Below are 72,089 nucleotides of genomic sequence, written 5' to 3' on the forward strand. Positions count from 1 at the left end.
CTACATTGCAGGCAGATTCTTTACCACTGAGCCACCTGGGAATCCCAGTTTGTGTTTAACTTGATGTGTATTATAGGAATTTGACTTTGAAAGCCCGTGGGACTTGATTAGAACTTCCACAGGACTGGGGAGAAAAGAATCTCTTGAAGGGCACAAACAAAACCTTGTGTGCACCAGGACCCAGGAGAAAGGAACAGTGACCCCAAAAGAGACTGAGTCATACTTGCCTGTGAGTGTCCAGGAGTCTCCAATGGAGGCATGGATCAACATTGGCCTGTCACGGGGTCAGGGGCACTGACTACAACAGTCCTGGGAGGCACAACATGCCAACCTTAAGTCTTTTGAAGGAGATCACCATTGGTCTCAGGCCAAACTACAGGGAGGGAACAGAGCCCTACCCATTAGTCAGAAAATTGGATTGAAGATTTACTGAGTATGGCCCCGCCCATCAGAACAAGACCCAGTTTTCCCCACAGCCAGTCCATCCCATCAGGAAGCTTCCACAAACCTCTTATCCTCATTCATCAGAGGGCAGACAGAAAGAAAACCACAATCACAGAAACTGACCAAACTGATCACATGGATCGCAGCCTTGTCTAATTCAATGAAACTATGAGCCATGCCATGTAGGGCCACCCAAGATGGATGGGTCACAGTGGAGAGTTCTGACAAAATTTGGTCCACTGGAGAAGGGAATGGAATGGCAAACTACTTCAGCATTCTTGGCTTGAGAAACCAATGAACAGTATAAAGAGGCAAAAAGATATGACACTGAAAGATGAACTCCCCAGGTCAGTAGGTGCCCAATATGCTACTGGAGAAGAGTGGAGAAATAGCTCCAGGAAGAATGAAGAGGCCAAGCCAAAGCAGAAACAATGCCCAGTTGTTCATGTGTCTGGTGGTGAAAGTAAAGTCCAATGCTGTAAAGATAAATATTGCATAGGAACCTGGAATATTAGGTCCATGAATCAAGGTAAACTAAACTGGAAGTGGTCAAACAGGAGATGGCAAGAGTGAACATCGACATTTTATGAATCAGTGCACTAAAATGGACCAGAACGGGTGAATTTAATTAAGATGACCATTATATCTATTACTGTGGGCAAGAATCCCTTAAAAGAAATGGAGTAGCCCTCATAAACCACAAGAGAGTCCAAAATGCAGTACTTGGGTGAAATCTCAAAAATGACAGAATGATTTCTGTTAATTTTCAAGCAAACCATTCAATACCACAATAATCCATGTCTATGCCCCAACCACTGATGCCAAAAAAAGCTGAAGTTGAATGGATTTATGAAGATCTACAAGAAGTTCTAGAACTAACATTAAAAAAAAAGATGTCATTTTCCTCATAGGAGTGTGGAAAGCAAAAGTAGGAAGTCAAGAGATACCTGGAGTAATAGGCAAGTTTGGCCTTGGAGTACAAAATGAAGCAGGGCAAAAGCTAACAGAGTTTTGCCAAGAGAACTCACTGGTCATAGTGAACTCCCTCTTCCAACAACACGAGAGACGACTCTACACATAGGCATCACCAGATGGTCAATACCAAAATCAGATTGATTATATTCTTTGCAGCCAAAGATGGAGAAGCTCTACACAGTCAGCAAAAACAAGACTGGGAGTTGACTGTGGCTCAGATCATGAACTGATTATTGCAAAATTCAGACTTAAATTGAAGTAGGGAAAATCTCTAGAACATTCAGGTATGACCTCAGTCAAATCCCTTGCGATTACACAGTGGAAGTGACAGATTCAAGGGATTAGATCTGATAGAGTGCCTGAAGAACTATGGACAGAGTCTCATAACACTGTACAGTGGTGGTGATCAAAACCATCCCCAAGGAAAGAAATGCAGACTGCAAAACGGTTGTCTGAGGAGGCCTTACAGATAACTGGGAATAGAAGAGAAGCGAGACAAAGGAGAAAAGGAAAGATATACCCACCTGAGTTCCGAAGAATAGCAAGGAAAGATAGTAAAGCTTTCCGAAGTGAACAATACAAATAGAGGAAAACAATAGAATGGGAAAGACTAGAGATCTCTTCAAGAAAATTAGAGATACCAAGGGAACATTTCATGCAAATATGGACACAGGGAAGGACAGAAACGATAAGGACCTAACAGAAGCAGAAAATATTAAGAAGTGGTGGTAACAATACACAGAAGAACTATACAAAAATTATCTTAATGACCACATACCTGTGATGGTGTGATCACTCACCTAAAGCCAGACATCCTGGAATGCGAAGTCAAGTGGACTTTGGGAAGCATCACTACAAACAAAGCCAGTGGAGGCGATGGAATTCCAACTGAGCTATTTCAAGTCCTAAAAGATGATGCTAAAGATGTTAAAGTGCTGCACTCAACATGCCAGCAAATTTGGGAAACTCAGCAGTGGCCACAGGACTAGAAAATTTCAGTTTTGGCCTAAGAAGGGCAAATGTTCAAACTACCACACAATTGCACTGATTTCACTTGCTAACAAGGTCATGCTAAAAATCATCCAAGCTAGGCTTCAACAGTATGTGAACGGAGAACTTTCAGATGTACAAGCTGGGTTTAGAAAAGGCAGAGGAACCAGGCATCAAATTGTCAACATCCATTGGATCATAGAAAAAGCAAGAAAATTCCAGAAATACATCTACATCTGCTTCATTGATTACACTAAAGCCTTGGACTGTGTGGATCACAAAAAACTGTGGAAAATTCTTCAAGAGATGGAAATACCAGACCACCTTATGTGTTGCCTGTGAAGCCTCTATGCAGTTCAAGAAACAACAGTTAGAAACGGACACGGAACAATGTACTGGTTCCAAATTGGGAAAGGATTATGTCAATGCTGCATATCATCATCCTGTTTATTTAATGTATATGCAGAGTACATCATGTAAAATGCTGGGCTGCATGAAGCACAAGCTGGAAACAAGATTGCTGGGACAAATATTAACCTCAGATATGCAGATGATATCATTCTTATGCAGAAAGCAAAGAGGAACTAAAGAGCCTCTTAATGAAGATGAAAGAGGAAAGTGAAAAAGCTGGCTTAAAACTCAACATTCAAAAAATGAAGATCATGGCATCCAGCCCCATCAGATCAGATCAGTCACTCAGTCGTGTCTGACTCTTTGCGACCCCGTGAATCGCAGCACGCCAGGCCTCCCTGTCCATCACCAACTCCCGGAGTTCACTCAGACTCACATCCATCGAGTCAGTGATACCATCCAGCCATCTCATCCTCTGTCTTCCCCTTCTCCTCCTGCCCCCAATCCCTCCCAGCATCAGAGTCTTTTCCAATGAGTCAACTCTTTGCATGAGGTGGCCAAAGTACTGGAGTTTCAGCTTTAGCATCTTTCTTTCCAAAGAAATCCCAGGGCTGATCTCCTTCAGAATGGACTGGTTGGATCTCCTTGCAGTCCAAGGGACTCTCAAGAGTCTTCTCCAACACCACAGTTCAAAAGCATCAATTCTTCGGTGCTCAGCCTTCTTCACAGTCCAACTCTCACATCCATACATGACCACAGGAAAAACCATAGCCTTGACTAGCCGGACCTTTGTTGGCAGAGGAATGTCTCTGCTTTTCAATATGCTATCTAGGTTGGTCATAACTTTCCTTCCAAGGAGTAAGCGTCTTTTAATTTCATGGCTGCAGTCACCATCTGCAGTGATTTTGGAGCCCCCCAAAATAAAGTCTGACACTGTTTCCACTGTTTCCCCATCTATTTACCACGAAGAGATGGGACCGGATGCCATGATCTTCGTTTTCTGAATGTTGAGCTTTAAAAGCCAACTTTTTCACTCTCCACTTTCACTTTCATCAAGAGGCTTTTGAGTTCCTCTTCACTTTCTGCCATAAGGGTGGTGCCATCTGCATATCTGAGGTTCTTGATATTTCTCCCGGCAATCTTGATTCCAGCTTGTGTTTCTTCCAGTCCAGCGTTTCTCATGATGTACTCTGCATATAAGTTAAATAAACAGGGTGACAATATACAGCCTTGATGTACTCCTTTTCCTATTTGGAACCAGTCTGTTGTTCCATGTCCAGTTCTAACTGTTGCTTCCTGACCTGCATACAAATTTCTCAAGAGGCAGATCAGGTGGTCTGGTATTCCCATCTCTTTCAGAATTTTCCACGGTTTATTGTGATCCACACAGTCATAGATGTTTTTCTGGAACTCTCTTGCTTTTTCCATGATCCAACGGATGTTGGCAATTTGATCTCTGGTTCCTCTGCCTTTTTTAAAACCAGCTTGAACATCAGGAAGTTCACGGTTCACGTATTGCTGAAGCCTGGCTTGGAGAATTTTCAGCATTACTTTACTAGCGTGTGGGATGAGTGCAATTGTGAGGTAGTTTGAGCATTCTTTGGCATTGCCTTTCTTTAGGATTTGAATGAAAATTGACCTTTTCCAGTCCTGTGGCCACTGCTGAGTTTTCCAAATTTGCTGGCATATTGAGTGCAGCACTTTCACAGCATCATCTTTCAGGATTTGAAATAGCTCAACTGGAATTCTATCACCTCCACCAGTTTTGTTCGTAGTGATGCTTTCTAAGGCCCACTTGACTTCACATTCCAGGATGTCTGGCTCTAGGTCAGTGATCACACCATCGTGATCATCTAGGTTGTGAAGATCTTTTTTGTACAGTTCTTCTGTGTATTCTTGCCATCTCTTCTTAATATCTTCTGCTTCTGTTAGGTCCATACCATTTCTGTCCTTTATTGAGCTCATCTTTGCATGAAATGTTCCTTTGGTATCTCTGATTTTCTTGAAGAGATCTCTAGTCTTTCCCATTCTGTTGTTTTCCTCTATTTCTTTGCATTGATCACTGAAGAAGGCTTTCTTATTTCTTCTTGCTATTCTTTGGAACTCTGCATTCAGATGTTTATATCTTTCCTTTTCTCCTTTGCTTTTCGCTTCTCTTCTTTCACAGCTATTTGTAAGGCCTCCCCAGACAGCCATTTTGCTTTTTTGCATTTCTTTTCTATGGGAATGGTCTTGATCCCTGTCTCCTGTACAATGTCACGAACCTCATTCCATAGTTCATCAGGCACTCTATCTATCAGATCTAAGCCATCACTTCATGGCATATAGATGGGGAAACAATGGAAACAGTGACAGACTTTATTTTGGGGGGCTCCAAAATCACTGCAGATGGTGACTACAGTCATGAAATTAAAAGATGCTTGCTCCTTGGGAAAAAAAGCTATGACCAACTTAGACAGCATATTAAAAAGAAGAGATATTACTTTGCCAACAAAGATCCATCTAGTCAAAGCTATAGTTTTTCCAGTAGTCATGTATGGATATGAGAGTTGGACCATAGAGAAAGCTGAGTGCCAAAGAACTGATGCTTTTGAACTGTGGTGTTAGAGAAGACTCTTGAGAGTCCTTGGACTGCAAGGAGATCAAACCAGTCAATCCTAAAGGAAATCAATCCTGAATATTCATTGGAAGGATAAATGTTGAAGCTGATGCTCCAATACTTTGGCCTCCTGATGTGAGCCCTCTGTTAAAGGCTGCATATACCCCCTGAAACCCTTGTGGCTAGCTTCAACCACTACCACCAGGGGGATGTGACAGTGTGCCAGCTCTGAGCCTAGGCCACAGAGGTCCCACATGTGTCCTTTTGCCCATTTTCACCCCTGCCGTTATCAGAAGGCCATACCTGGGCTAATCTGCTGGAGGGACACAGAGCAGGGTGGAGTCACCCCAGCAACCCCAGTGGAGGCCATGCTGGATCGGCCATCAGCCAGCCGATCCCTGACAAGGTGAACAAGCCCAGACAGGACCAGCAGAGCTGTCTTGCTGATCCCCAACAAGCTCCCAACAGAGAAAGGGTTATTTGTTGTCATAGGCATTGAAGTTTTGTAGTTGTTTGTTGTGTGATTAATCATTCATTCATGTCTGACTCTTTGCAACCCCATGGACTATATAGTCCATGGAATTCTCCAGGCCAGAATACTGGAGTGGGTAGTCTTTCCCTTCTCCAGGGTATCTTTCCAACCCAGGGACTGAACCCAGGTCTCCTGCATCACAGGCAGATTCTTTACCAGCTGAGTCACAATGAAAGTTGTTTGTTCGACACCCTTATTATGGAGGTAGATAACAGATACATTCACCCTTCTGCCCCCTGCTTTTCACAGCACTTGTGTACAAATCTGTTTTATAAAACAGTCAGGGTGTCATCCAACTCTCTCATCAGCATTCTTAATATAAAAATATCAAAAATATTTAACAGGAAAGTTACCTGAAAAATCAATCAGTAGGTGGCTTGCAAGCTGAATGTCTTTTAAAATCCCCACTCTCACTGGGTGGAGGAAAAATCCCTCCAGAAAAGGTACACAGGTGGTCATAAATGCACAGGTGGGGAATAAGCTGGGGCATCTATGCCCTCCATTATTTGAGTGCCCTGCACCCACATTAAGCACCTGTTTATTATTAATCCAATGCATTAGGACTTTAGGATATCAGCAAACAATGTACTTTCCCCTTAATTCAAACCAACCAAGATAAACATGGGAGACAGGCAGATATACAGAAAAAGGTTAACTTTTATGCTGATAAATGGAGCATGTGGTTTGAGATAGGATCAAAGGGCTAGTCAACAACACTTCAGCCTGAGATTAAACTTACCCACCTGGCACAGGGGGTGCTGGAAACTGCTAGTTCCCTGCAGGACAGGATAGCTAGGTGTGGCTGAGAACAGACCAGGACACACATTCCCTGGAGGCAGACAGGCGAGCCTCCCACACCCACCATCAGAGGTGTGCCCTTCTCCCCATGAGAGGAAGTAAGGGGTGAGGAGGGAGGCCATGTGGAGCAGGCCTCCACGTGGAAAGGCAAGGGGCAAGGAAAAAGTTTCCTGCTGACATCCTGGCAATATTCTCCTGCCCCAGATTCCAGTGAAGTTGCTGCTGGCCTTGCTCCCTGACAGCACCCATGGCACCTTGGCAGGAATATTCACTTCCAATCTTGCTGTCCTTGGATGTCTCTTCTCATGTAATCCAGCCACAGGGGCACACGTGCACAAACACAGACACACAGATATATACCGTGCAGCAAATAGAAGGCCTTCACTCTTGACAACCTTCTAACCTAAACTCTTGAGGACCTACACCTCCCACAGCACCCTGGCCAGAGCCGTATAGATCCTGGAGAAGTGTAACTAAAGTGCTGAGACCCATACACTAAACTAAATGAGTATGAACCCTGTTCTGTTATACCTTCTAATCATCTGTCCTTAGGGAAATTAATCTCTATGAGTCTCTCTTTCCTCATCTATAAAATGGGATAATGGAACCCCATAAGTTTATCGTGAAGCTTGAATGAAATAATTCATATATCCATCCTGTGGTAGTTAGGGTCGTGCCCGTGTCCTCAGTCACTTCAGTCATGTCTGACTCTCTGTGACCCTATGCACTGTAGCCCAGCAGGCTCCTCTGTCAATAGGATTCTCCAGGCAAGAGTACTGGAGTGGGTTGTCATGCCTCCTCCAGGAGATCTTCCTGACTCAGGGATCGAAGTCATATCTCCTGTGTCTCCTGCATTGCAGGCAGATTCTTTACCCACCTAGCCAGCTGGGAAGCCCAGTTAGGGTCATAGTCCTCCCTGAATTGAATGTTACCTAAAAAAACATGCATAAAGTGTTTAACCACATCTTATCTGGGGGCAGGAGGGGCCCCAGAGGGATTCTAATCACTCCTTAGCCTGGCTTACAGGCCCAACTTGACAGGTCCCTGACTACCCCTCCACCTTCATCGCCATCACCCAGCATGTTCTCCATGCTATAGTTGTGCTGAAGACATTTTGTTCTCCACTCTCTCCAGACACTGCCCCCTTTGCCTGGAATAGTCTGACTATGCCTCTTCCTTTCTCACACATACTCTTATCCTGTATAACTGCTACCCAAGGATCAGGCTCGGAGAAGGCAATGGCGCCCCACTCCAGTACTCTTGCTTGGAAAATCCCATGGACAGAGGAGCCTGTTAGGCTGCAATCCATGGGGTCGCTAAGGGTAGGACACGAGTGACTTCACTTTCACTTTTCACTTTCATGCATTGGAGAAGGAAATGGCAGCCCACTCCAGTGTTCTTGCCTGGAGAATCCCAGGGACGGGGGAGCCTGGTGGGCTGCCGTCTATGGGGTCGCACAGAGTCGGACACGACTGAAGTGACTTAGCATAGCAAGGATCAGGCTCAGCTAAGTCTCATTTTCATTCATTCAATAAATATCTATTGACTGTATGCTTCATTTCAGTTCAGTTCAGTTGCTCAGTTGTGTCTGACTCTTTGCGACCCATGGACTGCAGCATGCCAGGCCTCCCTGTCCATCACCAACTCCCGGAGCTTGTTGAAACTCATGACCATTGAGTTGGTGATGCCATCCAACCATCTCATCCTCTGCTGTTCCCTTCTCCTCCTGCCTTCAATCTTTCCCAGCATCAGGGTCTTTTCCAATGGAGTCAGTTCTTCACATCAGGTGGCCAATGTTTTGGAGCTTCAATTTCAGCATCAGTCCTTCCAATGAACATTCAGGACTGATCTCCTTTAGGATTGACTGGTTTGATCTCCTTGCAGTCCAAGGACTCTCAAGAGTTTTCTCCAACACCACAGTTCAAAAGCATCAATTCTTCAGTGCTCAGCTTTCTCCTTGGTCCAACTCTCACATTCATACATGACTACTGGAAAAACTATAGCTCAGACTAGATGGACCTTTGTCAGCAAAGTAATGTCTCTGCTTTTTAATATGCTGTCTAGGTTGGTCATAGCTTTTCTTCCAAGGAGCAAGCATCTTTTAATTTCATGGCTGCAGTCACCATCTGCAGTGATTTTGGAGCCCCCCAAAATAAAGTCTGTCACTGTTTTCATTGTTTCCCCTTCTATTTGCCATGAAGTGATGAGACCAAATGCCTTGATCTTAGTTTTCTGAATGTTGAGTTTAAGTCAACTTTTTCAGTCTCCTCTTCCACTTTCATCAAGAGGTTCTTTAGCTCTTCTTCGCTTTCTGCCATAAGGATGGTGTCATCTGCTTATCTGAAGCTATTGATATTTCTCAGTATGCTTAATGTGTCTTAATGCCTATATTAGTCCGCTCAAGATACCACAGCAAAGTACCACTGACTGAGGGACTTAACAGATAGAAATTTATCTTCTCACTGATCCACAGGCTAGAGGTTCAAGACCAAGGTGCTGGCAGGGCTGTTTTTCCTTAGTCCTCTCTCCTTGGCTTGCAGGCATTCATCTCTCTCTCCCTCTCTCTGACTCACACAGTCTTTCCTTTGTGCTTGTGCCTGTTTATGTCCTAATCTCCTCCTCTTACCAGAACACCAGTCATATTGGCCTAATGCCCACCCATCTGACCATTTTACCTTTGACACCTTAAAAAAATTATCTCCAAATACAGTCACATTCTGAGGTACTGGGGGTAAGGATTCAATGTATGAATCTCAGGGGGACACAAATTCAGCTTCTAACAGCACCAGAATGTGAACCATTTTCTCCCCACCAAATCTGGATGAGAAGACACTTCCAAGCCCCTTTCTACATCTCCAATTACGTCAGGGTCCTTCATTATTGCCTGCTTCTTCGCCAAATGAATTGTATATCAAGCCAGACTCTAGCCCAGGAAGGAAAGATTCTGTATTGATCTTAGTCACTGTGTTAAACGTTTCAGATATGATGATGAGCAATATGTAGTAGAGATAATGATGGATATTTCTTGAATGAATGAGCTTTCTTTGCTACCATTTCTTCAGGCCAAAGCCACATCCTTAATAGAAAATGTGGCCAAGAAGAACATGTGATAATCATCCCCACATTTAAAGGGCCCTTTACATATTCAAGAGCCTTTACATCCCTTATATTATTTCCCTTCCTCAGTGGCCCTGTGGGATGGGTACAGGCACCTTCATTTGGCAGGAGCAACTGAGGCCCAACAAAAATAAAGAGCTTGGCTAAATTCCCTCTGCAAGCAAGTAGCTCCAGTGGACCCCGGGAATAACTGCCGCTTTTGAAATAACAATGAAATAAACTAAGTTTGTAGTGCCTCCCTTGAGAAGCTTGAAGCTGCCCTGGCAATTGGAATAGCCAAGAAAATGCATCTCAGCTTCCCTGGTGCTACCCTGTGTATCATTCTCTCCTCCCAGGTTGACAGGACTCTACACATCCCACATATTTAAAGGCTAGTCTCATCCTTTAAAGTATGAAAGACTAAAAAATCGCCTGAACTTCAAAAGACATTTAAAAGCCTTGCCCTTTCAAGTTTAACATTTCTTCAAGAACAAAAAATAGTTCGATGCTTGTTGCTTTTGGAATCCAGTTCTTATTACTCATGTATTTTTCCTCCAAAAGAATCATTTCACATTTGGGTAATGCTTCTTGGCAGAATTTGTCAAGAGCAGCCTGCAAAACACCTCCTGGATCCAGCATGACCTGGCTGCAGAAAGGGGAGCAGGGCATGGGAAACTATGTGCCTTTTAGAGCAGCCATTTGAAAGCAAGAGAGCCATCAGAGAGGCTTACACCAAAGTATGCTGTGGCCCACAGGTGAAGGAGACACAAAGAGGTTAGAAAGCACGGGCTTTGCCATATCTAGACCTGCTTTCAGATCCTAGTTCCACCACTCTCACTGTGTGGTTTGGAGCAGGTAGCTTAGCCTTCCTAAATTTCAGTTTCGTCATCTGTAAAATGGAAACTATAATAAGACATACTTCACAATATAGTGAGAATTAACAAATTACTACATGCCTTGTTCCAGTACCTGGCACATTAAAACCAACATTTGTGCAGAGCTTACCTGCCCCATGCCAGCCTCGGGGGATAGTCAAGAAGAGGGGTGCCAGACATGATTCAAGCTCCAGCATGGAAGTCCTGTCCTAGCCCTTCCTCCATTGGGGTGCTTGTGATTGTGGCTCTTGTGGTCCTGAAAGAAAGCAACTGTCTTCCTCTCCACTTACTCTGGCATCTGCCCTCTGCCAAACCATTCCTCCCCTAACCACCCTGTGCATCTCAAATGTCTACCAAACTTCAGTTCTGATGCTCCAGCTCCACCTGACAAATAGCCTTCCACCCCACCTCACATCCTCACTCCCAGGCAAAGCTCTTTGGTTGCAAAAAGAATAGGTCATACTTGAATAAGCTAAAACAAAATAAAACAAAAACCAGAGCATCCGTAAAGGAAATACATAGATATTGCATGGAAACGAAACACAGTTGGACCTCTCAGAACATCAAAAGGCATCAATACCACCATGGGGTCTCAGCTTCTATGTGAACCAGTCAGAATCTCCGAACCTTCTCTGCCCTCCAGATTTCTCTGCTTGGCCACCATATGCAACTGACCTCAAATTCAACCAATCACCACTGTTTGACTATATACTTTGGGTCTTTCTCAAGGGACAATTTGAATGTCCCAGCTCTTTTCCTATACACAAGTGCCCTTGAATCAGATGCCTCCTTGTACCCCAACTGGTGGTGGCCAGGGAGGTGGGGTGTGTGGCATCAACATAGCCAGCCATGTCCCTTCCTTCCGCAGGAGCCTCAGAAGAGGTTCCATGCTCAGAGAACAGGTTATGGAATGTTGAAACATCATCTCTGTTGATGTGAATCCATTTCTGTCTCTGGTTTTCAACTACAGGACTGCACTAGTCTGTTGGGAAGAGAGGAAGGAGAAAGCATGAGGAAAGAGTGGGCTGGAATTGGGGTGCACAGGCAGAGATGCTTGCCCAAGACAACAAGAGGCAGGGTAAACAGCTGGATAACCAGAATTATTGCCTGGAGACCCTGAGATCAATGCCAAGGATTCAGGGGCCATGATCAAATTAGGGAAGTGAGGCAGGTTAAGCTAGTAGAAGATCCCCATCAAGGTCAGAGATAGGGAGGGTCAGAAACAATCCAGAACTATATAGGAATATAGGTCAAAGAACTGGTTCAGAACCAAGAAAGGTAATGGTACCTATGCCTACTCTTAGCTGGAGTTTGGATCACCTTCCCAGGTTGGGTTGGCCATTTTAAGGTGGCTTTGGTGGTGGTGGAGTAGTCACTAAATTATGTTCTACTCTTGTAGCCACATGGACTGTAGCCTGCCAGGCTCCTCTGTCCATGGAATTTTCCAGGCAAGAATACTGGGCTGCCATTTCCTTCTTCAAGGAATCTTCCCAACCCAGGGATCAAACCCACATTTTCTGCATTGCAGAAGGATTCTTTCCTGCTGAGAAGTTGGCTGTTAGGAGCAGGTTATCCATTTACCCCAACAGTTACTACCTACAAGGCTCCTACGCTCATCCTAGTATGAGGAAGTACCCTCCTCCCCTGTGTGTTGCTGCTGCTGCTGCTGCTGCTAAGTTGCTTCAGTCATGTCTGACTCTGTGTGACCCCACAGATGGCAGCCTACCAGGCTCCCCCATCCCTGGGATTCTTCAGACAAGAACACTGGAGTGGGTTGCCATTTCCTTCTCCAATGCATGAAAGTGAAAAGTGAAAGTAAAGTCGCTCAGTCGTGTCCGACTCCTAGCGACCCCATGGACTGCAGCCTACCAGGGTCCTCCGCCCATGGGATTTTCCAGGCAAGAGTACTGGAGTGGGTTGCATTGCCTTCTCCCCACCTATGTGTTACACTTCCAATTTTTCCGGTACCCAATAGCATATTCAATGGCTTCACTCTTTAACCCAATTTCAGTTTTCAGCTACCCACAGTCCCTATCCCCCTTGGAATGCAAATAAATTCCCTGGGTTCATACTAGAAGACAATTTGAAAGATCCTGCCCTGAATTTTGCTCAGTCCATCACTCCTCACTGACCACCAACCTGTGTTGAGGGACAACTTGTTGTACCAACTTGTTCCTCTTGAAATGAGTTCCTTTGCCATCCAGTATTTATACCTACCTACAGGATGTGAGGTTGTTATTATTCCATTATTTCTCACTAAAAGGAATCCTGGCCCCGGGATCAGCCATTAGATCCAGTGGCTCCAGACACTGTTTCTTCTAAAAGGCACACTAGGAGCTCTTGTAAACATCACTGCCTTGGACCCTGGATGGTGTGACTCCCCATTTGTCCAATGCTTCATGATCAGCTCCGCCTCTCCCCAGGCCCATTCCTGCATCTTATACAACATCTAAGTTCCTTTCCACTTACTTCTCTTTGACTAATTAATTTATTTAATAAAAATATAGGACCTACTCTTTGCCAAACACTCTGTTATGTACATTGACAGCATTTTTACTTTAGTTTCCAAAAGTTTATACTTTCATGGGACAATAAGACCAATGAGTCAACAATTTCAATAAAATATGATACTAATGCTTGAATAATGGGGCAAGAGGATTTACTGAGAATCAGAAAGATTGGAATTTATCCCAGGTTGTTGGGGTTGGGGATGAGGGGTCTTGGAAGGCTACAGGAGGAGGAGACAAAGATAGAATTTTGAGGAGTCATGCTGAACTGACTACCTTAAGAAGAATGGATAGAGAAAGAATGCAGGGAGATAGCATTCCAGACAGAAGAGCACTATGCTGAAGGTTGAGGATGGGAAATGGAGAGCTGTGTTTGAATAACTACACAATTTTCCAGTTGCCCGGCAATTTCTCCATGAATCTATCATCTGAGAGGTGAGGTCAGGGAGCAAAGCAGAAGCAGGACCCTGAGGGGTGACTAGCCGAGAGTTTTGTGGAGTTAGTTGTGCATTTTAAGTAGGAGAGTGATGCCATTAGGTCTGTGTTGAGGGAGCTCAACAGAGGATGGGGGGTACAGGCCTTGCTCCCTCTGAATGCCACACTGGGAGACCACCCTTACACCCACCCTCATCTTCTGCAGGGTCCCCAGAGAGAAGTGCCGATGGACAAGGGGAGTGGGAGGACATGAATAGTTGACCTCTCAAATGACTCTGCAGTCTCTCCTTTCCTGAGCACAGCAAAGAAAAATAAATCACCCCTCAAATGGCAGAGACCAGGGCTTGCTGCACGGTTGTCTAATTAGGTGTGCGATTACACCACAGGTCTGGTTACTGGGGGCCCACTGGGATCAGTTCCAACAGCATCAGACAAGAATAAGTGAGACCTCACTGGAAGTGAAAACAGGAGAGAGAGAAAAGTCTGCCACTGGCCTCTCCTCACCCTCCAGCGACCAAATTGAATAGTCAGATTTTAATGAGGGATTTAGAAGGAGGAAGATAAATGATTTGCTAAGATTTTACACTCAGTTTCATTTCTGACGTGGATCTCTGATTACATACAGATAAGGTATGAAAGAATCAAGGAAGTGAGAGATAACCATAAGCCCGCTTACTCTTCTAATAAACATTCCTGAAAAGTAATTGTCTGCTGTGTGTAAGACGCTGCACTCTCTGCAGGGCACACGGAAGTGATTAGGGTGTGGCCTCTTCCCAAGGAGCTCACGGTCTAATGGGGAAGAATGACTCAATAACTCATAACACAAATTGGTTCTTTTCTCCTAATTTTGATAGGGACACAGAGAACATTCAGAAAATTGTCACAGAAGACACTGGTTTAACTGTCTTAAAAAGCTCACCAGGCAATAAAGAAAGAAGAAACTGCTTACTCAAAAGCATATATATGAGAAAAATGAAGGCTTTTTCACAAATAGTAGGGACCATAGTCCCTTGATTCCAAGAGTCCACTGGTTTTCAGGCATGCCATTCATTATACTTTCTTAACAGGGGATGAAAAGGAAAGATGTGTTACTAAACAAAGATGCATAAAAACTATCTACCCATAATAGCATATATGTATCCCCACCTTTATAGAGTACTTTATGTTACAATTTCCCTGTGTCTTATCTATATTCAGCATCCAAAAACACTTCTGCTTCGTCTTTGGATGTTAGAAGTTATACGTAGCACAAGAGTGACTCGCAACTTATTATATCATGTTCTCCACATCTTGACCTCATTTGTACTTCTATGACTGAAAGTATCATTTTTAGAAGTATTTTAGAATAGCAGGGTTTCATTTGCCATTTGATAATACTCATATATTTCCTCCCTTTCATTGAATTATACAATGCAACATCATGACCTCTTAATTTTATTATGTCATATTTCTAAGGGAATCATCCACTTTGTCTGATGTAAAATGAAATTAAAAGCCTAAATACTAACATAACTATTAACGAAATTGAAGACTGGTTTTAAATCTTCCCACAAAGAAATTTTCAGGCTCAGATGGATGGTTTTACAAGTAAATTCTACCAAGCTCTCAAGGAACAGATAATTCCAATATTATACAGTCTTTCAAAGAACAGAAATATTCCCCAACTAGTTTTATGAGGTTAGTATAATCTCAATGCCAAATCTAGACAAAGAATAAAAAATAAAAATTACAGGTATTGTCCCTTACGAATTGAGCTTCAAATATTGAAAGCCAAGATACCTTCCTGAATAGGTAGAAACTTGCTTCATGGCAGAAGCAGCTTTGCTAGTATATGGGAAACACCAGCCATTTAATAAACGGTGCTAGGAATATTGGGTACAAATTACTGGGTACACATTATAGGGAAAAATATAAAACTTCATACTACCTCACATCATATATGATAATTAATTCCAGTGGATTAAGGACCTCAATATAAAAAGTAGAACTTTAAACATGTAGAGAACAAATTTAATGAATATCAAGGGGAAATTGGGGGGTGGGGATGAGTTGGGAGATTGGGATTGACATACATACACTATTATGTGTAAAACATAACTAACGAGTATTTACTGTATAACTCAGGGAACTCTGCTCGATGCTCTGTGCTGACTTCAATGTGAAAGAAATCTCAAAAAGAAGGGATATATGTAAAACTGATTCACTTTGCTGTACAGCAGAAATGAATACAACATTGTAAAGCAACTATACCCCAATAAAATTTCACTTAAAAAGTAGAACTTCAAAAGTTTAAAGGAGAGTAGAGAAGGTCTTTATAATCTTAGTAAAGGGGGAGATTCTGTAACAAGACAGAAGGCACTAACCACAGAAGTTAATTAATAAAATTGAAATTTGTGACTATGTTAAAATCAAAAGCTTCTCTTGTGAAAAGAGCTTGTAAAAGGTGAAAATAACAAGCCATAAATCCATAGAGAATATGTCCATATAAATAGCAAACCATTATTATCCAAATATATGAAAGAATTTCTCTTAGCCATTAAAGATGTTGGAAAGGATTACACTGAGGGGCTACAAAAACATGAATAAGCGTTTCTTTCTTAAACCAAGGGATGGGTACAGGAGTGTTTGTTTTATTATTCTTTATACCTAACATGGGGCTTCCCAGGTGGCACAGTGGTAAAGAATCCATCTGCCAATGCAGGATACTCAAGACATGTGGGTTCGATCCTGGGATCAGAAAGATCCCCTGGAGGAGGAAATGGCAACCCACTCCAGTATTCTTGCCTATAAAATTCCATGGACAAAGGATCCTGGTGGGCCACAGTCTATAGGGTCACAAAGGGTCAGACACAACCGCACTACTGAGCACAGCAGCATGGCACATACCTGACATGTACATAGTATGTTTTGTTCCAATGAAATGTATCATAATAAAAAGCACTATCTGAGAACTACACAAAATTTGACTATAGAAATCTATAAAGAAAACATAACCACCTTAATTATAGTATCAATAGGTAACTGCTGATAGTATTTTTATATTCTTTTTACTCTTTATTTTATGTACCCACATTAAAGTTTTTTTAAAAGTGCATACACACAAGTTGGCTGGAAGCCATTGACAGATAGGAATTGGTCCTTGCATGAGAGCATTTTCAAAGACAGGAGAGGTAGATATAATAGATTTGGAGCCTATGTGGGCACACATACACACACACACACACACACACACACACACAAGCAGGGACCACTCTTATCACAACTTACTTCCCTAACTGGCTGCTGAAAACTTTATTTTAACAATAACTACGAAGTGCATCTCAGAATATGAAAAAAATACGTCTTCAAATCTAGGAAATATAATAGCATAGTAAGCAGGATCAGAGAGTATAGACAAAAAGAGAAAGGGTTGGAAAATAACCATACACAAATCTGAAGAGGGAAATTGACATCAGAGCGTTTCCATGGAAAGTGAAGGAACATGCAGACCTCTGGTCCATGCTACAGCAGCCAGACATTTGTACTGCACCCCCTTCTTTGCGAAGAAAAGAGAACTGAGTCTATGCATGTAATATATGTGTACTTATATCTTTGCAAGATGTAAGTACTCTTGAGAGCCCCTTGGACTGCAAGGAGATCAAACCAGTCAATCCTAAAGGAAACCAGTCCTGAATAGTCATTGGAAGAGCTGATCCTGAAGCTGAAACTCCAATACTTTGGTCACCTGACATAAAGAACTGACTCATTAGAAAAGACCCTAATGCTGGGAAAGATTGAAGGCAGGAGGGAAGGGGATGACAGAGGATGAGATGGTTGGAAGGCATGACTGACTCAATGGACATGAGTTTGAGCAAGCTCTGGGAGGTGGTGATGGACAGGGAGGCCTAGCATGCTGTAGTCCATGGGGTCACAAAAGAGTGGGACATGACTGAGCAACTGAACTGAACTTATATCTTTGCAAATTATATAAGTGTATTTCTCTATTATTAATAATAATCTAAACATGAGAAGTAATATTTTCTTCCTCACCCCAATCATTGCCTTGAGCACTTCCCAAGAAATATGCACCCCTCTGTAAAGACACTGCTCTAAACAAGGAGGTCTATGGAAGGGTTTCTTTTTTTTAATTGAAGTATTAGCAACTATACTCCAATAAAAAAGGTTTAAAAAGATACATGCACCCCATGTTTACAGCCCCACCAGTTACAATAGACAAGACATGGAAGCAACCTAAATGTCTATAAACAGATGGCTGGATAAAGAAAATGTGGTATATTACACAATGGAATGTTACTGGCCATGAACAGAATGAAATAATGTCACTTGCAGCAACATGGATGGACTTAGAGATTACCAATCTAAGTGAAGTAAGTCAGAAAGAGAAAGACAAATACCATATGATATACCACTATGCAGGAAATCTAAAATATGACACAACCTTTTCTACAAAACAGACTCACAGATATGGAAGGGTTTTAAACATGGGTTGGGGGGTAGGTAATATGGTCAGATGTGCTGTCTGCTCATTGTTGTTTACTCACCAAGTCCTGACTGACTCTCTTGTGACCCCACAGTCTGTAACCCACCAGGATCCTCTGTCCATGGGATTCCCCAGGTAAGAATACTGGAGTGGGCTGCCATTTCCTTCCCCAGGGGATCTTCCTTAACCGAGGATCAAACCCACATCTCCTGCATTGGCAGGCAAATTCTTTAATCCATATTAAATAAGATAACAAGTGAACTTATTCTTCAGTAGTAAGTGCAGAAGACAAGGGATGCTCTCTGGCAACAAAGCAAAAGACAGAGGGAAAGGGAGAGACAAAAGAGAGGCTGTAGGCATCTAGTTGCCCAGGGTACGGGTTTGGATTAAACTGTATCCCTACCTCCAAAGTCAACAGCAAGGGAGGAAAAGGTGAAAAAAATTCAAGATGTAGTTCCCAAGTAAATTTGTTTTAACTAAAAAGCAGATTAGATGTGATAGCTAAGAAAGTGGCAATTATTGAGGATGGTTATGATGGGATGGATCATGACACCCCCAACTGGGATAAAGAACACCGGAAGAGGAACAGGGCTGCAAAGGAATGGGGGAAGGGCAGTTCTGAACCTGAGGACTTGAGAAGTCTACAAGATATTTAGTGCCTGGACCAGAGCATGAGAGGAGGTAGATAGAGAACTCTTAACTGTAACCTATGGTAAAATACTTTTACAAGGTAACCAGGTCACATTAACAGGCACAACTAAATACATGTTTGTGTGCATGTGTGTATGTATAAATGTGTGTGTGTGTATATGTATATATATATATATATATATGTATATATAGACTTGACACAGAAGTTCACAAAACAAGATTTGTCTCATATGATAAGTATGATACATCCTGTAATATTTTTGCTCTGTTCTACAATGGTGTGATCACTGACCTAGAGCCAGACATCCTGGAATGTGAAGTCAAGTGGGCCTTAGAAAGCATCATTACGAATAAAGCTAGTGGAGGTGATGGAATTCCAGTTGAGCTATTCCAAATCCTGAAAGATGATGCTGTGAAAGTGCTGCACTCAATATGCCAGCACATTTGGAAAACTCAGCAGTGGCCACAGGACTCGAAAAGGTCACTTTTCATTCCAATGCCAAAGAAAGGCAATGCCAAAGAATGCTCAAACTACCGCACAATTGCACTCATCTCACATGCTGGTAAAGTAATGCTGAAAATTCTCCAAGCCAGGCTTCAGCAATATGTGAACCGTGAACTTCCTGATGTTCAAGCTGGTTTTAGAAAAGGCAGAGGAACCAGAGATCAAATTGCCAACATCGACTGGATCATGGAAAAAGCAAGAGAGTTCCAGAAAAGCATCTATTTCTGCTTTATTGACTATGCCAAAGCCTTTGACTGTGTGGGTCACAATAAACTGTGGAAAATTCTTCAAGAGATGGGAATACCAGACCACCTGATCTGCCTCTTGAGAAATTTGTATGCAGGTCAGCAAGCAGCAGTTAGAACTGGACATGGAACAACAGACTGGTTCCAAATAGGAAAAGCAGTATGTCAAGGCTGTATATTGTCACCCTGCTTATTTAATTTATATGCAGAGTACATCATGAGAAACGCTGGACTGGAAGAAGCACAAGCTGGAATCAAGATTGCTGGGAGAAATATCAAGAACCTCAGATATGCAGATGACACCACCCTTATGGCAGAAAGTGAAGAGGAACTCAAAAGCCTCTTGATGAAAGTGAAAGTGGAGAGTGAAAAAGTTGGCTTAAAGCTAAACGTTCAGAAAACAAAGATCATGGCATCCGTTCCCATCACTTCGTGGTAAATAGATGGGGAAACAGTGGAAACAGTGTCAGATTTTATTTTTCTGGGCTCCAAAATCACTACAGATGGTGACTGCAGCCATGAAATTAAAAGACGCTTACTCCTTGGAAGGAAAGTTATGACCAACCTAGACAGCATATTCAAAAGCAGAGACATTACTTTGCCAACAAACATTCGTCTAGTCAAGGCTATGGTTTTTCCTGTGGTCATGTATGGATGTGAGAGTTGGACTGTAAAGAAGGCTGAGTGCCGAAGAATTGATGCTTTTGAACTGTGGTGTTGGAGAAGACTCTTGAGAGTCCCTTGGACTGCAAGGAGGTCCAACCAGTCCATTCTGAAGGAGATCAGCCCTGGGATTTTTTGGAAGGAATGATGCTAAAGCTGAAGCTCCAGTACTTTGGCCACCTCATGCGAAGAGTTGACTCATTAGAAAAGACTCTGATGCTGGGAGGGATTGGGGGCAGGAGGAGAAGGGGGCAACAGAGGATAAGATGGCTGGATGGCATCACTGACTCAATGGACATGAGTCTCAGTGAACTCCAGGAGTTGAGATGAACAGGGAGGCCTGGTGTGCTGCAATTCATGGGGTCGCAAAGAGTCGGACACTACTGTGCGACTGATCTGATCTGATTAAGTGTGAAAAGCAATCCACAAAGTTGATTTCATGACTGCAGTCTGGAAAACAATAGGTTAGAGAAATTTATTTAAACAGAACAATTCATTCTAACCACTCAAGCATCATTTCATGAAAAGATATTGGACTATGGGCTTCAGTTTAATTCCAGAAGTACCCTCTAGGAACTAGATGGCCTTGGACAAGTCTGAGTCTCAGATTCCTCATCTGTTAAAATTGAAATTATGGTATTTGTCTAATAGGCTTTTGGTGATGATTAAGTAAAAGAACATAAGCATGGTATCTGACACATGGCTGACATTGAATCACTGTGAGCCCCTCCTTATCATTTCTCCAATCCTGATAGAAACACAAACTATTAAAGCAGTTTTTCCTAGGAAGCCCATCAATATCCTGAGGATGAAGCTTAACTACTCAGACCAAAATTTCGAGAAAAAATTAAGACTGAGCTGACCTTGTTTTACCCAGAGATTTAAGGGTGGTTTATGCTGATATATGGATGCCTTGAAATCCTGCATAATCTGTGTGTCCTGTGACCCAGTAAGGTAATGCTTGGCCAAAATAAAAAAATTCCGTGTATTGCAAAACACTTGACATGCACTCACATTGAAATTACGGCTCGTTGAAAGGTCAGCATGGCCCCCAAGGACAGAATTGAAAAAGAATACTTGTTGTTGATGGAGGTTTTGAAAACATGATGATTAAACACATAATCCGAAAAAATAATAGTCCGATATCTCCAAAACCTAGACAGGGTTTAAAACTACATAGCCTGAAAATGAAAAGTAAATGTGCAAGAGAAGCAAAGAAGGAATGTTTTTGTTAATAAAATGAGCTTTGGAGTCAAGTGGAACTCAAATTCCTGCCATGGAACTTAGTAATCATATAACCTTGAACAAGTACTTGAGCTCTGTGCTTCAGATTTCTTGTCTGGCAAACGAGGACACATACTACCTGGCTTACCAGTATATCAGACTCTTATCATGGTGCTGTCTCACACACACAGTTCAGTAAGACAGCACAGGAAGTGGTTGCTTCAACCACAAAAGGAAACAGGCAGACTGAGTTACACACATTAGATACACATTTTCTAGTATCTACTAACATTGGGTTGGCAAAAAAGTCCTGTAACATCGTATGGAAAAACCTGAACAAATTCTTGGCCAACCCAATATAATGTACACTGTCTGTTAACTAGAAGGATCATATTACTTTGTGTCTATTCTGAAAATGCAATCCTTTTAACCATTTTCACTGTATCTTTGTGGATTAGAAACCACCTAAGCTGGGATTGAGTTCAGGTTTCTGAGAAGCAGACTTTAACCTATTATCTAGAGCCCCATAATGAAGAACACTCAGACATTTTGAAAAGAGTCAAACGTATTTCACAACCTTGTGAATGCCATCCTAAAAATCTTGGGAAACATTAATAGCAGCTATGTTTAGCTTTGAAACATACATGTTGTTTTCTTTTTTACTGCATCATAATTCCAACATTCAATAATACAAAGTCAAATTGAGATAATCAGAACAATGGTGTAGGACTATGCCACGTTGTTTCATTTCTTCATGACTACAGAAGTTAAAACACGAGCAGACACACACAGACACAGCTGACATGAAATAGGCACTTTCATGCCGCTGGGCTTTTATTCCAGCTGTGACTTCAGTTTGGAGTGTCCATCCCCCTTTTCCTCCCCAAAGTGAATTCTTGTTCAATCTTCTAAGCTCAGCTCAAATATCATCTTCTTTGTCATACCTCTCTGGACTTGACCCTAACCCACCCAAGTTGAAAGAATTAAACATTCGTTTTCTAGGCTTCTGTTGCTCTTTTCTTCTTTCATGTGTCTAAAATACAGCACTCAATCATGTAATATAGTTTTAAAGATATATTATGTGAGTGCTCCACATATCAGATAGGGTTAAACTGCTATAGCAACTAGATGCCCCAAAGTAGAAGGGCACTTAGGAGACAAACGTTTATTTCTTTCTCACTAACAGTCCAGAGTGGGTATTCCAGGTCTCCGGGCATCTCTCCTCTATGTGGTCATTCAAGGACTCAGACCGACCTTGGATCTGGCGTCTGTAACACCTGCTTTCTGAGGTGGCTCTGGTATTTGTGATTCCAGCCGAGGGGAAGGCCAGGAGCAAGGGCATGAGAAGGGGGCACTCCCCGTGGTGTGCTCAATGCCACTTCTCTCACACTGCACTGGAGAGAACTCAGTCCCGTGGCCGCACCTGACTGCAAGATGGGGCTGGAAAATACAGAGCCTGACTTGGCAGCCACATCTGTCCTTCCTGTAACCTTTTACTATGGAAGAAGAAAACAATACACTTTGGTGGGCAGCCCATACCTCCCGTCACACTCGCATGAGGGCAGTGACAATATCCGACAGAAAACTTGGCAAATTTTAGTTCTCCTGGCACCACCGAGACTATCCCCAACACCCACACTGCCAACCCCAACAATTTATAAACTCCATCAGCTTGATTTCTCTCATTAATAGTTACTACTATCTAGAACATTATTTATTTTACTTATTTTCTTTCACTTCTGACTCCCCCTTTATGTTGTATGTTCCATGAGGACAAGAATTTCTGCCTATCTGTTCCCTAATGTTGCTCAGTAAGTGTTTGTCAAACAAAAAACTAAGCCAGTAAGATTTTTCCTTTGAGAGCTGACCTGTTTCATACTCTAAAGACACTTGTTCTTCTTGTACTAACCTCTCTGGTCACCTGTGTTATCAGGGCTTCAGCTGATTCCAACAAGCTCCTCAATCTAAATCTGCTGAGTTAATTTGCAAGATCCCTTTTTTGGAGGTTCAGACATTTTAAGACAGAATTGTGAATTTCCATTGTGTAATTGTTTTACAACTATAGATAAATAGATGTGCTTACACAACACAAATGATAAATGGTGAGAAGGAACTTTTAAAAATATAAAGTCATATGCAAATGTTAAAAGAGGTGTTTAAAACTAGTCCTTGCTTTTATATAGAAAACGGATTTTAAAGTGGATAGCTGTTCAGAGCTTTGGCAAAGACTCTGCAATGGAGTGGGTTCTGTCTCAATGCTCTTGATATGGGCCAGGGAAATAGGCAGGGGGGCATGTCCAGATGAGATCACACAGGCGTGCGTCCATGAGAAACTGCAGCTGCTAATGTCCATGTTGCTGAGAAGGAAGGCAGTGCTGCTGGCAAAGCAGTAGGAATCACAAAGAGGCTGTCGACACTGCTTCAAGCAAGTCGTCCTGGGCACCAGAGAACCAAGGACTGAAGAAAACTCACACTTTCTTGGACCATGAGCCAGAGATGGAGTTGATACGCCTTGCATGACATTGGCAACAGCCCAGACCCTGGAGCAAAGCAGGCAGCCCACTGGGAGGGGAGGACAGATGCAAACTGTTATTTATTAAGAGTCTGCAACATACCAGACATCAAAAACAAATCATCCCAGAAGATTTACATACCTTATCTCTTTTCAGAACAGATCAGATCAGATCAGTCGCTCAGTCATGTCCGACTCTGCGACCCCATGAATCGCAGCACGCCAGGCCTCCCTGTCCATCACCAACTCCCAGAGTTCACTTAGACTCATGTCCATCGAGTCAGTGATGCCATCCAGCCATCTCATCCTCTGTCGTCTCCTTCTCCTCCTGCCCCCAATCCCTCCCAGCATCAGAGTCTTTTCCAATGAGTCAACTCTTCGCATGAGGTGGCCAAAGTACTGGAGTTTCAGCTTTAGCATCATTCCTTCCAAAGAAATCCCAGGGCTGATCTCCTTCAGAATGGACTGGTTGGATGTCCTTGCAGTCCAAGGGACTCTCAAGAGTCTTCACCAGTACCACAGTTCAAAAGCATCAATTCTTCGGCGCTCAGCCTTCTTCACAGTCCAACTCTCACATCCATATCTCTTTTACCCCTTACCAAATCCCCATAAAATAATATTAACAATAGTAATAATAATATACACACTAATATCCACTTCAAGACAGTCTACTTATTAAAGGCCTACTGAGAGCTTCACACTGGACCAGCATCTGCACAGCATTGTCTCATTAATTCTTCAAAAATACTAAGGCATAACACATATTCCCCATTTTTATAGATGATAACTTTCATAAATCTCAGAAAGGTAAAGAATTTGCCAAAGGCCAAAGCCAGGACACAGGTTTAGAAGTGTAAACCTGAGTTTCTTCAACAATGCCAAGCTACTAAATAAGGTGAACATAAGGCTTCCTTCTATTTTCCAGTTCCTAAAGCATGAGATACTGTTGTCTGATATCAGTATTCTTGAGAACTGAGGCCAGGTAGGCAACACCAAGGAGTTCTTTTCATCTCTCTGTTAATCTCTAGGAGAACTTGGCCATCATTTGGCTGTACCAGTGACCATAGGATTTGTTGGATCCTTCACAACTTGTTCAGTTGCTAAGTCATGTCTGACTCTTTGTGACCCCATGGACTGCAGCATGCCAGGCTCCTCTGTCCTCCACTATCTCCCAGAGTTTCCTCAAATTCATGTCCATTGAGTTAGTGATGCTAACTACCCATCTCATCCTCTGTTGATCCCTTCTCCTTTTGCCTTCAGTCTTTCCCAGAATCAAGGTCTTTTCCAATGCATCAGCTCTTCAAATCAAGTGGCCAAAGTCAGCATTAGTCCTTCCAATGGATATTCAGGGTTGATTTCCTTTAGGATTGACTGGTTTGATCTCCTTGCTGTCCAAGAGACTCTCAAGAGTCTTCTCCAGCACCACAATTCAAAAGCATCAATTCTTCGGTGCTCAGCTTTCTTTATGAAACTGTTATTTATTAAGAGTCTGCAACATACCAGACATCAAAAACAAATCATCCCAGAAGATTTACATACCTTATCTCTTTTCAGAACAGATCAGATCAGATCAGTCGCTCAGTCATGTCCGACTCTGCGACCCCATGAATCGCAGCACGCCAGGCCTCCCTGTCCATCACCAACTCCCAGAGTTCACTTAGACTCATGTCCATCGAGTCAGTGATGCCATCCAGCCATCTCATCCTCTGTCGTCTCCTTCTCCTCCTGCCCCCAATCCCTCCCAGCATCAGAGTCTTTTCCAATGAGTCAACTCTTCGCATGAGGTGGCCATACATCCATACATGACTACTGGAAAAACTATAGCTTTGTCTATACAGACCTTTGTCAGGAACATGATGTCTCTGCTTTTGAATATACTGTCTAAGTCTGTCATAGCTTTCCTTCCAAGAAGCAAGCATCTTTTAATTTCATGGTTTCAGTTCACACCTGAACACCCACAAAAGCCCCTGCTTTCATTGGCAGGGGGCAGGGCTCTGAGTATGTCCAAAACAGGCTGGCAGGCTGATCATCCTAAAACCAAATTCTGATCACGTCAGTCACTGTTCACCAAGTGAGGCACTCTGGAGTGCTTCCAATGTCAAGTTCACGTCCTACACTCAGACTTTGAGAAGCCCAGCAGTAGTCTCTAATACTCACTGAGCATTTCCCCTGTGCCAGGCATTGGTCTGAATACTTTTCATGTGTTAAGACAGATAAACCCTATGACAAAGTGATTGTTCTTATCATCCCATTTTCCAGAAAGTGAAACCAGCACAGAGAGGTTAAGTAACTTGCCCAAGGTCACACAGATGACAGTGCCAGGATTCTGCCCCAAGGACTATGGCAGTAGAATCAGTCTTCCACCATACTGTTTCCTTCTTGTCCAAGGAGCTACTCAGATGCCTTGCTGTGGGGCATCCACAGGAAACCCTAAGCTCTCATACATGCAATGCAGAAAGAAGAGGTGGGAGAAGCCTAGAGGGCCATTCTTGACCTAGTATTTAAATGCTTATTCCTTGCACCCCCTCAGCAGTTTGGATATGCAATTCAGAAGTCTTGTGGGGTCCAGTGTTAGCTGTCCAGAGCAGGGGGAGCTCAATGGTGCCCACTTGCACTAGCTTTCTCCTTCTCTGCCTCCCTCCTCCGTACTTCCTTCACCCCTAAGTGTTCCCTGAGACCATTCCTAAATAAACTACCTGCACACAAGTCTTTGTTTTGGGTTCTGCTTCTCAGGAAACTTGGGTTAAGACAGAGAAGGGCACCACAACACAGGACACTTAACAAAAAACCCAGTGTTTCAGAAAATACTGTCAGAAAACCAGCTCTGCTGGCTGCTACCATGTCATCAAGTCACTTCATATCTCTGAACCTCAGTCTCCTCACTCATGAAATGGGTTAAATGATAGCTATCTGTCTACACTCAACAAAAATATTCTTGAGAAAATGAGAGTTTGCAGGAAAAAAAAAAAAAAAAAAAACCTCTCAAATACACCAAGAGCTATAAAAAACGCAAGGTTCATTTTAGGAATGCATGAAAGCTTAGCTTCTGTCTCAGGCTTGGCCCAAATATTCCTTTCAGCATCAGCTTACCCTTGGGTTTTGCCTCTTTTGATGTCCTTTCTGGTATCCCTGAACTTGTGCATGACCAGTTTTTTCATGACTGCATAAGTCAACGTCATATCTGATAACATCAGTGATTCCAGTAAGGCAAGTCATTTGAATTAATTTGTAATATCTGGTTAACCACTTTAAAATATAGATAATCATTATAGACGTAACTTACAAGTAAAAAAAAATCTATTGTGCTTTATGTGATAGTCTATCAATATGTCAATATAGTCATTATTGCAAGAGTAATTACTGCAATATTCAATATTCATTATAAAAACTATTCATACGTTTTTTAATTTTCACGTATGAAGGGAAACAGATTAATGTTTAATATGATTATTAAGAAAGAGTCCTTTTACTAGATAGCTTTAGGAAAGTCATATAATAGTTTCTGAATCTAAAATTTTTCTAGAAGTTTAAGTAAAAATAGGTTAGTTAGAAGTGCTGAGAAATTAATGTTTCTACTTTTAACTACCAAAAATGTTAATAATAAATGGTTAATAGTTAATTTTGAATAATATTTAAAATTATCCTTTCAGACATGCCTCTTCTGTGTTGATAATATTAAATTTTAAGTGGATATTTATTTTGATATTTGGCCATTTGATACTGGATTTAAATATATTTTGTGAACCTCTAGTGTCCTTGATATCTATTCTCCAACAATATCTGAGGATACTGTGAGCTCCTTTAAGTAAAAGCTGTTTATTCACACACCCACCCACTTATTCACTGATTCATGTCTATATAACAACTGTTTACTGAACACCTACTATAAGCCAGTAGACTAATGTTCGTCTCTATATTCCCAGTTCCTAAAACAAAATCCAATAGAGCTATTTCAAACTTTAATAGCAGGACTTTTCATCAAATAAAACCTTATTTAACATAAGACAAATAAAATTAATAAACTCATTCATACATACATAATCTGTATTGAACACCCACATGTGCCAGGCAATCTGCTAGGCACAGAGGAGATAGCAGTGAACATAACAAAGTCCCTGCCCTCGTGGGGCTTACACTCTAGTCAGGGAGAAAGATGCAGCAAAAGAAATATACAAGTAAATATGTCATATATCAGATGGCTGCAAGTGCTACAAAGAAAAGTAAGGCACAGTAAAGACAATAAAGAGTGCTGAAGCCCAAGAGATCAATAATTTTGTGGTGTGGTAAGAAGATGCCTCGTTGATTAGGCAACCTTTGAGCAGAGATGTAGCCATCTGGGTTCAGCTGCTAAGTCACTTCAGTCATTTCTACTCTGTGCAACCCCATAGATGGTAGCCCACCAGGCTCCGCCATCCCTGGGATTCTCCAGGCAAGAACACTGGAGTGGGTTGCCATTTCCTTCTCCAGTACATGAAAGTGGAAAGTGAAAGTGAAAGCATTCAGTTGTGTCCGACTCCATGGACTGCAGCCCACCAGGCTTCTCCATCCATGGGATTTTCCAGGGAAGAGTACTGGAGTGGGGTGCTCCACTATTATGGGTATAAGAAAAATACAGGAATTAGATTTTACACATATATAGGAAGAAACGGGGAAGGTGAAGATCTGACTTGGTAGTTGGGGCTGAGTCCCTAATTAGTCCTCCTAAAGGGCCAATTTAAAAGGAAAATTACAGCTTTCATGGACTCTAGAAGCCAAGGATTTATAGCCACTGGAGGTTACCATGAATAAAGCTCATGGAAAGGTCTATGGGAGCTATTTCTTCTGTGTAACTATTGGCTCTACAAAGTTATAGCCGAAGATGTGGGCACAGAGGATAAGAGAGTGAGCAGAAGCTGGGACTTGTGGGCACTCTATTTGTCCATCAACACTGCTCATAACAACTTTCCTAGAGAAAGAACTTGTGCTCTCTTCCAGCCTTCCAAATATCATGGATGTTCCTTTGTTGCCAGTTCTAACCTAGAAAGATGATAGGAACAGTAATTCTGGGAAATACAGGTCCTATCTCAACCATGTTGATAGAGCTCAGTCCAATGGAAGTAAAGACCTAGCTATGGGCTACTAGAAGAGACTTCCATGTAGAACATCACGTACAAAGGCCCAGAGGTGGGACTTTACTTGTCATGATATGTGTGTGCATGCTCAGTCGTTCAGTCATGTCCAACTCTTTGCAACCCCAAACTCTTATAGCCCACCAGGCTCTTCTGTCCATGAAATTTTTCAGGGAACAATACTGGAGTGGGCTGCCAATTCCTCCTCCAGGGGATCTTCCAGACCCAGGGATCAAACCTGCATCTTCTGCATTGGCAGGCAGGTTCTTTACCACTGAGCTACCAGGGAGGTTCCTTCAGACTTACAATTACAATCAAATCCATGAGTGCTTTAGGGAATGGAAAGGAGGCAATTTCAAAGTCAAACCTTAGTTGAGAAGCCTTAAAAAAAAAGGGAACAATTATAGAAATATATTTGAAGAGTGCTTCAGAAAAAAGTAGAAGTTATTGTTATTATTAACCTGGCTGAAGTTATTGATAGGGTATCCTTCCAGGGATTCTGGATTCAAGATCTAGTTTGATCACATGGGTATGGTTGATGGAAACATGGACATAGCAACAACATAAATAAAGTTGAAATTCCGGAAATCCTTTGGTATTAGTAGAGGAAGGAAATCAAAGTCTATGAGGGATAGGAAAGCTAGAGTGCATTTATCATGTGTGACCCAGTCACTCCCTACCTCTGACTGTCATGTTGATTTGAACACACTCTCCTACCAAGGCCTCAAGATCTACATTGATGAAGAGAGTATCAGCATCACTGAAAAGTGCTTTCGCGGCATCTCTCTATGGGTCAGGGATGCTGATGAGAGGAGTTCCAGGTAAAATGGAGTCACTTATTTCACTGCAAAGAGGGAACTTCAGTGGGACAAAGGGCAAGCAGAAGCATTTCATCTATGGTTTTAAACTAGGTATGGTCACCATAACAGACAGCAATATTGCAGTGTCTGACTTACAGAGATAAGAATGTAAAGTGCAGTTGACCTAGGCCCTAAATAAACCAGCATCTCATGAAAGACCTGGATATCTTAGGCTTTATGATACCAAAATATTATGCTGCTAATATTGTTGCAGTCCCTAAGGCAATCTCCATATGTGAATAAAACCAAGATCTCTTGAATGTAGGGATGGCCAAGTACACTTGAAGAGGGAACAAAGGACTATATAAATATTTTTGGAGATATGCACTGTAACTCATTGTCCTTGTCTTTTCCCAAGGTACTGGTGCTTTAAAAAAAAAAAAAAGAGTAAATATACTTCTAAGGAATTACTAGTCACTGCCAGTACTTTTGCCTAGAAAATCCCATGGACGGAGGAGCCTGGTAGGTAGGCTGCAGTCCATGGGGTCGCTAAGAGTTGGACATGACTGAGCGACTTCACTTTCACTTTTCACTTTCATGCATTGGAGAAGGAAATGGCAACCCACTCCAGTGTTCTTGCCTGGAGAATCCCAGGGACGGGAGAGCCTGGTGGGCTGCCGTCTATGGGGTCACACAGAGTCGGACACGACTAAAGCAACTTAGCAGCAGCAGCCCTTATTTAAACACTGAACCCAGAACCTACTGCAGCCAAGTAGACAGAGTGAGCTCAAGTGATAAATAGAATTTAATTCAACTTTGTTTAATGGCAAGCTCAGTGGAAAGCCCAAATCAATCCTGGGATTTCTAGTGTAGTGTTAGAAATACATTCTCTGGAACTCACAGAATCCACACACTGGCTTCCTAATCCATGAATAAGAGGCTAAGTAGAAAAGGCCAAGGGAATACTCCTGCACTTCTCCTTCCCTAGCAAAACAGTAGATCAAAAGCAGTGTCATGTCCCTGGAGGCAGAAATCATTGAGATTAGTGCCTTTATCAAAGAATTGGAAGATGTAGAAACAGTGGTTCCTACATATCCTCAATTACTGCCAGTTTGCACAGCTCTGTGGCACTACTTACATAGAGAATATACTATGATTGACTCTTCCAAAGCTGTGTGCAACAGGGACCTTGCAGATGCTCTTTCATTGTCTATTTTGGCTTATATGGCAGACAGAGAACTTTTGGAACCATGCTATATGCTAAAACTGCCAGTGACATCTAGAAGAAGTGGCAATACATCATATATTATGAAAACCACTGGTTCTCTGGAAGAAAGCAATCTCCTTCCCAACAGGATGTGGAGTATCCACAGCTGTGGCTTTCCACCTTCACCCTACAAATGGAGAAAGTAAAGACCAAGAGCAAACTGACACATCCTGGCTTACATCACCATTAAGAAGCAGAGCCGGGTCTGAGCCTCTTCTAGCCCCCTACCCTCTAGTAAAAGCACCTAGAGTTCACCAACTCCATGCTGCGGTGGAAGGTGCAGGTTTTCTGGACTTTGACCCATGCTAGAAAACAATATGCTGCCCCGGTAAAGACAAGAGAAAGACAGAAAAATCAAGAATTGACTGCCGGCCATGCTCTGCCGGGAGCCGGCATATTGCATATTGAGTGAGGATCTGTAATAGCTCAACTGGAATTCTATCACTGCCTGGAACCAGCGTGAGGCACTCCGCCCATGACAAAGGTCATGAGGAAGGAGGCTCGGCATACGCAAAGGCGGGATCGAGCCTCAGGAGTCCCCCTGGAAATTCTCGAGCATCTACCCCCAAAACCAGAGTCTGCCTACTTTCTGCTTTGTGCTTTCACCTACACCTCTGACTTTACGGGGGGCTGTCTCCCACTACCTCTCTCTGAAAAAAGAGTTAGCTTACAGCTCCAGTTAATAATTCCTGGGTGTGACAGTGTTTAACCTACAAACTCCTTTGGAAATCCTCTAGCCTGCCTGAATAGGTTTGTCCGGCCACATGTGATTGCTCACAGCCTCCCAACCATGAGAGGCACAAGATGCTTTAAACCTTCTAAAAACAGGTTCCTTAGAAAAGTTAGAAAATTATTAGTATAAGTATAATGGGCTGATTAGAAATCATATTGGTGAAGGGTTTTTCATTTGTTGAGCCAATGTTTACTGCTAAGTCTCCATATCCCCTGCCCTTACACACATTAATGAATATATAAAAGAAATAAGTATTAACCTTTGATATAAATCACGTTAGACCTTAGGCTAAGTAAATTCTTTCCTTAACTAAAACCCACTACACCCTCACCCTATAGGAATGTAACTTTATTTGGGTGGCGTCTGTTTTAAGAATAATCACCCCTGGAGAAATAAGTGTCCTGGTTGACTGACCGCTAGGGTCGTAAATTGTCAGCAGGCCCCCCGGCCAGAAGATGATGTAACACCCCTAAGACCTCTGTATACATTTGTATGAAGCCCCTGACTTTGATAAAAGTCAGGACTGCTGACCCCGCGTGACTTTTGCATAACACCTCAGTGTATAAAAGTAGACCATGGAAAATAAAGAATTGGGATCAGTTTCTCGAAATACTGGTCTCCCCATGTCTCTCTCTCTCTCTCTCACTCTGGTTGAGTCTCCATCTGGAGCGCGGAACCCACCATGCTTACTAATTATGCCTGGGCTTCTAAGATCCGACCGGGGAGGCCTCAGTGTCTCCTCTCCTTCGGGAGAACGGAAGGACGCCTGCGGCCTACGTAAGTGGTGCAAGCTTCTTGTCTTGAAGTTTTATTGGTCCCCCGCGTAAACCAAGCTACTCAGCCTCTTTTCTCCACTGAATTTTCCTACTGAGCTATCCTTATTCCATTACTCTTTATATCCTTAATTAACGTTTAATTAAGCAGTTGTTCCCCGACCCTCGCCTAGCCGTCTCTCCTTCGAATACCCTGGATCAGCTGGGGCTGGACCCCGGCAATGCTCAGGATGCAATTTCTTCCCAACTCTGACATCATTTGGGAGCTTATTTTCAACTGAATGTTGTGTTTAGAGTCAGTGGGGGCTTGCACCAAGGGAACTCACTTGACAGATGCCTTTTCCTCTTTAGTTTCCAAGAAAGCAGGTGGCTACAGCCAACTCCCCAAGTACCCAAGTGTGCAGTCTAAAGTTCTCTGAATTTGGGAACAGCTTCAATCCCACAGACTCATCATCTGGGTAGAGAGATGATTCAGTCGAATGACATTGGCCATAACCATTTGAGAGTCTTTTATGATGTGGTCCAACTGTACATCAGGGACTTGGCCAAAATGTAAAGGGATTTTTTTTAAGACTATCCCCCTTTACTTTCAAATATGTAGACCATTTGGAACATTCTCTAAACCACCTGGGCCCTGGGATTGAATTTCATGATGTACTCTATAAAAAAAACAAGTCTTAGAAATAACATACCACATTAGCAACTAAGGATGTGTTCAGATCCTATTGGCAAATGCACTCTCAAGACAGAAAGGAGAGTTAATGAGAAGGAAGAGTTTCAGGTGAGTTTCAGAGGTTACCCCTGAGTGGAAAAAGAATGCTAGAATTTCCATGAAGACTTGAGAAGACTAAAAAGAGTATGTTCTAAAGTCAGTGGGCTCTAGTTACTTTTGGCTTATAGCTGGTGGGCCAGGGGAGGGGAGGGAACAAATATTAGCAGCCCAGAGAAGATTGCTAACTCTATAAGTTACTTTTGGGGGAGGAGCGTGGATCAGGTTGTGGGGAACCCTAGGGTGACAAAGAGTAGCTCCCGCTAGAACGTCTTCATCTCTAGCCTCAACTGCTGCTTTGCTGCAGCTCACCCCTTGCCCAACTCACACTCCATCTTTCATACAAAATCCATGTCCATGGGGACCACACAAAGCCAGAAGCTCCCATGATCCTGAATCTTTTCTTCACCACACCAAAAAACTACAGTTCCACTCTGAATGCTTGAATAACAGTGGAAAGCTGTACAGATGATTTTGTCAAAGGCACAATGCCAGACATCTTGCACCTACCCAGAAATCCTTCTGAAAAAAGAATCACCATTTTCATGCATTCATTTCCTGTAATAAAATTTCTTAATCAGTGTTCCCGAAAAGTTTAAAAAAAAAAAATCACCATTTTCTCCTCTCCTCAAAGTTTCATCCTCATGAAAAATTCTGAAAATCCGTTTCTTCATCCCTTCCTCCTCCCCTTTTCCTGCACAAACAGCTTCTCCAGTTTGCTGTTGGTTAGTCCCCCACCACTCATGCCTCCTTAACCTGCCATCTTGCTACCACAGGGAGCAAGATGTGGTCTGGATCCCTGCCTGCTTTCCCTCTTCCAAAACAGCTGTGCTTTTATCCACGTTTTATCTCTCTGCCCGCTTGTAAGCTCCCTAAGTTCAGGACTGAGTCCAACTATCTCTGCCTTCCCTGTCGTGGCCTGTATAGCAACAGTGCATAGTAAAAGCACCACGAATGTTTGTCGCTGCAGCAGAGTTATGTGGAAATAGAGGACAAGGGCTTTTTCTGCTTGCCTGTCTGGAAACTGACCATTAGCATCTGCCCTCACTAACCCAAGGTATACCATTTTCTCAGATGTATTAATTCTGAGGTCTGCTGTACCAGTTACCACAAACTTGGCAGCTTAAAACAACAGAAATATATTCTTTCATAGTTCTGGAGGCAAGAAGTATGAAATCAGGGTATTGGCAAAGCCATGCTCCTTCCCAAGACTCTAGGGCAGAATTCTCCCTCCCTCTTCCGGTCTTCTGATGGCCTCAGGCATTTCTGGGCTTGCTCCTGTATCCCCCCAACCTCTGCCTCCATCTTCTCATGGCTTTCTTCACTGTGTCTCTGTCTCTACACATAGCCTCCTTATAAGAACATGAAAAAAAAAAAAATCATTTTTTGGCCAGGCAGCCTGGCATAAAGGATCTTAGTTCCCTGACCAGGGATTGCTTGAACCTGGGTCCTCAGCTGTAAAAGCACGGAGTCTTACTCATGGGATCACCAAGTCATCCTAATCCACTATGATATCATCTTAAACTCGCCAACTGTATCCGCAAAGACCCTATTCCCAAATGAGGTCACATTCTGAGATCCTAAGTAGATCTGAATTAGGAAGGACAACCCACTACACTAGGAAATGAAGACACAATATTTTGAGACAGACAGATAAAATAACTTTTTTCTTTAATGACCTAGGCAGGTGATGCCTTATGGTGAAACCCTTGCCTTGTTGGTAAGTTCAGTTCAGTTCAGTTCAGTTCAGTCACTCAGCCGTGTCTGACTCTTTGCGACCCCATGAATTGCAGCACCCCAGGCCTCCCTGTCCATCACCAACTCCCGGAGTTCATCCAAATCCACATCCATTGAGTTGGTGATGCCATCCAGCCATCTCATCCTCTGTCATCCCCTTCTCCTCCTGCCCCCAATCCCTCCCAGCATCAGAGTCTTTTCCAATGAGTCAACTCTTTGCATGAGGTGGCCAAAGTACTGGAGTTTCAGCTTTAGCATCATTCCTTCCAATGAACACCCAGGACTGCTCCTTTAGAATGGACTGGTTGGATCTCCTTGCAGTCCATGGGACTCTCAAGAGTCTTCTCCAACACCACAGTTCAAAAGCATCAATTCTTTGGCGCTAAGCTTTCTTCACAGTCCAACTCTAAGGAGTAGCTAATTGTTTCAACAAATAAAAATGTCTTATCTTGTACCTTACATAAGAAATCCTTAACTTCTTGGTCTCCAGACCCTGCTGGACAAGTTTTCTTCCCATGTTTCTCCATCATGAGGGCCAAAGAAGCCACAGCTATTAATACGATTTCTTGCCTGCTGGAGGAGGCTGATTTAAGTTTGGTGCAGCCTAAAGTTCATATGGTTTGTTCCTGTGGGAGCCCTCTTAAAGAAAAAGAATACAGAATTATGAATCTAAAAGTCAATTCAAGATTGAATATTTACTTAGAATGAGAAAATAAATGACCATACACTATAAATTTTTAAAAGCTGACAAATACCATAAAATCCCAAATTTTTGTTTTTGTTAATTAGCTTTTTTTCCTACATTTTTGGCTGCATTCTCTTTGATCACCTCTTCACACAATAACAATTTTGTAATATTTTCTGCAGAGGGAACAAAAAGATCATTGAGCCCTTCTTCCTCCAGCATGGACCCTTGAAATTTGTTTTTCTTATGGGTAGTTTAGAAAAAGTTTTAGCAGCCCAACTTGTTACTGAGAATGTCATGTAAATTTCCAGGATAACCATTAAATTGGGGGAATATCTATAAAGTTTCTTTCATATGCAAGCTATAAGGTTTCAGGGCATTTCAAGTTTTATTGTATATGACTAATGTTAAATATTTTTTGAGTTGACGACATTCAATGACCAGTTTGATGTCAGTGACCTTGTATAGCACATGAAGAGGTTTATATAATTTTTAAGTTGTCTTTTGCCAAAGCAAATGAATGAGATTACAGCTCATTTTAACAAGACACATGAAAAGGCATAATGAATTCATCCAAATAAAGCCACTATTGACCTCTGACCTACGTGTGTGCTCTACTGAGGTTACAAATTACCTTATTCTCTGTTATTATTTCTATTTCTCTTTGGCTTTGGTGTCTTCTGTTTAGGAGTGTCCTGATTCTCATCATCTCCTAAGCTCTTCCATCAATTTCACTATATGTATTTACTTAGCTATCATTATTATTTTGTTATCCTCATGATTTGACTATCAGAGATTAGAGTTATCTTTGTTATACAATAAGACATCTTTTGATGTTTAGTTTTAATTAACATTCTTTTTTTCAGTTTACATTTTTGGCTTCCACTAACAAGATCTGAATTCAGGTATGATCAATAATTCTGAAAAAAATTTACAGAATTAATCTAAAATTAAAAGTGATTAATACTTATATTTTATTCAGCTCTATAATTATATAAGCAAATTATTTTTTTTTAACCAACTGAGAGTGACTACGGGCAGAAATGTTGTCACTGAAGTACTTGTCTATGCAGCCTATTTTCTGACATGAGTGACAATTTTAAGCACAATTTCTTCTGGAGCCAACATGGGTTTTGTGAGAAACAGATGTGTCAGATACTGTAAGACGGGTCAGACACTAAGATGGGATGCAAAACTAGGAGACTGCACGCTGACAAACTCACTGTTGGTAGTTCTGATACAGCTCTGTACCCTGTAAGTGCAGGAATGTTCCTGAGTCCTATTGGGTGCAGATAATATAAGGGGCATTTAGAACTGTGCATGCTGTCTTGTTAACATACTTTTAGTAGACACGCACTTCCATTTTGACCAGGTACCAAGAAGAAACAGATCTACCACTTATAGTTTTAAAGGTCTGATAATTGTAAATACTTTCCACAGAATAGCTTCTGGCCTCATACATTTGTGAGAGTTGGGCCATAAAGAAGACTGGAAAGGAAAGTGAAGTCACTCAGTCGTGTCCGACTCTTTGCGACCCCATGGACTGTAGCCTACCAGGCTCCTCCGTCCATGGGATTTTCCAGGCAAGAGTACTGGAGTGGGTTGCCATTTCCTTCTCCAGGGGATCTTCCCAACGAAAGGATCAGGAAGACTGAGTGCCAACAAATTGATGCTTTCAAATTGTGGTGCTAGAAAAGACTCTTGACAGTCCCTTGGACTGCAAGGAGATCAAACCAGTCAATCCTAAAGGAAATCAACCCTGAATATTCATTGGAAGGACTAATGCTGAAGCTAAGCTCCAATACTTTGGCCACCTGATAGGAAGAGCCAACTCATTGGAAAAGACCCTGATGCTGGGAAAGATTGAATGCAGGAGGAGAAGAGGGCAACAGAGGATGAGATGATTAGATAGCATCACTGACTCAACAGACATGAATTTGAGCAAACTCCAGGAGATAGCAGAGGATAGAGGAGCTGGCATGCTGCAGTCCATGGGGTTGCCGAGTTGGACACGACTTAGCTACTGAACGAGAGCAACCATACATTTCAAATACTGTTTCTTCTCCATTGTCCATGTATTTCTGCTGCCACAGACTAGCACATGTGTTCATACCAGGATCCCACCTCTGGCCCTGCCAGAGCCCAGTGAGTAGTAGAAATAGTTGTGGAAGACTTTCCTATGCCAGCATGACCATCACAACTAAACTAGACACGGAGGGGACCATGATTCACATCAACATATCTCATGCATGCATGCTAAGTCACTTCAGTCATGTCTGACTCTTTGAAACCCTATGGACTATGGCCTGCCAGGCTTCTCTGTCCATGGAATTCTCCAGGCAATAAGTGGGTTGCGAGGCTCTTCTCCAAGGGATCTTCCCAACCCAAGGATCAAACCCATGTCTCATTATGTCTCCTGCATAGCAGGAGTGTTCTTTACCACTAGCACCACTCAGGAAGCCCCACTAAACCCCAATTAAATGACCCCACATCCCCCAAGCAAATCCCAGCAATATCTGCAGCCCTCCAACACCAGCTAACACAAGGCAAAGTGTGATATATTAGAAGCTGATGCAAAGAGGCAGGGGCCTAGACTGATTTAAACGAAATACCTAACTTTTGAACACTGTACAGATTCACATGACCATGAAAGTACATTGCTTGAGTCCCTCTCAGAGCCTTGGAAGGCACATGGACAAGTGAGAAGCCCTGAACCTTACATGCTATTAACCTCGGGGTAAATTTATGTCTTCTTGGCAGTCATCAATATTCCTCTTAACTTGAATTCCAGGAGAAAATTGGACACTCTGGCCCACTTATTTCCTGGCCTAACATTTATCTACAAAGATCCCTTATATATTAAACCCCAGGGACTTATTAGGAGGCAGGAAAGCTCCTCACCATGTGCTGGTAGATAAACATTCTAGTCTTTTTATAAATGACTGAACCTCATGATTACACCCAGTCCACTCAGTCTATATCACTTAATGACCACACACCTCCCAACTATCATCTGCTCCAAGAAGATGTGGTAATAAGGACTCTCTGGAATAAACATCATACCTCTGGGCACAGAGATGAAGGTTTTTTTTTTATTGCTTTTAAAACTTATTCAAATATTTATCAATTCTTACTATGTACCAGGTGCTAGTTCATGGGCTAGAAATAGAATAAAGCAAACAAGAATTCCCAGCCTTACAAAGCTCATGTTCTAGCATGGACAAGGGGGCCCAGTCGGAGATGGCAGACAATGAACAAGCAGATAAACAAACATCAGACAAGGACATAAATAAATATCTTAGCTAATAAGAACTGTGGAGGAAAATAGAACATGGATATCAATGGGCAGGAGGTTGCTGTATTGCATAGCGAGATCAGGGAAGGACTGTCTGAGGAAATGACATTTGAGATGAGACCTGAATTAAAAGAAGATGTCAGCCACAAATAACCAGATATAAGGGTATTATTGACAAGAGAGAAGATAGCAAGCATGAAGGCCCTGAGGCAGGAACAAGCTTGGTAAAGCCAGAGAACAAAAAGCAGGCCAATGGGGCTTAGCCAAGTGAGGAAGAGCAAAAGACCTCAAAGGAGTAGGAGGGGACAGATGCTGGAGAATTGTGTAGCCCATCATGTGGAACTGAATTTGCCAAGTGTGACGAGGAGCCACTGGGAGGGAGGCTTTTGAATAGGAGAGTGATGTGGTCTGATTTTTGTTTTCAGAGATTACTTTGATTCACTCAGTGGATAATCCATCATAGAGGGACAAGACTCAAAGAAGAGAGACAATTTGGTGATTATTTCAGTAGCCCAGTAAGAGACAATGATCTCCTATTTAATATTTATCTTCTGTCTTAAGGAAGGAAGGAAAGAAAACATTTTAAGTGGGGAAACTGGACTCCGTCATTCCTGAAAGTTTTCAAACCGTATTTACTGTTGAAGAGCACTCTAGTCCCTCCTTCACCACACACCTTCCCTTTCTTTTTCAAAATGAACTCAGTTCTTCTGCGGCTATTCCACGAGTCCTCCCCAGTTCTCTCAGGGAGTGCTTATTTCCAGATCTTTCTGTGTCTATTCAGTAAACAGTCCCTAACAGCCTGCTCTGTGCCTGTCGGGGCTTTGTGTGTGTCCTCGCACGGGGATTACTGAGACGGCTCACAGAACACCCTCTAGGAGACACAGACATGTATAAAGTGGAGGACGCAAAGTGCTAAATGCTGCAGTAAAGAGGTGAGGTTTTAATTCTTGCTGCTGCTGCTGCTGCGTCACTTCGGTCGTGTCCGACTCTGTGCGACCCCATAGACAGCAGCCCACCAGGCTCCCCTGTCCCTGGGATTCTACTTTGGGTCAAAAAAAAAAAAAAAAAAGGAGGTCAGTATATGAGAATCAGACACAGAGCTGCTCTTCATATAGAACGGGACTACTCACTGGAGGTTCATGAGCAGGATCTGGCCTTGTGGAAATCATCTAAAGTAGGAAGGACCAACAGGCACATGAAAAGATGTTCAGTATCACTAATTATCAGGGAAATGCAAACCAAAACCACAATGAGATATCACCTAACACTGGTCAGAATGGCTATATCCAAAAGAACACAAATAACAAATGTTAGTGAGAATGTGGACAAAAGGCAACACTTGCATACTGTTGGTAGGAATGTAAACCTGTGCAGTCATTATGGAAAACAGTATGGTGGTTCCTTAAAAAGCTAAAAATAGAACAATGATATAATCTAGTAATTCCACTCCTAGGTATATATCCAAAAACAAAAATATTAATTTGAAAAGATGCACATACTCCAATGTTCATAGCAGCATTACTTACAACTGTCAAGATATGGAAGCAACCTAAGTATCCATCAGCAGGTAACTAAAGAAGATGTGGTATGTATGTGGTGCGTGTGTAAGCTCTGGGAGCTGGTGATAGACAGGGAAGCCCATGCTTCCTGTGCTGCAGTCCATGGGGTCACAAAGATTCAGACATGACTGAGAGACTGAACTGAACTGATATATACACAATGGAATACTTCTCAGTCATAAAAAAAAGTAATGAAATTTTGCCATTTGCAGCAACATGGATGGACTTGGAGGGCTTTATGCTAAGTGAAATAAGTCCAATAGAGAAAGAAAAGTACTATATAATATCACTTATATGTGAAATCTAAAAAATATGACAAACTAGTGGCGACCAGTGGGGGTTGAGGGCAACACAGGGGTGGTGGAGCGGGAGGTACAAGCTATTGGGTGCAAGATAGGCTCAAGGGTGTGTTGTGAAACATAAGGAATATAGCCAGTATTTTGTAATAACTGTAAATGGAAAGTAACCTTTAAAAGTCATATGAAATTTTTTTTGTTTTATAATAATATAAAGCAGGAAGGACCCCAAGTCACCAGGGTCAGTATTGGATGCTGTTCTGGTTAAGGACTGGGACGCTGGGCAGGGCTACAGCTATTGGCCTAGGAAGAAAGACGTAGGCACAGTCCCAGACCTATAACTCAGGCCAACCATAGGACAGCAAAGTCTCAAATTAGAGTTTACTGAAGAGCTGGGCTTAACTGTGACACAGGAATTAAGGGTCCTTTAGCTGTAAAGAAGCCTGAGTTAGGGGGAAATAGAGGAGGAAAGCAGGAAACTACCATTTAGGTCTTCCCAGCCCAGTGCCCAGGCTTACTTATCAGCTTTCTCAGATGTGGCTTGAAAGTTGTAGATAGATAGGTGAGTCCTGAAAGTTGTCAGCCATCAAACATTAAAAATGGAGTCAGATTCTTGATTACAATATGTAACTGCTATTTGACATCTCCCCTTGGATGTCTAGTAAACAGTCAAGTTCACTATGGTCAAACAAAATTTGATTTACAATGCTTTCACCCCTCAACTTGACCTTCCCTTAGCCCTCTCCATTAAAGTAAATGGCACCATCATCTGCCCGTGTGCATAGGCCAAATTCCTAGGAAAGATGGCTTAAACATAAGGTGGTAACAAGGGAGGTGGAGGGGAGAGAATGGATTTAGGATAAGTACTCCCAGTCTAGATGAAAATGGGGGTTGCATCATGCAGAGAAATTCAAGGTGACTCCTAGGATTTAGACTAGTTTGTTTTCACTGTCTACATAGCCCTTATCTCATTCTCCCTCATTCCGCTCAAGAAGGAAAAAAATAAGCTCTCTTTGGTTTTTAGACAAATGTTGGTAGAGAGGTAGCCTGATCTACTGGAAAGAACATTGATTTTACAGACAGACCATTCTAGGTTGAACCCCTTTCTTCACCATAGCTGGGTGATCTTGGACAGTGTATTTGTCGTGTCTAACCCTTGCAGCTATAAAATAGAGAGGTTAAATGCTACTACACAGAGTAATTGAGACATTTAAGTTAACATAGGCAAAGCACTTAGGATAATTCTATCTTACACATGGCAGGTAGTAATTGTGTAAAGGGAGAGGCATCTTTCTTCCATGAATATGCCCATTATTAATAGTAATAATATTTACTCCAGACCCAAGTCATTGCCTTATCACTCAGCCCTGACCCCTAGTTTCTCCAGAAAAGAAATTGTCTCTGATGAGAGCATAGGCCTTGGAGATGTCTCTGAAATTGATTCACTGAGGGACCCAGGGAAGTTTGTCAACCTCAGTAAGACTCAGTGTCCGTATTTGAGAAGTGACAATCATAGGATTCGATGCACATTTGATGAAATCACCAACGCTTAATATCTGTCTGACTCACCGATCTGCAAGTTTCCTGCAGGTAAGGCCCCATCTCTGTGGCTTGCTTCTGTGTCTCCAACATCTGACACTGAAATGTCCCACCCCAGAAGCTGGAGTTCTAACATTCACTGCCAGATCACTTGCCCAGGCCCACTGTCCACCAAGCATTCACTACAAGGCTGTACCCAAACCAAACTGCCTTCCTACACATTGCATTGAGTGAGTACCCTAGCCTGGACCACCTGGTGGTGCCCACTTGCCTGCATACTTCATTGGGCAGAGAAGTCTGTAAATAGCAAAGAGGCAGGCCCCAACATAGCCCCCCATCCCCACACCTGGCCCAACCATCCTCCCCTGATAATAAGCCAGGTTTAAAGCAGGAGCCGAACTTTGGCAAGTGTGTTTCAGAACACAGAACAGCATGAGCAAAGGTTGCAGGCTTACAAAAAGCCCATCCAGGCTGAGAGAGCACACTATGCAAGTGGGGGAAAGTAAAGGCTGGAGGGAGTTTGTGCCAGACCACAAGCAGCTTCAATGCCAAGGAGGTTGGACTTTATTCTTTAGGAGCCACCAAGTTTTTTGAACAGGAAGAGATGTGATCAGAAGTTCTACCAAGAAGAATCTCGCAGCATGAACATGTTAGATTAGTCAGGGGAGAGACAGAGACAAGGAAATTAGTGAGAAGGCTAATGCATAGTGGAGATAAGCAGCCTCCCCAATCTCAAGGAGGTTTCCTAATAGTCACACCAAGCATTGATGTACATTTTCTATAACTCCTGGATGACCTTGAGTGAGTGACCTGGATTGCAGTCATGGCCACAGTCTGCTGTGTGATTCTGGCCAGCCTCTTCACCCCTCTGAGCCTCCCTTTTCTTATCTACATAACAAAGGGCTTGGATCAAAGGATCACTCAGCTCTGCATTTCCTTGGCCTTCAGAAATTTATTTCAACATTTGCAAACCCTTGTAAAAAGACTGATAAGGCCCTCTGATAGAAACCAGAGAGCCAAGGTGTCCACAGAGACCCCACCAGGCTTCTCCAGATGTACACCATTACCATTTAGTGTTAAGAACCTCCAGGCAATGAAAACAGAATATTCAGGGAAATTACTCTGTAACTGGCCATTTCTCTCTGTAAGCTTAAATCACAGTACTATGAGAATAAACTGTTCCCATGAGGACATAACATTGTTCCTTCTGGACTGGGAATGCAGCAGACGTGGTGCTTCTGCTGATGCTTCTCTGGTACACCAATCTCAAAGGCCGTAATATATTTCTAGAGGTAGCCATCCAGCTGTCAGGTAACTGGAGACAAGTGGGAGAGAAATATATTATGGGTGCCTGATACTTCACTCCATCTGGGTGTCTCCTTGACTCTCTGAGGAAACCAGCAGCTAGGAAGACAAAGGCATAGAGCAAACAAACAAACCTAAACAAATCAAAATTAGTAAAACAGGAAGAGATGCTGAAAGAAGAAACCGTCTTGGGAAGAAGCAATGCAGTGAACTGGGAGGAGTGGAAAGTCAGGGCAAGACTACCACCCACCTCTATCCTGGTGCATAGAACACACTCATCTTCTGGAAGCATTTTGGCTCACATTCTGGGGTTTGACTTTCCCAGTGTGGGTTAGATAATTTCCAGTCCTCGAGTTTCCAAGGGAAAAAAGAACAAGTTTTGGAATCTGTATGTCACACCAGGCTCTACACAAACCAGTGTGTGATGTCAGGCAGATTGTTTAGACTCTTGGAGTCTCAATTTTCTCATCTGGAAAACATGGAGTGTAGCATCTACTGTATTTCATCGAATCTAACACCCCATAAACTGTAAGATTCATTATTGTTATATGTACATGTAGAAAAACACACCGACAATTAAACCACAATATAAGGTTCTCTTATCACATAGATTGTAAAATGCAACATGCAGCTTGATCTTAGAGATGCTAACGTGTGTGGAAATGTGGAGTCTAAGAATCTATGAAATATGATACTTGCAAGGCTGCTGTGAGCTCTAAAATGAGACCATCTGTGGGAAAATGCCTACCTAGTGTGGCGCTAGACACATTTCAGAAACAAATATATATTTGTGATTAACATTGATTCTCATAAAATATTGTCCGAGCCCTCTGCAATTTCCTGGGAAGCAGGATTTGATAGTATCAAATGCTGAGGCCCCTTTTGCTTCTCTCCACCGACCACCAACCACCACCGACCCGATCCTTTAGAATATTTAGCAAATGCCACTAGGTACCATCAAGACGCTAAGAGCGTTACAAGCGCTGATTCACCCATTGAGTTAGCGTTCTTCCCAAACACACCGAACGACCCACGCTAAGACCAGGATGAACACAGCTTGAACCTTCTGCCCTAGGCTCACGTCCCCACCAGCTGTTTGACAGAAGTGTTGTCTCTGGGCTGATAAAGGAGAGAGGGTTAGGAGTACCATTGGACTTCTTCCCAGAGTTCCTGCTGCCCAAATGATCAGAAGATGCTCAGCCTCACCAGTGATTTATTTTTTAAGATTCATATGCTTTGTTTTATGCTTTCTCCCCTTCTCACATTTTTTAAATTTCTATTTTCTTTTAAAAAATGTTCAAAACCTAATACAATTATGTAAAGTTTAAAAATAAAATAAAATTTAAAAAATAAATAAATAAATAAAATAAAATAAAAAATGTTTCCTTAATCATTTAACAACATATGTGTGTGTACATACATATACTTTTTTAACATTTCACCTTTATTTTTTAACTTTTTTATTCCTATTTTACATTGTAAAGATCTGTTTAACTTTTTTACTTCGTATGTCATGGCCTATAGTCATTATCCTTTAACTCTTTCATTTTCATATTTTTATGCTTTATTTTTTAGCCTTTAATCTTATTTTTAATTTTATCCAGACTTTCTCACTATTCTATTTCAGCTCTGAGCCTTTCATTTCACTAAATTAAAAATTCTCTTTTTCTCGTGGATGACCTTTCATTTAAAAATAAGGGCACTGAAATTTAAAATTATCTTCTTTCCTACTTCATTTTATTCTTCACCCATTTTTCCCTTAAAATTTTTCTTTGTCTTTTATTTGTAGGGAGCATTAGTATGAACAAAGCTAGTGGAGGTGATGGAATTCCAGCTGAGCTATTTCAAATCCTAAAAGATGATGCTGTGAAAGTGCTGCACTCAATATGCCAGCAAATTTGGAAAACTCAGTAGTGGCCACAGGACTGGAAAAGGTCTGTTTTCATTACAATACCAAAGAATGTTCAAACTACCAAACAGTGTGCTCATTTCACATGCTTGTAAGGTTATGCCCAAAATCCTTGAAGCTGGGCTTCAACGGTACATGAAACAATAACTTCCAGATGTTCAAGCTGGGTTTAGAAAAGGCAGAGGAACTAGAGATCAAATTGCCAACATTTGTCAGATCGTAGAGAAAGCAAGGGAATTCCAGAAAAACATCTACTTCTGCTTCATTGACTATGCTAAAGTCTTTGAATGTGTGGATCAAAACAAACTGTGGAAAATTCTTCAAGAGACAGGAATACCAGACCACCTTACCTGTCTCCTAAAAAAAATCTGGATGTAGGTCAAGAAGAAACAGTTAGAACCAGACGTGGAACAACTGACTGATTCAAAATTGGGAAAGGAGTATGACAAGGCTGTATGTTGTCACCTTGCTTATTTAACTTATATGCAGAGTACATCATGTGAAATGCCAAGCTGGATGAGTCACAAGCTGGAGGCCAGATTGCTGGGAGAAATATCAACAACCTCAGATGTGCAGATGATACCACTCTAAAGGTAGAAAGTGAAAAGGAACTATAGAGCTTTTTGATGAGAGTGAAAGAGGAGAGTGAAAAAGCTGTCTTAAAACTCAGCATTCAAAAAACTAAGATCATTGCATCTGGTCCCATCACTTCATGGCAAATAGAGGGGGAAAAGTGGAAACAGCACCATATTTTATTTTCTTGGGCTCCAAAATCACTGTGGACAGTGACTGCAACCAAGAAATTAAAAGACACTTGCTCCTTGGAAGGAAAGCTATGACAAACCTAGAAAGAAAGAAAGTGAAATCGCTCAGTTGTGTCTGACTCTTTGCAACCACATGGACTGTAGCCTACCAGGCTCCTCCGTCCATGGAATTTTCCAGGCAAGAGTACTGGAGTAGGTTGCCATTTCTTTCTCCAGGGGATCTTCCTGACCCAGGGATCGGACCTGGGTCTCCCGCATTGCAGGCATATGCTTTACCATCTGAGCCACCAGGGAAGCCCCAAACCTAGGCAGCATATTAAAAAGCAGAGACCTCCATTTGCTGAGAAAGGTCCATATAGTCAAACCTATGGTTTTTCCAGTAGTCATGTATGAATTTGAGAGTTGAGCCATAAAGAAGGCTGAGTGCCAAAGAATTGATGTTTTTGAATTATGGTGTGGAGAAGACTCTTAAGGGTCCCTTGGACTGCAAGGAGATCAAACCAGTCAATCCTAAAGGAAATCAACCCTGAATAGTCATTGGAAGGACTGATGCTGAAGTTCCAATACTTCAGTCACCATATGCAAAGAGACAACTCATTAGACAAGACCCTGGTGCTTGGGAAAGATTGGAACACAGGAGGAGAAGGGGGCAATAGAGGATGAGATCGTTAGATAGCATCACTGACTCAATGGATCTGAATTTGAGCAAACTCCAGGAGATAGTGAAGAACAGGAAAACCTGACATGCTGCAGTCCATGAGATCACAAGGAGTCAGACACAACTTAGCAACTGAACAACAACAACAAATAATAACATGTAAGAAGCATAATTCCTGGGTCATATAAAATGGGAGTTCTTCAGACACAAAAGATATTTACACATAATTTCAATAATACAGGCAAAATTAATACATGCTATTAGAAGTCAAGACAATCATTATTAGCCTGGTTGGTGGATGAGAATAAATCCATATCACAGATGGTCATCAGAGTTGCCTTAGTTGGAGGGAAAACTGCAGGAAGATGTGAAGGGGAAGGGCCTTAACTCTCCCTATGCTACTAAGGATGGTTTATTCTGTGTGTGTGTGTGTGTGTGTGTGTGTATGTTAACTTGCTTCAGTTGTGTCTAATTCTTTGCGACCCTATGAACTGTAGCCCGTCAGACTCCTCTGTCCATGGGATTCCCCAGGCAACAATACTGAAGTGGGTTGCCATGCCGTTCTCCAGGGGATCTGTCTGACCTAGGGATCAAACCTGAGTCTCTTATGTCTCCTGCGCTAGCAGGCAAGTTCTTTACCACTGTATGTGAAGTCACTCAGTCGTGTCTGACTCTTTGCAACCCCATGGGCTGTAGCCCGCCAGGATCCTCTGTCCACGGGATTCTCCAGGCAAGAATACTGGAGTGAGTTACCATTTTCTTCTCCAGGGGATCTTCCCAACCCAGGGATCAAACCCAGGTCTCCTGCATTGCAGGCAGACACTTTATCCTCTGAGCCACCAGGGAAGTCTCTTTACCACTAACACCACCTTACTCTCGATCCCTCACCAAAACCTCCAGGATAGACCCTTCCAAAGTCACAGTTCTCTCTGTGCAAACCATCTACCTGCCTTACTAGCAATCTCACTCATTTATCCATCCCACAATATTACTGGCAGTCTGCAGAACATTAAACAAGGTCTGGCATGGAGTAAATAACAGATGTCAAAAGATGTCATTTCTTTTTCTCTCTCCCCACTGGAGCATAAGCTCTGTAAGGAAGAGGGCATTATCTGAGACGGATGGGGACACAATGAAAGCACATGGAAGATGATCTAACATTTCAGGTGTGTGGGTAGGAAGAATTTTGGGAAAACTCTCTGGAGGAAAATTCACCTTCAGTTGAGATCTCTAGGAAATAGGCACACGGAGTGGGCAACAAGAGGAGAGTACTTCAAGATGAGATGACCACATGGGCAAAGACCTGCAGGTGAAGAGTGTGGAATTCTTGAGGAACTAAAAAGACTCAGTCCAGAAGTTTCTCAGCATTTCACACTACCAGCACTTTAAAATCTAGGGTTATACCAAACCATGTCAACATATGTCACTTGCCAGGCTGGGTAGCGGGGTAGGAGGTCTCACCTGAGAAAAGCATCCTCTTTTGAGCAATAAGGTAACTCTGAAGCTCCGCATGGGAAGAGCACAGGGACAGGTCTAAACCAGGCTTCTGCCACCCTTGTCACTCTTACCCTTGTATTAGTATTTCCAGACTGTTCCATCAACCTTCCTGGTAGATTTTCAGGGGCTTCCTCTGTGGCTTCTTCTATAATCTTTCTTTGTATAATTGTCAGAGAGAAGCTAACTAGAATTTTAAAAACAGGACAAATTGCCCCATAACTACAAAACTTACACTGAGTATATCATACTTGCTTGAAGTATTGGAACCCAAGGTATCCCTGGGCTTTAAGTCCACTAAAAAAGATCATGGGGCCCAGGGAAGAGAGCAAAACAACCGTTCTCTATTTCTTCCCCAGGGTTCCCAAAGGGAACAACAATACCCATTTTGTCTTATAAGTTAGCCTATATACTATTAAACCTTAGTTTGTTAGTTGCTCAGTCACGTCCAACCTCTTTGTGACCCCATGGACTATAGCCCACCAGGCCCCTCTGTCCATGGGATTTCCTAGGCAAGAATCCTGGAGTGAGTCACTATTTCCTTCTCCAGGGGATCTTCCCAAACTAGGGATTAAACCCAGTTCTCCTATATTGCAGGCAGATTCTTTACTGTCTGAGCCACCAGGGAAGCCCTATAAACCTTAAATCAACCATTAGTGAAGTGAGTGAAGTGCTAAAAAGTTAAAAAGGAGATAAAATTGAATAATAAAAAATTACCAATCTAAAATAAGAGAAAAGGAAGTGAAGATGGGACAAATACAAAACAAATAGCAAGATGATAGACCTAAACCTAAGCATATTAGTAATCACATTAGATGTAATTTGCCATATAAACAAAGATGCAATATGAAAAAAATTTTAGCAAATTGAATTTAAAAATGTAAAAAAAAAAAGGTCAGTTTATCATGACCAAGTAGGATCAAGCCCTAGGAATCTAAAGTTGTTTTAGTATTCAAAAATTAATTAATATAATTCGACTATATGAACAAACTTATATATATATATATAGCCATCAATAGATGCAAAAAAAATAATATTAAGCACTTGACAACATCCAACATCCATTTCTGTTGAAAACTCTTAGCAAACTAAGAAAAGAATGGAACTTCCTCAATCTGATAAAGGGCACCTGTGAAAACCCTACAGCTAGAGTCATTCTTAATGGAAAAAGACTGAATGTTTTCCCTCCGAAGATCAGGAATATGATAAAGATGTCTACTGTTTACTTCTCTGGGGGTTGGGACAGAGTTTGTAAGTATAATCAAGCAAGAAAATGAAATAGCAGGCATCCAGACTGGAAAAGATGAAACAAAACTGTCTTTATTCATAGATAACAGAACCATCTACTTAGAAAATTCTCTATACAAAAACACTACTAAGCCTACTAAGTATAACAAAGAGGAAGCATATATTGTCAATATTCAAAATTCAATTGTACTTCTATATACTAGCAATAAATAATCATAAACAGAAAGTTTTTAAAGTGTCATTTACAAAAGCATCAAAAATATAAATACAATTAAGTCTGACAAAAGTTGTGAAGAAATATACACTTAAAATGACAAAATATTACAGAGGTTAAAGAAGATCTAAATAAATGGAGAGATAAATCCTATTCAACGTTTAGATGTTTAGATGTCAATGCTACCCATTTTGTCTTATTGATTCAACATATCTCAACAAAAATTCCAGGAGGGTTTTTTGTTGTTGTTGGCAGGAATTAACAGACTGATTCTAAAATTCATGTGGAAATGGAAATCATCCAGACTAGTTAAAACAACTTTGATGAAGAACAAAATTGAAGGGCTGCTGCTGCTGCTGCTAAGTCACTTCAGTCGTGTCCACCTCCGTGTGACCCCATAGACAGCAGCCCACTAGGCTCCTCTGTCCCTGGGATTCTCCAGGCAAGAATACTGGACTGGGTTGCCATTTCCTTCTCCAAGGCATGAAAGTGAAAAGTGAAAGGGAAGTTGCTCAGTTGTGCCCGACTCTTAGCGACCCCATGGACTGCAGCCTACCAGGCTCCTCCGTCCATGGGATTTTTCAGGCAAGAGGACTGGAGTGGGTTGCCATTGCCTTCTCCGAAAATTGAAGGGCTATTGCTATCCAATTTCAAGACTTATTATAAAGCTACAATAATGAAGATATTGTGATATTATTATAGACAAACAAATAGATCAATGGAATCACATAAGATTCAGAAATAGACCCACACATATGTACCCAACTGATTTTTTTAACAAAGAAGCAGATGGCAATTTAATGGAGAAATAATAGTCTTTTCAAAAAATGGTGCTAAAGCATTCATATTTAAAAAAAGATAATTTCTATCTATACTTCAAATAATATAGAAAAATGAACCAAGTAGATCACATGAAGATCTAATGTAAAAGCTAAACTGCACACTCACAAAAATTAACTTGAAATGGATTAAAGACTTAAATGTGAGACCAGAAGCCATAAAACACCTAGAAGAAAAGTCTCCTTGAGATTGATCTTGGCAGCAATTTTTTGTAGATGAAATCAAAAGCACAAGCAACAAAAACAAACAAATGGGACTACATAAATCTCCACACAACAGAAGAAAGAAATCAACAAAGGGAAAGGCAACATACGGAATGGGTTCAAAAATATCTGCAAACCATAAATCTGATACGAGGTTAATATCAAATTATATCAGGAACTCATGCAATTCAATAGCAAAAAAACAAATCATATGATGAAAGAATGGGAAAAGAACCCTGGATAGACATTTTTCCAAAGAAGAAATACAGGTTCATGAAATGGCCACCAGGTACATGAAAATGTGCTCAACATCACTAACAGCCAGGGAAATGCAAATCAAAATCACAGTGAGATATTATTTCACACCTGTTAAAATGGCTATTATCAAAGAGAAGTAAGTGTTGGAAAGAATTCACAGAAAAGGGAATCCTCTGTCACTGTTATGGGAATGTAAAACTGGTACAGCCACCATGCCAAAGAGCACAGAAGTACCTCAAAAAATTAAAAATAGAACTATGATATGATCCAGCAATAAGGAAATGAAATCCCTATCTCAAAGAGATATCTGTTTCCCCATATTCATTGAAACATTATTCACAATAGCCAAGGCAGAGAAATAGCCTAAGTAAGTGTTTGTTGATGAATAAAGTAATAAAGAAAATATGAATAAATATTTGCAAAAGTTTAAAACCTCAACTATAAAACTTTTAGAAGAAAACAGAGAAAAAAATTTTTGTAGCCTTGAATCAGGCAAAGATTTTTTTTCTTAGATAAGACAGTACAACCATGATCCATAAAAGAACAAATTGATAAACTGATAGATACTGTTGAGAGACTGAAAGGAAAGGTCAGAGACTGAGAAAAAATATTTACAAAGCACTAATCTGATAATGAATTTGTATATGAAATCCGAAAAGAACTCTCAAAACTCAATAGTAGGAAAACAAAAGAGCCAGTTTTTTAAAATCAACAGAAGATTTGAACATTCACAGCAGAAATACATAAAATATATATTATGTGTGTATGTCAAATAAGCACATAAAAAGATGCTCAACAGAACAGTGTGGAGGTTCCTTAAAAAACTAAAAATAGACCTCTCATATATCCAAAAATTCTACTCCTGGGCATATATCCAGAAAAAAAACATAATTCAAAAAGATACACACACCCCAGTGTTCGCTGCAGCACTATTTACAATAGCCAAGACACAGAAACAACTTAAGTATCCATTGACAGATGAGTGGATAAAAAAGATGTAGCATATATATATATATATATATATATATATATACACACACACACACACACAATGGAATATTAGCCGTAAAAGATAACAAAATAATGTCATTTGCAGCAACATGGATGGACTTAGAGACTACCATACTAAGTGAAGTAAGCTAGATAAAGTCAAATATCATGATATCATTCATATGTGGAATCTAAAAAAAATGATACCAGTGAACTTATATACAAAACAGAAATAGCCTCATAGACATAAAAACAAACAGATGGTTACCAAAGGGGGAAATGAGAGAGGATAAATTAGGACTGCTGCTGCTGCTAAGTCGCTTCAGTCGTGTCCGACTCTGTGCGACCCCATAGACGGCAGCCCACCAGGCTTCCCCATCCCTGGGATTCTCCAGGCAAGAACACTGGAGTGGGTTGCCATTTCCTTCTCCAATGCATGAAAGTGATAAGTGAAAGTGAAGTCGCTCAGTCGTGTCCGACTCTAGTGACCCCATGGACTGCAGCCTACCAGGCTCCTCCGTCCATGGATTTTCCAGGCAAAAGTACTGGAGTGGGGTGCCATTGCCTTCTCCAAATTAGGACTAGGGGTTAATATATATACACTTGTGCATAAATGTTCAGTCATGTCCGAATCATTGTGACCCCATGGACTGCAGCCCACCAGGCTGTAGTGTCCATGGAATTTTCCAGCCAAGAATATTGAAGCAAGTTGCCATTTCCTACTCCACAGAATCTTCCTGACCCCAGGACTGAACCTTTCTCCTGCATTTGGCACTCAGATCCTTTATCACTGCACCACCGGGGAAGCCCATATACACACTACTACATATAAAAGAAACACCAAAAAGGACATAATGTATAGCACAGGGAACTATATTCAATATTTTATAACAACCTGAAGGGAAAAAATATGAAAAAATATATACATGTAGATATTCAATAAGCACATATATATATATAATATATATATACAACAAATATACTTCAATATATAATATATATTCAGTAAATATACTTCAATTTAAAAAACTAATATAAGCTCATAATAAAAGAAAATAAGCAAGCCCTACCAAGAATAAGACCACAGACCTTGAATATTCTGACCCATGCCAGCCTCTCTCACCTTATTCCATATGCTCTCTCCTCTGCTCTCCTCTACTGCCCTAGTCACAATGTCCTCTCTTCTTATCCCTTCATGCTCCAAAGCATCTCACTTGCTTTCTCCCTCTTCCCCAAGACATGCCTTTGGCTGGCTCTCGGTTTCAGCACTCAGCACGCCTATCACTCCTGAAAGAGGTTTTCTAACCCATACCAAACAGATACAGCACACTATCCTTTCTGCCACACAGTGTTTATTTCCTTCATCATGTTTATCACCATCTGAAAGTAGTTGCTTTATTTATTGTCTAATGTTTTACCTTCTATCCCTCCTTCCTAAGAAGAAAATACTTTAAGGGTAGAATTCTGGTCTATCCTATCCTTTGCTTTATCCCAGTGCCTAAAACACCCCTTGGCATATGGTAAAAACTTAATAAATATTTTGGAATGAATGACAAAATGCAGTACACCACTGAGGTCTTATAAGTAAAAGATATAAAAGTGTTCACTTTTCATTAAATATTAACATTCTATACATGTAAGAGAGCTTGATTTTAGAGCAGTTATCTTCCTAATTCATATATTATTCTATTCATCTTTCTGACTTTTAGCAATGTTTACTCTTCTGTTAACAAACCCAGATCAGCTTCTTTGATATGTATAAACCTCAGACTGCTTTGTGACTAGTTCTAACAATGCCCCCCGCAACACTGGAATTTATTTAAAACTCAAGTTTAAAAAAAGAATTTAGGACAGATTTCTTGTCTGTGGGTGTGTGGAGGCAAAAAACAAGAATTCTGATATGGCTGGGGTGTGTTGGGATGGAGGGAAGAGATGAAAATATTTGACCTACTGTGAGCCAAGAAAACTATTGTATATGGGAAATGTTGTTTATCTCCTTCCTCTAAAGGTAAAAACTATGTAAGTCTTCTGATGTCAAAATACATGTTCTTCCCAGTAAGGAAAGTAGCTTTAGGTAAAGCTATAATAGGAGAGAGAATTCTGTTATCAATCATAATAAAGTAAGTTGTACTGTAATAACAGCCCCAGATGTCAACGATAATGCACAATAAAAGTTGATTTCTAGCCCAAAGTCCCTAGTTAGTCTGAGTACCTAACTAGAATAACTTTTCCTCACATTGGTACAGCATTCAAGGATTCTTCACTTCTGTGGCACCTCCAGTCTCATGCATACTTCCAGGATCATTGGAGAAGGGAAGAAGAACCATGAAGAGTGACTCTCCAATTCTTAAACATTTCCACCTGGATATGACCTATGTCAATTCTATTCACATTTCATTGGCAAAATCAAACTTCATGGCCTTGGCTAATGTCAAAGTGCTAGAAGGACAATCACTCATGTGACTGGAAGGAGGAGACCAGAAACACTAGTGGGTAGCATCAGAGTTTTCCTTGGGTCTTAATCATGGAAGATTCTGACCCTCAACTCAAGAGACGACTGTACTGTTAACCAGTGAACAGCCATGGAAGGTTTTGAGCACTGAATGGCATTATCAAGAATTCAGGCTCTACCAAAACTGAGCTAGACAAGTGCCCTGAGCCCTATCATCTCAAATGGTGCACAGACCACAGCTGGGTCTGCAAGCAGTAACCAGTCTTGGCAAGCAGCCTGAGCCCTGTCACCTTACACGGAGACTGAGCCACTACCAGGATGGGTGAGCACCCTGAGTCCCCCTTCCCTGCACAGCAGAACAGCAGCAACCAAGACAGGAGAGCACCCTGAGCCCTACGTACCCAATACAGAGACCGACTCACTAACCCATAACTAGGCTGGGCAAGCACCCAAAGCCCCATCACCTCAACCCAGCACATAAGCTGCAACCAGGATGGATGAACATCAAACATTTAGAAAAGTTAACACCTATCCTCAAGTTATTCTAAAAAAAAAAAAAATCTGAGGAAGGATGGCTTCCAAACTCATTTCATAGGACCACAGTTACCCTGATACCAAAACCAGACAAAGATACTATCAAAAGAGAAAATTACTTCCCAATATCCCTAATGAACCGAGATGCAAAACTACTCAACAAAATATCAGCAAACTGAATTCAACAATATATTAAAAGGATCATATACCATGATCAAGTTGAATTAGTTCCAGGGATATAAGGATGGTTTAACATCCAACCAATGTGATACACCATATTAATAAACTGAAGAATAAAAATCATATGATCATTTCAATATATGCAGAAAAAGCATTTCACAAAATTCAACATTCATTTATGATTTTAAAAAACTATCAAAGTAGATATACAGGGAACATACCTTAACATAATAAAGGCCATATATTATAAACCTACAGCTGACATCACTTTCAATGGTGAAAAGTTGAAGCTTTTCCTCTAAGATCAGGAACCAAACAAGGATGCCCACTCCTATAGCTTTTATTCAACATAGTATGGGAAGTCCTAGCAATAGTAGGCAAGAAAAAGAAATAAAAACCATCCAAACTGGAAAGAAAGTAAAGCTGTATTTGCAGGTGATATGATTCTATATATAGAGAACCCTAAAGGCTCTACCAAATAAATAAGTAACTATTAGATCTAATAAATGAATTCAGTAAAGTTGCAGGATAAAAATTTACAGAAATTAATGGCATTTCTATACATTAATAACAAGTTATCAGAGAGAGAATTTTTAAAATTCCATTTACAATTGAATCAAAAAAATAAAATACCTGAAAATAAACTTCACCAATAAAGTGAAAAAAACTATACCCTGAAAAGTATGACATTGATGAAAGAAATTGAAGATGACACAATTTAAAGAAATACTGTGCTTATGGATTGGAAGAATATTGTTAAAATGTATTTATGGATTGGAAGAATATTGTTAAAATGTCCATACTACCCAAAACAATCTACAGATTCGATGAAGTCCCATTCAAAATACCCATGGCATTTTTCACTTTTCACAGAACAAGAACAAATAATTTGCATGGAAACTCAAAAGACCCCAAATAGCCAGTTCAGTTCAGTTCAGTCTCTCAGTCGTGTCCGACTCTTTGCGACCCCATGAATCGCAGCACGCCAGGCCTCCCTGTCCATCACCAACTCCCGGAGTTCACTCAGACTCACGCCCATTGAGCCAGTGATGCCATCCAGCCATCTCATCCTCTGTCGTCCCCTTCTCCTCCTGCCCCCAATCCCTTCCAGCATCAGAGTCTTTTCTAATGAGTCAACTCTTCGCATGAGGTGGCCAAAGTACTGGAGTTTCAGCTTTAGCATCATTCCTTCCAAAGAAATCCCAGGGCTGATCTCCTTCAGAATGGACAGGTTGGATCTCCTTGCAGTCCAAGGGACTCTCAAGAGTCTTCTCCAACACCACAGTTCAAAAGCATCGATTCTTTGGCACTCGGCTTTCTTCACAGTCCAACTCTCACATCCATACATGACCACTGGGAAAACCATAGCCTTGACTAGACAGACCTTTGTTGGCAAAGTAATGTCTCTGCTTTTCAATATGCTATCTAGGTTGGTCATAACTTTCCTTCCAAGGAGTAAGCATCTTTTAATTTCATGGCTTCAGTCACCATCTGCAGTGATTTTGGAGCCCAGAAAAATAAAGTCTGACACTGTTTCCACTGTTTCCCCATCTATTTCCCATGAAGTGATGGGACCGGATGCCATGATCTTCGTTTTCTGAATGTTGAGCTTTAAGCCAACTTTTTCACTGTCCTCTTTTACTTTCATCAAGAGGCTTTTGAGTTCCTCTTCACTTTCTGCCATAAGGGTGGTGTCATCTGCATATCTGAGGTGATTGATATTTCTTCCGGCAATCTTGATTCCAGCTTGTGCTTCTTCCAGCCCAGCGTTTCTCATGATGTACTCTTCATAGAAGTTAAATAAGCCAGAGCAATCTTGAAAAAGAAAAACAAAGAAGGAGATATATGTTCCCTGATTTCAAACTATACTGCAAAGCTATACTAATCAAGAGTATGATACTGTCATTAAAACAGGTAGCTCAGTGGAACAGAATCTAGAAATAAACCCTTTCTTATATGGTGAATTAATCTACAACAAAATGGCAAGAGTATACAAGAAAAAGATGATCTCTTCAATAAATGGTATTAAGAAAACTGGACCATTTTCATACACCATGTGCAGAAGTACACTCAAAATAGTTTAAAGACTTAAACATATTACTTGAAACTATAACTCTCTGACACTAGTTTTAGCAACATTTTGGGGGGAACCTGTCTTGTTTTGGGCAACAAATTAAAAATAAACAAGTGGGAGTACACCAAACTAAAACTTTTGCTCAGTAAAGGAAACCATCAATAAATCAAAGGTCAAACTACAGGAATTGGAGGAGGTATTTACAAATGATACGTCTGATAATGGGTTGATATTCAAAATATGAATTACTTATATCACTTGATATCAAAACAACCCAATTAAAAAGTGTCAGAGGATCTGAATAAATACTTCTACAAAGAAGACCTACAGATGGCCAACAAGTACATAAAAAGATGTTCAATATCACTCATCAGGGAAATTTAAATCAAAATCACAAAGAGATACCACCTCACAACTGTCACAACGACTATTATCAAAAAGACAAGAAGTAACAAGTATTTTCAAAGATACAGAGAGAAAGGAATCTTCGTGCACTCTCAGAGAGTCCAACCACAGTAGAAAACAATATGAAATTTCCTCATAAAATTGAAAATAGAACCACCATACTATGCAGCAATTCCACTTCTGGGCATTTATCCAAAGAAAATAAAACACATATTTGAAAAGATACATGCACTTCTATGTTCACTATAGTATTATTTATAATAGCAAAGGTATGAAAGCAACTTAAGTGTCCATTGCTGGGTGAATGAATAAAGAAAACATGAAAAAATATATATAATACATACATGATAGAATATTACTCAACCATAAAAAGAATGAAATTGTGCCATTTACAACAACATGGATAGACCTAGCAGGTATTATGCTAAGTGAAATAAGTTTGACAGAGAAAAACAAATACCGTATGATAACACTTACAGGTAGAAATCCAAAAAAAACAAAATAGATGAAACAAAAGCAGGCTCAGATACAGAGAACAAATTGGTAGTTGCCAGAGAGGAGGGGGGATGGGAAGATGGGCGAAATAGGTGCAGGAGATTAGAGGTACGAACTTCTAGTTATAAAGTAAGTCACAGGAATGCAATATACTGTATAGTGAATACAGTCAAAAATATTGTAATAACTTTACATGGTGACAGGTGGTAACTAGACTTATCATGGTGATCATTTCACAATGTATAAAATATTGAATCACTATGTTGTATACCTGAAACTCATAATATTGTAAGTCAACTATAATTCAATTAAAAAAAAAAAAGAATTAAGGCTCTTATGGCCTAAAATAGGGATCAGTTATCCATGAGGCCTGATTCCAACCTGTGAACACCTATAAATGTCAGTTGTATTTAAAGTAAAGGACACTTAAGATTCATCTCATCTTGATGTAAATAAAGATTAGCACATGTCTATTTGTCCAAGTCTGCAGGTGGGAGATTTCTAATCACATCCCCACCTCCAGTCAGTTATTACTGCCCCACACCCCTAACCCTGCCAAAACATCTTTTAAACAGCTGGAAGTTCTACTTGCTGACTTTGCAAAAGCCCCTCTTAAATTCCTCTTTTCTTAGAAAGTAGCTCTGCCAAGTGCTAAGAAGTTCACACCAGATGGGATGCATTTACACAGAACCAGGGCCAAAGAACGCCCATCTCTTTGTGCAGGGCCCACAGGCTGGGCAGAAAACATTGTCTGAACCACTGCTTTTCACACCTGCCAGATGTAACAATCCTGTGCGTGTCTGCTTTTTGGTGAAAGTGACTTCCCTGATTAAGAAATATCTTTAAACAAATATACAGTTAGAGTATCTTCCACTATAATGCCATTCTCTTCACATATTCATGATCTTGAATCAAAGCCAAAAAGATGCTCCCTAGTCATGTGTCTTTGAAAGTTGGAGCTTGGATCTCTCCATTCCCTACTTAATTTATGAGAGAAACATGTTCTGACCACAATCACATACCAGTTACAGTCATTTCTTTTTCCAAGGCCTGTCTCTGTGGAGTTGGAATGCTCATCTTCAAGTTCAGGCCTCTTCTATTTGGAAGATATTGTGCTTCAGTTTCTTTGGGAAGAGAGTTCTGAGTTGGAAATTAGCATGCATGAAGTTCATTAAGGCACACTCAAGATCTAAGTCTGTGGATGGGAAGGAAAGGATATAGGATTGGGTAGACTGAAAAGCCAGGCTTCAGCTGACCACACAGTAAGCTCATGTTTATGCCCTTCAGAATTACCCATTCTGCAGAAAAATCCATGGGCTTTTTTGCATTGAGCACTCATTGGATGCAGGCTACCCCAGAAAGGATGTATGGGTTTTGGGTAAGGAAACTCTCTCCAGGCCAGGGCAATTTCCAGAGTAAACCGGAAGCATTTCCAGCCATTAGGGAGAAAAATCATTTATTGGTGAAGGGGAATTTAGGTGGCACATTACAGCATTCACTACATGTTGAAGCTGAAACTCAGATACTTGGCCACCTGATGCAAAGAGCTAACTCATTTGAAAAGACCCTGATGCTGGGAAAGATTGAGGCAGAAGGAGATGCGGACAACAGAGGATGAGATGGTTGTATGGCATCACCAACTCAATCGACATGAGTCTGAGTAGACTCTGGGAGTTGGTGATGGACAGGGAGGTCTGGCGTGCTGTGGTCCTTGGGGTCGCAAAGAGTCGGACACGACTGAGAGGCTGAACTGAACTGAACTGAACTGAACATATTTTATATCCACAGTTAGAGTTCACGTTAGGCAGCATGATGTCATGGCGTGGACCAAATAAGCACTAAACCAAGAACTGCCTTCAAAATCTGGGTGACCTTTAGTAACAGCCATCACAGGGGCTCTGCAAGCCAAAAAAGATCTAGCCTCTAGTCAAGCTTGTGACATATCTGCATGCATGCTCAGTCATGTCTGACTCTTTGCAACCCTATGGACCTTAGCCCACCAGCCTCTTTTGTCCATGAGATTTTCCAGAAGAATACTGAAGTAGGTTTCAGCAGATCTGATCTTGCCCTCAACTCCATTGCACACAGTATATGTTCAAGTCCCAGGCTGCACCAGCTATAAACAGAAGATGGGAACAGGTTTGTCTCACCCCGGCACTTCCTTGTGGTTTCATTCCTGAATGACTGACACTGGATAACAAAGAGCCTGCTGCTGTCAACCATCTTGTGCCTGCAAATCAGACCCACTAACCCACAGCCACCAGCACAAAAGACAGCACATACTCCAGCCCCATTTACTTTATGTAGGATCTTACTCTCGTTCCCAGATCCAAGCTTTTGCCTGGCTTGGAGACATCTTTTATACTGCCGACCTCTGGGAATAGGTAAATGAATGATGACTTCCTCCCTTGGGTCCTCATCTTCTGTGATTTCAGATCTAGTTCTTCAGTTCCTAGATGTTCCCAATAACCTGCGGATGCAAGCTACGAGATGCCTGATGTTGCAGATTGAATTGTGTCCCCCCAAAATCATAACACACCAGTACTTAGAATGTGACCTTATATGAAAATTGGGCCTTTACAGAAGTAATTAGGTTAAAATAAGGTCAAATAAGGTAGGCCTATTCTAATAAAACAGGTGTCTATGAAAAGGGGAAATTTGGATATAGTTACCTACACAGGGAAAATATCATGTAAACATGAAAGCAGAGATGGGGTGACGTTTCTATAAGCCAAGGAACTCCAACAATTGCCAACAACCATCAGAAGTTAGAGAAGCATGGAGTAGATTCTCCCTCACATCATCCCTACTGACACTTTACCGTCTCTCCTCCAAAACCATGAGACAATATATTTTTGTCGTTTTAGCCAACTAGTTTGTGGTGCCTTGCTAGGCAGCCCTAGGAAATGAATACACCTGGGAACGGTGCCCATCCCATCCTCGCCTGCATCTAAACCATCGCTCTAGATAAGCCTACCATAGGCCCCCTTAAAACAAAGAGAATAAACGTCTCACCAGAGTCACAAGGCCATCAGATAAAACAGATAGGAGCACATTAGAAGTCAGGTAATCTGGAAATCAAAATCACAGTAAAATATTCAGTTCAGTTCAGCCACTCAGTCATGTCCGACTCTTTGAGACCCCATGAATCGCAGCACGCCAGGCCTCCCTGTCCATCACCAACTCCCGGAGTTCACTCAGACTCACGTCCATCAAGTCAGTGATGCCATCCAGCCATCTCATCCTCTGTTGTCCCCTTCTCCTCCTGCCCCCAATCCCTCCCAGCATCAGAGTCTTTTCCAATGAGTCAACCCTTCGCATGAGGTGGCCAAAGTACTGGAGTTTCAGCTTTAGCATCATTCCTTCCAAAGAAATCCCAGGGCTGATCTCCTTCAGAATGGACTGGTTGGATCTCCTTGCAGTCCAAGGGACTCTCAAGAGTCTTCTCCAACACCACAGTTCAAAAGAATCAATTCTTCGGCGCTCAGCCTTCTTCACAGTTCAACTCTCACACCCATACATGACCACTGGGAAAACCATAGCCTTGACTAGACGGACCTTAATTGAAAAAGTAATATCTCTGATTTTCAATATGTTAGGTTGGTCATACCAACTAAAATAAGATGAAGTGAAGTGAAAGTTGCTCAGTCGTGTCCGACTCTTTGCAACCTCATGGATAGTCTGGAATTCTCCAGGCCAGAATACTGGAATGGGTAGCCTTTCCCTTCTCCAGAGGATCTTCCCAACCCAGAAATCAAACCCAGGTCTCCTGCATTGCAGGTGGATTCTTTACTAGCTGAACCACAAGGGAAGCCCAACAATACTGGAGTGAGTAGCCTTTCCCTTCTCCAGAGAATCTTCCCAACCAGGAATCGAATCAGGGTCTCCTGCATTGCAGGCAGATTCTTTACCAACTGAGCTATTAGGAAAGCCCACCAATTAGAATGGCTACTATTAAAAAAACAAACCACACACACAGAAACAAAAGCAAAGTGCTGGAGTGGATATGAAGAAATTGTCATGGCTGGTAGGAATGTAAAATGGTACACTTGAGAAAATAGTATAAGTTTCATCAAAAAATTAAAAATACTATTACCATATGATTCAGCAATTTCACTTAATTTCATTTCTAGGTATATATCCAAAAGATTTGAAAGCAGAATATTGAAGAGGTAGTTGTACAACTGTGTTATTACAGCATTATTTACAATAGTGTAGAGGTGGAAGCCGGAGAAGGCAATGGCACCCCACTCCAGTACTCTTGCCTGGAAAATCCCATGGATGGAGGAGCCTGGTGGGCTGCAGTCCATGGGGTCTCTGAGGGTCAGAGACGACTGAGCGACTTCACTTTCACTTTTCACTTTCATGCATTGGAGAAGGAAATGGCAACCCACTCCAGGGTTCTTGCCTGGAGAATCCCAGGGATGGGGGAGCCTGGTGGGCTGCCGTCTCTGGGGTCGCACAGAGTCGGACACGACTGAGGTGACTTAGCAGCAGTAGCAGCAGAGGTGGAAGCAGCCCAAAAACCCACTGGCAAGGCTTCCCCAATGGCCAAGTGGTTAAGAATCTGCCTACTGATGCTGGGACATGGGTTTTATCCTTGGTCCAGGAAGGTCCCGTATGCTGTGAGGAAACTAAGCCCGTGCACCACAGCTACTACAGAAGCAAGGAGCAGATTTCTTTTAGGATTTCTTTTCTTCTAGGAACAGAAGAAAACAGATTTCTTTCTTCTAGGAACAAGCACCTAGAGCCTGTACTCCACAACAAAAGCCACTGCAATGAGGAGCCTGTTTGCCCGAACTAGAGAAAGCCTACACGCAACAATAAAGACCCAGTGTAGCCAAAAATTAAAAAAAAAAAAAATTCCCAGATGAATAAAGAAAACATGGTTTATACATACAATGGTATATTACTCGGCCTTTAAAAATAAGCATCCTATAACATGCTCCAACATGAATGAAACTTGAGGACATTATGCTGAGTGAAATATAAGCCAGTCACAAAAAGACACATACTGTACGATTCTACTTACATGAGTTTTCTAGAGCAGTCAAAATCATGGAAACAGAAAGCAGAATGGTGGTTGTCAGGGCCTGTGAGGAGGGGGAGGGGAGCAGTTCCATGGATATAGGGTTTCAGTTTTGCAAGGTAAAAAAGTTCTAGAGATCTGTTACACAATAATGTGAATAAGGTTAACACTACTGAAATGTACACCTAAAAATTAAGAGGGTAAACTTTATATCATGTGGTTTTTTAACCACAATTTAAAAGAAAAAGAAGCTAGGTCATCTGGCTCCTAGCCCAGCACTTTTTCCCCCAGCACCACCTCAGCATCCACACCAACACTTTGCAGAAGGACAAGGGACAGACCCGTCTTTCAGCCAAAGAACTGCCCATCCACTGAAGCCAATAAATCAACTTATAATCATGGTGGGGGCGGGCTTTGGGAGGCGGTGGTGGCATTCCTTGAGCAACTATTCGGGAGCTGAAAGTATATACATTGTCTCATGTGATCTTATGGGCGATGCTGTGAAGCAGTCCTCATTTTTCCACCTTGTAGATGAGAAACTGCCCCTTGGAGGACTGAAGGGAACTAACTGTTCCAAGTCCAGTGGCTGACAGCAGGCAGACCTGGGACTTCCGACTGCCACCCCAGTTGCCTATTAGACAACATTTTACTTGTTACAATCACTGTGCTCAGAGATTTCAGTTTTCAAAGAGGTAACTGGACTGTCTCGACCACACGCACTCATCCTGTGTTCATCTGTTTGGTTTTTTTCCTTTTCTTTTCTTTCCCCCAACCCCTGACGCCCTTTTTTTTTTCAGGGAAGAAAAGTTGATCATCTAGTGTAAAACATTTTCCTTAGAGATCACTTAAGATATTTGGCGGTTGCCAAATATCGCAAAAGAGAAAGAAGAAAGATGCAGGGCTGAGGAATAAAAGAAAACTTTCAGCCAGTCCTTAAAGCCTTGGGAACTGCTTCAGGCACGCCTCCCTTGTCACCACCCCAGAAGTTCACACAGCCTTTCAAGTTGGCAGACCCTCGGGAGGCTGAGCGAGGGTGGCCCAGGCCACTTCTTGCCAATCAGGAACCCTCTTGAATTCCTCGCACTCAAAACAAACCAGCTGCCCCCATCACCGCCCCCCCACCCCCGACCCCCGTCCAAGCCTTGGTGCGTTCGAATTTCTTTCCCACTTGCCAAAACCTGATTTCCTGTTTCTAAGAAAAAAACTTTTAAAATACCCCTTGGAAAAAAAAAAGACTCCTTAAGGCAGCTTAAACATCAAAGAGCTCTTAGAAAATAGGGTTCTGTTTGGTTAAGTGTACATGAATCAGAAAAAAACTACGATTAAATTTCCCCTTTTAAGTGCTAAGGATTTTTACTGGATTTGGGTAAAAAATTTACAAACAAAACATAGATTCTTGGGGACTACAAGGCCCATTCATCTGGTCCAGTCTGCTTATTGCACACAGGAGGAACCAAAGGCCCGAAAAAGGAAAGTGACTAAGAGCTCTCAACAAGAAAGTGTGGCCATCCTGGGTCCTTAGACTCTCGCATCAATTGATCAGAAGCCAGACAAGGAATTCAAGCAAGGCTTTATTTGGACTCGTGGTGCTACAGAACAAGGGAGAGAGAAACAGGTGCCCTTGCTCCCTCTCAAGGAGAATTGGCTGGTTCCTTAATTGGGAGGGTAGGGGTGGATAGGTGCAGGGCAAGGGCAGATAGGTGGGTTAGGTAGAAGGGTGGCTTGGTGGTCTGCCCACCCCCACTTCTTGGCAGTGCAGTATGCAGGGTTATGCACAGTACCCTGCTTTTGCTCCAGCACCTCAGAAGCAGCAGTTGGGTTTTTGGCTTTTTTGTATCTTATGGCTCATAATTTGCCCCAACTGTGGGTGTATGCAATTCTTTTTAGTCTCTTGCAGTTTCTTTGTATTCTGTTGCTCAAGGAGATGTTTGTCCAGGTGCAAGCACTCCAGTCAAGGGCCCCAGGTCTCAGCCTGTCTCAGAGACACCAGAACCAAACCCAAGCCAAGGCCCTTAATTCCCAATCCGGTGTTTTTTCTATGTATCTGTCAATTTCTCTTGTAATTGGAAATTGTAAGGTGTTTTTTTTTTTTTTTTCCAAAGTCAAAGGTAATTTAACGTGTGAAACCTTCAGAAGGAAGTTAGTAATGTCATTTCTTTAAAAAGGTATTAAAGTCTCAAAAGAAAAGCCTTACCTATTACTGAGAAGATATTTTATATGGGCATTATTCACTTCACCACAATTCTATGAGATAAATCACTGTGTTCTCTCCATTTTACAAAAGCAATGAGAGGGAGGACAAAGATTAAATTCTGATTTGTTTTTGCTCTATTAATTAGGCTCCTTCTAAAACCTATTATCAACCAGGCCTCAAGGCAATCACAAGAGGTAGGCATCATCATCTGCATTGCACAAAGGAGAAAATCTGATCTTAAAGAAATGTCTCACCATTCTCAAGACCCAGAAGTGGTAGAGCTGGGATTGAAACCCATGACCTGAAACTCCATCCTCTCTGTTACCCACTTCACAGGGTTGTTTCAAGGGTGAAATCAAATCATGGAAGCCAAAGCCCTTTGTAAAAACTGTAAAGGATTTAACAGATTCAAGAGATTATCGTTTGTGAGGCTAAATTGTTTTATTTTCCTAAATTTCCACTCTGGCTTTTAGCAACAGGATCCTAGAGCCTAGCGATGACCCAAGGCCCAGGTCTCTCAGCTGAAAAACATTTTCCAAATAAAAGATTTGATTGAGCACACTCTTGTTTTCCTTGGGCAGGTCCCAACCCCCCAAACGTTCAATTAGGTTGGAAAGTTTTGATCCCAATGGCCATTGTTGCAGGCAAATGAGAAACGTGGAACCTTAGTCTCTGACCCTGCCAAGGAGAAGAGTACCCGAAACAACCACAAAAAGCAGTCACCCTGCTGGCAGCTAGGCTGTCCAAATAGCAGCATTATTAAATCAAATGCTAGCTCATTGCTTTGCATGTGTGTTTAGTCCTGGCTGTTTTACAAGCATCTTCTACAAATTGTACCCCACTCTAGACATATGGGATACAGAGAGAAATGAGCCACAATCTCTCCCTCAAGGAGCCCACAGTCCCCAGGCCGTCTGCTCACAGCCCCCGTGAATGTCCCCCTGTCCTTTCTGGCCACAATTTATTCTTCCTTCTTCTCTGCAGGACAACAATGCATGCCGGTGTTATGAGCTGAATCATATCCCGCCAAGTTCCTATGCTGAAGTCCTTCCTAACCTTCAGGTCCTCAGAACATGTCTGTATTTGGAGAAAGGCTCCATAAAGAGGGGTAAAATGACAGCTCACCTGTGGGTGAGCCCAACTCTAGCATGACAAGTGTCATGCAAGAAGAGGAGACCATCATACAGACCCACACAGAAGGAAGACCACGTGAATACACAGGGGGCAGACAAGCATCCACAAGTCAAGGAGAGAGAGACTTCAGTAGAAGCAACCATGCCACACTTTGACCTCACACTTCTAGCCTCCAGAATTGTGAGAAAATAAATCCCTGTTGTTTAAATCATCCAGTCTGTGGTCATTTGTTATAGCAGCCTGAGCAAACTAATATAACCACCTAAAGCATTGACTCTGATCTGCAGATTAGGAGTAATTTTTTTGTGTTTAAAGAAATAATAAATTTAAAAACAAACAACCGTGGACCACCCTCAAGAAATTTGTGGTCTTTTTTTTTTCTTTTTTCATTGGAGGATAACTGCTTTACAATGTTGTGTTGGTTTCTGCTGTACAACAATGCAAATCAGTCATTAATTTTATGTGTGTGTATATATATATGTATCCCTTGTGAGCCTTCCCCCTCCTCCCATCTCACCCCTCTAGGTTATCAGAGTGACAGACTGGGCTCCCTGTGTTATACAGAAGCTTCTCACTAGTTATCTGTTTTACAGCCGTTTTACACATGATAGTGTATATATATATATATCAATGCTACTTTCTCAATTTGTCCTTCCCTCTCCTTTCCCTGCTGTGTCCACAAGTAGAGATAAGTTGTTTTTCTTCCTAGTACTATACTAGGTGCTGGAGACGCTAGCATGGAAAAGCTGTGGACTTGCTCCGTGGAGCACACATTCCAGCAGAGGAACCAAACTTGCAAGTGTCTTCTGCATAGTCATTTTCTAAGTCTGGCTGTAAGGGGATACAGCGCATTCCTTTATGTGCCCCCGAACCCAGCTAGGGGAAGGACAGGCTCAGCGCACATTTCCTGGAGAAGAACCTCCCCCTCCAGCAGGAAGTGAAAGTGTTAATCACTCAGTCGTGTGTGACTCTTTGAGACCCCATGGACTGTAGCCCTCCAGGCTCCTCTGTCCAAGGGATTCTTCAGGCAAGAATACTGGAGTGGGTTGCCATTTCCTTTTCCAGAGTATCTTCCCAACCCAGGGATCAAACCTGGGTCTCCTCCACTGCAGGCAGTGTCTTTACCATCTGAGCCACTAGGAAAGCCCCCCACCATAAAGTATAAAGAGATGTTATGCAGGAGGAGGTGGTGTCAAAACATTCCAGGCATTGCCACATGCTAAGTCCATGCAAGTGAAGGATGGGAAGAGAGAGGCTCTAGCCAAAGCAGGGCCAAGTCAGGGAAGGGTGTAAGCCAAGACAGGCAGTTGGGTGGTAGCTGATGGGGACTCAGACACTGAAGAGTTTCAAGCATGATTCTGCTCAGATTTAATCACTGAATCATCCTCCATATGCAGTCTTTCACAGAAGAAGCACTGGAGGACTGTTTGTTGATTTGAAGTGACTAAACCAAAAGATGGTTTAGAACTCCACTGCTGAGAAGAAATCACAATTCCCCTTACCCTCTCCTCCATCTAGCCAGGTCCCGCTTCCCTCCTACAAACCCGTATTCATTAGTGAAATACTCCCAGAAAGCTCAGGCTCACATAATCTTCTTCTCAGTTTTATCTCTTATTACTAGTCACACCTGTACTTCTTATTGAGTGGCCCTGTGGGGTCAGTTAGGCAGACCTGGAGCCAGTCCTGACCATTCTGAGACCTTAGGGCAGGTTGCTTCAGCTTTCTAGGCCTCAGTGCCCCATCTTTTAAATTGGGGTAACCATACTTGCCATATATGCTCTCCTTTTCCTCCTCTTATGATAGAATCCCCATCTCATTTTAACTGGATGCCCGTGGCCATGAGCCAGAGGCCCCATTTCCCAGCCTCCTTTGCAGCCAGATGCAGTCACATGGTCATGTGAGTCTACTCAGAACAATGGGACCTGAGCAGAAGTGAGATGTGCAGCTTCGAAGTCACTCCTTAAAGACAGTCTTAGCTATTTGTCACAGGACCTCTTTCATCCTTTCTGCAGGATAGGAAATGGAAACAACCAGAGCTCTCACAAAGGCATACCAGACAGGTGACAGACTGACCTACCAGCAGGGTCCCTCCATAAGAGAGGGATAAATGATAACCCCCTTCACACCACTGAATTCCTGGGCCCCTTTGTGCACCAGCTTTGTCTGTACACTAAGAAACCCACAGCCTTCTTTTGGAGATTGTAGAAAATCTATTCTACACGTGGCAGGCAGGAGACTAACCAGTACTGCCATAGCTATTATCATGATGAATCAACTGAGTGTGATGACTGGTGAGCTGTGAATGGGAAAGGAGAAGTTCACCACACTCTGAGCTTTCATTCCTGTGTGTCTGGGAAAATGGTAGGACTTCTGATAGGAATGGAGACTCAGGTAGGGAGGGCAATAAGGAGAGGGAACAGGCTTTACCGGAGTTGAATTTGAGTTGCTGGCAGAGTTCACAGAAAGAGATGCCAATAGGCAATTTGAAACCCAAGCTGAAGTTGAGGCCTAGAAACAAAGAATTGGGCTAGGGTTGGTGGGGGAGCTGAAGCTGAGACACTGGATGAGACCTCTAAGGGAGAGGGCCACACACAGATATTGGATGGATAACATGGGGCCAAGTTTGGCTGAACAAATGCTTTTTAAGATACAAGAGGAAGAAACTACTGGAAAAGCCCTGTGAGGAGAACGAGTCTTATGTACAGGCAGCAGGGGGCATGGCTGGCTCTGATGGGGGCTGGGAATGGGAAGGAGTCCCCGTGATCTACTACAGGATCCCTGGGAGGACACAGAGGAAGAAACTTCATCTGGGAGATGAGCAGCCAACAGGTATAACCATTTCCCTAGAGCTTTAACAGTGAGGGAGTGTAAGTCATTCAGTTGGGTCTGACTCTTTGCGACCCCATGGACTATAGCCCACCAGGCTCCTCTGTCCATGAGATTCTCCAGGCAAGAACACTGGAAAGGGTTGCCATTACTTCCTCAAGAGGGATCTTCCCAACCCAGGGATCAAACCCAGGTCTCTTGCATTGCAGGCAGATTCTTTACCATCTGAGCCACCAGGAAAGCCCAGCACATGCCAAATATGAGGAACCACTTTAATAAACATCTAGCCTCTAGGAAGTGGTTTGTGGGATTATAGAATGTTTTTAGTATAAAAAATTGGATGAAATCAAATATTTTAAAAGAGGTCTGAGTGTGTGTTAGGAACTTGGTCCATCAAAGTACTTTAAAGGCAAATATTTTGAGAAGATTCTTGTGGAGGCAGTGAAACTCAATATTTGGCCAGAATGATTCCATGGAACAGAAAATAGCATCTTGAAAGGGGAAAGAAATGTGTCTCCTGTACAAATGTTCAGCCAACAGATATGCACAGGGGTCTTCTCTGGGTGTGCGCGTGCATGTGCTGCATGCAGTTAGTTCACACTGAATGGAGGGGGCAGATGATAAACAGGTCAGGAGTTATGAGAGCTGTGGTGGAAAATGAGGCTGGGGGATAAAAATGTGGACAAAATGTGGTCCACTGGAGCAGTGAAGTTGAAGTTGAAGTCACTCAGTCGTGTCTGAGTCTCTGCCACCCCATGGACTGTAGCATACCAGGCTTCTCCGTCCATGGGATTCTCCAGGCAAGAATACTGGAGTGGTTTACCATTTCCTTCTCCAGGGGATCTTCCCAACCCAGGGATTGAATCTGGGTCTCCCACATTGGAGGCAGACAAGAAAGGAATGGCAAACCACTTCAGTATTGTTGCCTTGAGAACCCCATGAACAATATGACAAGGCAAAAAGATATGACACCGAAAGATGAACTCCCCAGGTCGGTAGGTGCCCAATATGCTACTGGAGAAGAGTGGAGAAATGACTCCAGAAAGAATGAAGAGACGGAGCCAAAGCAAAAATAATGCCTAGTTGTGGCTATGACTGGTGATGAAAGTAAACTCTGATGCTGTAAAGAATAATACTGCATAGGAACCTGGAATGTTAGGTCCATGAATCAAGGTAAACTGGAAGTGGTCAAACAGGAGATGATAAGAGTGAACACCGATATTTTAGGCATCAGTGACCTAAAATGGACTGGAATGGGCAAATTTAACTCAGATGACCTTATATCTACTACTGTGGGCAAGAATCCCTTAGAAGAAATGGGGTAGGCCTCGTAGTCAACAAAGGAGTCTGAAACGCAGTACTTGGGTGCAATCTCAAAAGCAATAGAATGATCCTTGTTTATTTCCAAGGCAAACCATTCAATATCACAGTAATCCAAGTCTATGCCCCAACCAGTAATGCTGAAGAAGCTGAGGTTCAATGGTTCTATGAAGACCTACAAGACCTTCTAGAACTAATACCCCCAAAAAATGTCCTTTGCATATAAGGGACTGGAATGCAAAAGTAGGAAATCAAGAGATACTTGGAGTAATAGGCAAATTTGGCCTTGGAGTACAAAATGAAGCAGGACAAAGGCTAACAGAGTTTTGCCAAGAGAATGCACTGGTCACAGCAAACACCCTCTTCCAACAACACAAGAGAAGACTCTACATGGACATCACCAGATGGTCAACACTGAAACTGGATTGATTATATTCTTTGCAGCCAAAGATAGGGAAGCTCTGATGGGAATACCAGACCACCTGATCTGCCTCTTGAGAAATTTGTATGCAGGTCAGGAAGCAACAGTTAGTACTGGACATGGAACAACAGACTGGTTCCAAATAGGAAAAGGAGTATGTCAAGGCTGTATATTGTCACCCTGTTTATTTAACTTATATGCAGAGTACATCATGAGAAACGCTGGACTGGAAGAAGCACAAGCTGGAATCAAGATTGCCGGGAGAAATATCAATAACCTCAGATATGCAGATGACACCACCCTTATGGCAGAAAGTGAAGAGGAACTCAAAAGCCTCTTGATGAAAGTGAAAGTGGAGAGTGAAAAAGTTGGCTTAAAGCTCAACATTCAGAAAATGAAGATCATGGCATCCAGTCTCATCACTTCATGGGAAACAGATGGGGAAACAGTGGAAACAGTGTCAGACTTTATTTCTTTGGGCTCCAAAATCACTGCAGATGGTGACTGCAGCCATGAAATTAAAAGACACTTACTCCTTGGAAAGAAATTTATGACCAACCTAGATAGCATATTCAAAAGCAGAGACATTACTTTGCCAACAAATGTTCATCTAGTCAAGGCTATGGTTTTTCCTGTGGTCATGTATGGATGTGAGAGTTGGACTGTGAAGAAGGTTGAGTGCCAAAGAATTGATGCTTT

This window comes from Bubalus kerabau, chromosome 6 (assembly GCF_029407905.1).
Source record: "Bubalus kerabau isolate K-KA32 ecotype Philippines breed swamp buffalo chromosome 6, PCC_UOA_SB_1v2, whole genome shotgun sequence".
NCBI classification, from domain to species: domain Eukaryota; kingdom Metazoa; phylum Chordata; class Mammalia; order Artiodactyla; family Bovidae; genus Bubalus; species Bubalus kerabau.